Consider the following 72,089-nt stretch of genomic DNA (forward strand, 5'->3'; position numbering starts at 1 on the left):
GTGTAAAAAGCAACTTCAGATAGGAAAGTGTGCAAAGATTGTGGTGAAACATCAATGATGCTTCACTCACTGAAACATCAATGGAGGGACTGCAGACAGTTGGATCAGTAAGGTAAGAACTTCAGGTAAGAAGCAGACAGCATCAGGGATGCCAGCTCATCAGCTCTATCATGTCGCTTGTTCCTGAGTGCTCCCTTAAATCTGAACAATGAAAATACGAATCTCCATTAGCAAATCGTCACGTGACCCTCCTTAAGGAAAAAAAATACATGGACATAAAGCCAGAAATAATCTGAAGTGTGACCTACAGACTGAATTCAAAGCCATCTTGGCCAATTTAGTGAGACCCTGTATCAAAATAAGATGTAATGAGGATTCACACCATAGCTCAGTGATAGAAAGTGTACCTACCATGTGCAAATCCTTAGGTTCCATCACCAATAGCAAAATATAAGAAAACTCCATTTAGATAAGCCTATACCATAACACTCAATATATGAAGTGCATAGGAAGGCAAACTAGTGTCCAAATTCACCAACCTAGTTATTTCTACTAAATAATCCTTCCAAGACATTAGGCATTACAAATATTCACATTTGGATGGCTGATGAACTCATTTAAATCAACTAACTACATGTGACATTAAAATGGAGGAGGTATGTTATAATTGGATCATAGAACTTAAACATGGTTTTGCTCATAAAACAACATAAAAACCTCCTAGTTTACCAATACTTTTACATTAGGAATAGCTAGTGTAACTTTTACTGATGCACTTCTAAGAAGTAATAGTAAAATTTTACGGTATATTTCAAAGTAGGGAAGAAATGCTGGCCCTGTAGCAAATATCTGACCGCACTTTCAATCTGTCCTTTGCCTGGAAAGCCCTTTGGTACAGGCCACCTTCCCCCGTCAGAGCAGCATCTTCACTCTCCAATCTCCTCAATTAGGCTAGTAGCCCCAGTAACACTGTGGCTGGGACTCACGAGTAAGTTATATAGAACTTTAATTTCTTTTTTTTTTTTTTTTGTTGGTTTTTCGAGACAGGGTTTCTCTGTGTAGCCCTGGCTGTCCTGGAACTCACTTTGTAGACCAGGCTGGCCTCGAACTCAGAAATCCGCCTGCCTCTGCCTCCCGAGTGCTGGGATTAAAGGCGTGCGCCACCACGCCCGGCTAGAACTTTAATTTCTAAGACATTTAAGGTCCGCGGAACCGAATCTAGTTGCTCTCTAAGAACAAGTGTTCTTAACCACTGAGACACCTCTCCAGCCTTAAACTTATTTTCTTTAAAGAAAAATTTCAGGTGTTCTAATATAGCACTAGAAGGGAGGCTAACCCAGGTGCCAGACTACTAGTCTGCGTATAGTGTGGAATTGACGTGGTTTAGTTCTGTGGATATGTCTTAGTGATAGTTTGATAACAGCATCTGGAGCTACTGTCTAAACAGGTTTTCATGACTTTGTGGTGGCCTATAGTTGCTTCTAAAGCACTCTCCCCTGCCACCCACATTCACTGTCTGCTCAGACCCCTGGAATTCGTGAAAATCACCTGCTGACGACTTCCTTCAGGAACACAGGTTCCGGAGCTCTCGTCAGAGTTTCTCATGCAGATTTATGGTACAGTCCAGAAGAATCTGTGTTTCAAGCAAACTTTCCCTTCCGTCATACTGGTATTGATGGGTTCACCATTTGCTTTAGATCAGTTTGGATCCCAGCTCCTGGATCTGAACTTCAGCCTTGTCACCTGTCACAATGAAATCTTTCTCTAGATATTCAAGTTTCCCAGCGGAATCCCTAGAGGTTGAAGCCAACATCTTAGCTAAGTTACAAGTGTACTTTTCCAGACTTCAAACCAAGCAGCTGATTTCTGGCCACTTTGGAGATTTCTGGGGCTCAGACCTTTTGAGGCTTCTCCTTTTAGTTAGCTCCAGTCCAGTTTCCTCCTGGATCCACACTGCTGCAGACACTCAGCTTTTCACCTATTCATGTGCATAGTTCTTCATTCTAGTTCTTTCTAGGCATTAGGTATGAGAACCTATTTGTATTGTGTTTCCTTTTAATCACCTGTAGCAGGTGTCTGTTGTCTGCCTCAGAGTCATACTGAAACTGGGAAGTGACCTCTATGGCTCCAGTGCCAGGACTTTGCCTCCCAGATCTGTATCTTCAGATACCTCCCATATACTATCTCCTGCAGCATGGTCTCCATGTGGGTCCCTTAATAAGTGGAGCAGGGGCACTGACTTTGACTCTGTTGCCTCTTTTTGGATACCTTTCCCCTAGCTGGAATGCCTTGTCTGGCATTAGTGGGAGAGAATGAGCCTAGTCCTGGTGCAACTTGATGTGCCAGGGTGGGTTGATACCCATGGTGGGCCTTCCCTTATCAGAGAAGGGAGAAGGAGCTGGAGGAGGGGGGATGTGAGGGTGGGGCTGGGAGGAGAGGAGGGAGAGGGCTATGATCAGGATGTAAATGGAATAAATAAATTAATGAAAAGAAAAAGAAAAAATGTGTCAAACTTTCTTCTGCTTTGTAGATGTTTTAGGTTTTGTAGTTTGCAGTTTCAAGCTTGTAGTAACCTCTTGTAGTAATCTCTGCTTCTTTTCTTTGGTTCCCAGCAGTCTCAGAACAAGGCTATTGTTCTAGAGAATCAGAACATGTATGTGTGCACATGTGTCTGCATGGGTTGCTACAGAGAACTGGCTCACTTGTTTATGGAGATGGAGAAGTCTCACAATCACTTATGTACAAGTTGTAGAAGATGGGAAGCAGTGGTGTGGTTCTGGTGTGGATGCCAGGGAAGATGGGTATCTTGGCTTGAACAGGCTGAGAGAATGAATTCTTCACTTAGTTTTTTGTTCTATGTAGGGTGTCCATCAAATGGGATGCAATCCATGTTGGGAAAGGGAATATGTTTTACTTGGCCACCAGTTGAAATGTCAATTCATCCAGAAGTACACTTACAAACACTCGGAGACCAAGTAAGCAATTACCTGGGAACCATGTATCTTCGTCAAATTGACAACATAAAACCAATCTGTACAGCCCATTCCTCATTTGCATCCAGAACTCAGACTGGCTAACTCACATATGATCACTCCCAAGGTTATCTTCTCTGGTACTGTGGAAGGCCTGATAATTTCCCTTCTCACTCATTCACTCTCCTCCTTACCAGATTCTCTCAGAGACACTGCTGGTGCCTATTCCAAGTGCTGTCATCTTCCACAATCCCCAATGTACCTCTGCTCTCTTAATTGGCTGCCAAAGTCACCACTCTCAGTGGACCTCTAGCATTGCCTGTGTCACTTCTCAGCTCCTTAAGTTTGCTGTTATTTAGGTCTTCACTTCCCAGAGCCTTGATGAAAGTCACACACAGAGAATGACAGAACACTCAACACCAATCTTCTGTACTTAGCTCCTTGTCCTTGGCAAGTGTCTATGGCGAGGCTGTCTTAAAGTTCCTGTAAAGGTATAGAGAATACAGCTGCTGTCTCAGTTACCTTCCTGTTGCTATAATTGAATACCCGATGGAAGCAACTTAAGGGTCAAAGGGTTTATGTCAGAGGGATACAGTTCACTTCGGTGGAGAAAATGTGGCAGCAGGCAGGGAAGGGACAGCGACAAAAGCAGGACACTGGGCCTGTATTTAGGAAGCAGAGAGCAAACAGGAAGTGGGGCCAGGCCATAAAGTCAAGGCCTGCCCACAGTGACACTTCTGCTAGCAAAGGTTCCACCTTCTCTAGGTTCTCTGATCTTCCCTGACAGCATTGCTGGGTGGAGACCACATTTACAAACCAAGTCCTCAAGGTTATGTTTGACATTGCAGTTGATGTTGTTGATAGAAAAATAAAAAGGGTAAAAACATTCCTCTTACCATGAAAATAAAAGACAAGTTTGACTTACTGAATTTCAGGAGCTAGTAGTTATACAAATATTTAAGAACCTTTTAAGAGTAAACAATATTATTTATGGTTAGGGGACTGTATAGTATATACTAAGTATAAGTTAATAAGACTATATAAGTTATTTAAACACACATAATCCTATTTTAATAAAATTATAGAAAAACCATTTTTTTTCTTCCTTCCTTCACCCCCATCTCTTTTTTTTTTTTTTTTTTTGGCAAAATGGATTTAAAGAAAACTTAACAGGAGTTTTTAATCAAGCACTATTAGGAGTTACTTTGTAAGGAAAGCAAAATTTGAGTTAATTAAATATCTTACCCTTTCCTAGTAAGAAAATCCTAATCAGAAGTAACTATGACAAAAACAAAAAACCAAACCAAACCAAACAACCCAAACTGGATGCTTTAGTTTTTGTTTATATTTTTGATATTTTTATGGAGTTAGGAAACACTGAGAGACCATCTGAAGTCAATTGAGTTGTGATTAGCCAGATTTTTATTTAAGCTGCGGCTGTTCTCCATTCCTGTGCTCAGATTTGTACCTGAGTCTTAGCTTAAAGTATGGCAGGGATGATGGTTTTTGAAGGCAAAGGTCACAACTCATTTCTGCGGAATTCAGAGCCACCTGGGGACCTACCTGTCTTACTTCCCCTGTACACAGTGATAAGCAAGTTTATGGAAGCCAGAGCAAGCAGGGACTCATTTTACAACAGTCACACAGCCTGGGGGAGGGGCAGGAAGTCAGGGTTGCCTGTTAATCATTGCAGGACTTAAATCAGAGACAATCAGTGACTGGGATGGGTGCTTATCAGAAAACAGACTTCTCCTTAACCACCACAATACACATCTCCCTTCTTTCTCCTTAGTTCCCCTCTTAGTACCCAGAACTTCCAAAACCCCCCTTTTAGGTCTCTTTCAAATAACACTTTCCCTAAGAACCCTATTTTGATTTGCCTTACCATTATTTCTGGTGACTTTTTTTTTATAGCTCTTTTTTTTTTTCTTTTTAAATATTTTTTATTAGGTATTTTCCTCATTTACATTTCCAATGCTATCCCAAAAGTCCCCCATACCCTCCCCCCCCCCCCACTCCCCTACCCACCCACTCCCACTTTTTGGCCCTGGCGTTCCCCTGTACTGGGGCATATAAAGTTTGCGTGTCCAATGGGCCTCTCTTTCCAGTGATGGCCGACTAGGCCATCTTTTGATCCATATGCAGCTAGAGACACGAGCTCCGGGGGTACTGGTTAGTTCATCATGTTGTTCCACCTATAGGGTTGCAGACCCCTTTAGCTCCTTGGGTACTTTCTCTAGCTCCTCTATTGGGAGCCCTGTGATCCATCCAATAGCTAACTGTGAGCATCCACTTCTGTGTTTGCTAGGCCCCGGCCTAGTCTCACAAGAGACAGCTATATCAGGGTCCTTTCAGCAAATGTTTGCTAGTGTATGCAATGGTGTCAGCGTTTGGAGGCTGATTATGGGATGGATCCCTGGATATGGCAGTCTCTAGATGGTCCATCCATTCTGGTGACTTTTTTCCCCTGGATCACTCTGGAGCCTAGCTTAGTTCACATCATCTCATGACTTTACTCCCCCAACCCCTATTTACTCTCCCGCAGCATCACCTGCAGGCGAGCCTTAAACATTTGCTGAATTTAAAATCCCAGGTGCTTAAAGTTTTTCCTTTCTTACAAAACGATTTATGTTTGCAGGGGATCACACCCTCTTTCTTCTTTCTAAGGAGCCTTGTGAGTGCCTCTGCGATGGCTCAGGGACATGGGGGTCAGTAAATTGTCACTGCCCTGGTGGCTTCAGAGAAGGAGGACGTTTGCCTCAACCACACCAGGTGGCAGTGTGACTCGAGCCTGTAAGGACATGAAGCAGATATGTGAAGAAAAACAGTGCAGCAATTCTTTAAAAAAAAAAAATAAATAAAATAAATTAAAAATGCTTTTGCACAAATGGCCCATATGACTCCAGTTTTATAAATTTAAATCAGGGGTTAAAAAAATGTGTTTGATTTACACTGCTGCTGCTGACAGGGTCGAGTGAAGAAGGAAGTTTTATTATTCATACTGTCAACTGGAATACAGAAATACATACATACCCTGGAAGACAATAGTAAAATCTTGACATTTATATCAAAGAATAGATATGATCATATTGAAGTTTCTTATGATGATATTTGTTTGTATATAGAAGAATAGTTGCAAAAGAAATAATTATTCTTTGAAATAAAAATAACTAGTTTATCTCAGCTGCTAAAAAGCAGGAGATTAATCTGTTATTCAAGATACAACGTTTTTAGAGGTTTAAAATGCTTGATACTGGCACAGGAGAATTCTTTGTGTGATATGGTTTTTCATGTAGATATCCTTATTGTCTGAAATTGAAGTTCTAGCGTAGGTATTACTGAGGTTGAGATGGAAAGAAATGAGAGCAGTTCACAAACTGCACTGTTGTGCTATTGACATATCTCTCCACGAAGTCGCTGCAGCACTTAGCCAACGCCAGCACTCCACACTGCGGTTGGTCTTCTGATTGTTTTAGTAGAGAAAAACTCTCTCCTGTAGGGCTTACGGTGGGTTTTTAAAAAAAAAATTATTATGGACATTTATGATGCCCGGTATCCTTGAAGAGTCTTCTAGTGCTTAGAAAATCTCCATTTGTGCCTCTTGGTTCCCCAGCTTGCACGAGGAAACTTGCTTTCCTGGCTTCCCTTGCAGCCCGGCCATGGGATACTTGTATGTATCTCTGATTCAAATGTGGGCGATGGGAGAGAAGAGGACAGAGATGTTATCTGTGATGGTGGCCTCTGTAAGGAGTACCAGAGCCAGGGTCTTTGGCATCTGCTCCTGAGCATCTCTGTATGAGCTGTAGCACTTGCACAAGTCCTGTTTGGATGGTGAGGATATCAGCAGGGTCCTTTAACTGTAGTGCATCCTGAAGAGAGATCAGAGATTGTTCCCGACTATTCAGCATCCCTGTCTGATTCTCAGGGGTTCTGGAAGCCTCTGCTGGACTTTAATGAGTCCTTTTTTTGCGGGGGCATGTGTGTGTGTGTGTGTGGAGGGTTAGGCCAGCCAAAGTCAGTTTTTGTTGGTTGCCAGAAGTCCTGAGCAAACCAGGAATAAATGCATACGCCCTTTATCCTGTTGTCTAGCTTTCTTCTCCACTAATTGGCTTCTAAGGCGGCATTATGCTCAGAGCTTACGTTCTAGTGGAGGAAAGACTCCCAGCGCTGGATTTCACAAATCTGACCTTTAGAGAAGACACTGATCTGCCCTGCTTGGTGCCCGTATGTGAATAGGAGAAAGGGAGGAAAGCACAGACTTATGGGTAATTTTTCCAATTGTAATTGTGTTATAAATCTAGGGAAATTTTCATATGAAACCAGGAAGAGACTATGATACTTATAATTTTGAGTTGGTGAATGTTATAAGAAATGAGTTAAAGCAGTGGCAATGGAGGAAAATGAAGTCATTTCACAACAGACGCCTGTCAGCAGGGTGCTTTGTATTGTTTTCAAAACCGGAGCCATGCTCAGAAATGGCTAATAGCTTCCTAAGTGAAATATTACCTTTTATTTCAAAATTAACTACTAAAAAGCCAAATAGACTGTTGTTTAGTTCAGTTGGTTCCCTCTCCTTCTAGTTCCAGAACCCTTTACTGTGGGGGACCCTTAAGCATGGGACTAGCACCAGGCTGCAGCATTCTGCCTCTTTCTTCATTGTCCCAGGGAAAGCAGGTAGCCTCCTACCCTTGGCTCATGAGAATGCTTCCCTCTCTGTCTCCTGTTCAGATGTGGGGCATGACCTAAGTAGGACAAGTTTGGCCTTCTTTTGAGACTTGACACATGAACTCTGAGAGTGAAAGTCTCCACTGAGATGGCAGGCTCTAAGGACAACTGTAAATTGCTCAGTCCAGCCATTTGGAGGAAGTTGTTTATGGTAATTGATGAGGAGACACACAGAGAATGGGTAGGGATGAGAGAGAGAGAGAGAGGCTCTGAGGTTGCTGAGCCTTGGAACCAGCTGTGTTTTCTGATTTGGCTCTCAGCACTTGTCATCAGGAGTCCTGGTAAATGCTCCTGGTAAAACTTGTTCTCCAGCACTCCTGTGTTGTTCTCTTGCTACCACACCTGTGCTGTGCATTCATTAAAACTAAGGAGAAATAAAACACCCCCAAACTCTACATATATATTTTCCCTTGAATTTCAAAGTAATAAATGTCTAATATTAAAAATCTGGAAAATCTTGGAAAGTATGAACATGTCTGAGAAATGTTAAAAAAAATCAACCATAAAGCTACTTCCCAGAAAAAAAGATTGATCCCACAGTTCCATGTTTGGGTAGTTGTGAGCATATGACATATAATAACGCACTCTCTTACTCTAATAGTACATTGTGAACATTTTGTACATGCTATTACATTTTTTCTATTGCATAATTAAGTTGCTGAATCACTTTGGACAGTAATGTTGGAAATGGTTACTTGACAAGTGTAGGATAGTGTGTGGTAGACATGTTTCCTAGGAAGTGTAAAACGGATTTGCACAAAGCTCTCCTATTATTCAGCCTTAAGCAGTGCTAATTCACGTACTCTATTTTGGGGCTGAGAAAAGTGCATTTTGGAAGATCATGTTGCACCAATCTTCTATGAACTTGATACCAAGATACCAAGGAAGCACTCTGGCCTGATGTGACAGAGATGACAGAGTAAAACTGGGGTGGGCATAGAAAGCACATTTTGGATACCAATGGCATAGAAAACAAGGGCTCAGTGTTTCCAAGACTTCTGTGGAAACAGGACGCTTGATACACTGTGAGGATGCCATTGCCTGTTCTACTTAGAATTTACCGGCACTCGTTTGCTTCTCTATTGCTGTGAGAAACACTACCCCAAAGCAACTTGGGAGAAGAAAGTATTTATTTGGCTTACAGGTTACAATTAATTATCCAGGGGAGCCAAGGCGAGAACTCAAAGCAGACTCTTTGAGGCAGGAACTGAAGTGGAAAGCACAGGGGTATGTTACATACTGGCTTCTCTGAGGCTCATGTTCAGCTATCATTTATAATACTGCCCAAGTCTACCTGCCCAGGAATGGTACTACTTAGAGCGGGGCAGGCCCTTCCTATATAAATTAATGATAAAAAAATATCATGTGCACAGGTTAATCTCAGTCTTCCCCATTGATATTCCTTCTGAATGTTTGTGTGTACATGCATGATATGTATATGGTGTAAAATTCGAACAAATATGGAATAGATTTTGAATGTTCTAGGCTATAAGAGTGAAAATGGCCCACAGAGACTCCTAGGGAGTGGAATTATTTGAAAGGATTAGGGCATGTGGCCTTGTTGGAGTAGGTGTATCCTTGTTAGAGTAGGTGTGGCCCTGTTGGAGGAAGTGTGTGACTGGATGTGGGAAGCCGTTGCTGAGTGGCAGTTACAAAGTGGCAGTTGCAGAGTGGCAGTTGCAGAGTGGCAGTTGGCTACTGCTGGCCACCACACATACATAGGCAATAAAGGTTCTTTTGCCAAGATGAGGTTTTGAGAATTAACCAAAGTTAACCAATCAGATGAGAGACAAGTTAACCAATCAGATGAGAGACAAGTTAACCAATCAGATGAGAGAGAACGCCCCTCCTAGGCCTATATAAGCAGCACCAGTTCTGGGCTTGGGGTCACTTTGCCTCTGCAATCAAGCTCTCCCAATAAACGTGTGTGGAAGGATCCTGTTGCAGCATCATTCTTCCTGGCCAGTCGGGCGTGCGCAAGAACTGGAGATGGGCTTTGAGGTTTCAGAAGCTCAAGGCAGGCCCAGTGGGTCATTCTGTTCTTGCTGCCTGCTGATCCAGTTGTAGAACTCTGCTACCTCTCCAGCACCATGCCTCTCTGCATGCCACCATTCTTCCTGCCATGACAACAATGGACTAAACCTCTAAAACATATAAGCCAGCCTCAATTAGATGCTTTCCTTTATAAGAGTTGCTGCAGTCATGGTATCTTTTCACAGTAATATGACTCTAACTGAAAGAGCTAGCTCTGAACTCAGTCAAAAGTGAGAAACATGAAAAAAAAATTAGGAGTAAAGGCTACAGTAGATCCCTTGAGGCATGGTATGTCCACTCTGTTAGAACACTGACATGCTACCAATCCATTTCCCAGTTCCGGTAAAGGTAGGAGTGGCCTGAACAGAACTGTATTGAGGAAGATGCAGATATTGGGGCAGATCCTTAAAAAGGGATTATGAGGACCAACACCTTCTTCTCATTTCTCCTCTGCTCTCCCTCTGTTCCTTTTCTTGACCATCCACTTGTTAGCTTCCCTTGAATCTATTAGAGACCAGGGGAGCTGGAGCCAGTAGTCCAAGGCTCCCGGAACTCTTCAGCTCTGGACTTCTTGTTTCTGAAGGAAAACAGTCTTGTTTCGGAAGAAAAACAATGCAATTGTTTAAGCAGTTCAGGTTTCCTGACATCAACCCCTCAGTTTACAACTAAGATACAAAATAACTCAGTTCACAACTATGGTATACCCTAATTCTCAGTTTACAACTAAGATACAACGTTAAGGTCATCTGCCTGAGCAGCTCCCACCATGGACATCTCCTCTTAAATTGGGACAATAGGGAGAGCAGCAACTTTGTGAGAGGACTTTGGGATATTCTTTTAGACATGTTAGTGTGTCTAGGACACAGTCAAGGGGGAATGTTCATTGTGTAGCTGTCTATGGAATATGGTATTTAGCTCTAGAGAGGGCTATGAGGGCCACTGAGGTACAGACTGACTATAAGTGAGTGGACAGGGCTGGAAATTCCTAGTGAATTCTAAGAAAGAGAGAGAAAGAGCTCCTAAGTTGAGCCAGCAATAACTCTCAAAGTTGGAGTTTGAGAAATGAGGAAAACAGAGCAAAGAAGACTGGGAAGTGGTGTCTATAAGGAGAAGGACCAGGCAATTTAAAAAATATTGAAGCAAAGGGAGAGAACCATGGATTTTGATGTATGAAGGGCTCTGAGACCAGGCCAAGAACAATTTTAATGCAACAATAGAAAAAAAATACTGATTGTAGTGTCATGGGGGAAAGGGTTGAAAGGAAATAGAGGAGCAATTGCAGAGAATTATTTTGGAGGAATGCCTTCATGAAGGAAAGCAAGGAAATAGAGTGGGATTCCAGGCCGAGGGAAGATTTTGACAAAGTCAGTGTATATGAGAGTGTGTTTATATAAAGTTGGAAGTGCCCACAAGAGGGAGAAAAGCCCATATTGAAGAATAGGGATGATTGCTGGACCAGTGTCCTCAGTAGTTAAGAGGTACATACTTTAATGAGTAAGTAGTGAAAATGTGTGTCTTGCTGGGTATATAGGTGGCTTGTTGGTTGTAACAAGAGTGTGAACATAGACATGCAAGTGGATTTTCACGTTAATAACATTCTTCAAACGTCTTTAATTTCTTCTCCTTTTGAATGTAACAGGCAGCAAAGTCAGCTGTTGAGAATGAGGAAGTGGAAACATGAATAGAAGCTGTGGGACAATTGTCGAGAGGGGGGACAGAGGCCAAACGGGGCAATGTTGGCATCCTTGGGATCCTCCAGAAGTCATGAACCTGAATTCAGCCCAGTTAGCCTGCATCAGTGGTTTTGTAAAATGCATTCAGAAAATTCAGTGAGGCTAGCTAGTACAACTTAACCTGAGCTATTGTTTATTCAATTAAAGTATAGGGAGGCTGGTCATGGTAGTATATGCCTGTAATCCTAGCACTTGAGAGGTAGAGGCAGGAGAATCAGGAGTTCGAGACCAGGTTACTCTATATAGTGAGACTTTGTCTCAAAACCAACCAGCCAACAAAAAAATCAACCACCAACCAACCAACCAACCAACCAACCACCAACCAACCAGCCACCAACCAACCAGCCACCAACCAACCAGCCACCAACCAACCAACCAACTAACCAACAGCAATGACAACAAAACTTCAAGATTATCATCCCTCTAAATTTCTTGTATTGCTTTGCAATCAGTGCTCCCATCCCCCATCCCAACAAAACAGGGGTCTATTCCTTTAAAGTCACTGTAACTGAGTTCTAATTATTTCAGCACTTCATTTCATAAATAGAATTATATATTATGTACTCTTTCTAGATCCAGCATATCATCTGTTACTGTGTAGATTTCTACTTCCCCCTTTTTATCCCGAGTGGTACTCCATCGTATAGAAATCTAAAAATGTATCCTTTCACTTATAGATAGGCAGAAGCTTCCAGTTTATGTTATTAATGTAATATTCATATACAACTCTTTTTTTGCTTTAACTTGTTTTGTTTTTGTTTTTGTTTTGCTTTATTTATTTTTTTTGAGACAAAGTCTCACTATGTAGCCTAGGCTTACCACAATCTTTCTATCTCAGCCTTCTGACTGCTAGAATTACAGTTGTGTATCACCATATCCCACTCAATGTACAGACCTTTTAATGTGTGTGTGTATTTAATTCTCTTCAGTAAGTACTTATGATGATAGTCACTGCTATTATTCATTTTGTATTTGCATAGCATTATATCTGATTCTAAAACATCTTAAAAATTAACCAGAGACATCACTATAACTACCATTCCAATAAAGAACCGTCTAACCCTTTGCTGAGAGGACAAGGGATCCCTAACGTTTGATTTCTGTTGGAGCCATTAGAGCAACAGTTTCCTGATCCTTATAAGCAATGGTAAAGTGAACAAGAAGGGATAATCAGATGGAAGCATCAACTGCAGGAAGAACAGCATGAGTGGATAATGGGCCTGATACTCTATTCTCTGGAGCAGCAGGGGCAGCCTTGTCCTGTCCCTTTTGCGTTGAGGATTCTCTGGAGCTATGAGTTCTTTCTATGTTTTGGGAGATAACAGTAAAAATTTAAGCATTACTATAAGAAGACAGTTTTTGTTTGGGTGTCTAACTTCTTTGTTACTGCCTATAAAGGTAGTCCAAACAGGAGCACCATCTCTTTTTTCCCAGGGCCTTTGGAATTCTAGTTCTAGACACCTGGATGAGATGTCCTCTTTTGTAAGTGTGAAGATATTGTTAGCTAGCTTCTCCCTCAGAGAAGTGAATAAATATCTATTTGTCCCAGATGGGGCACCAAGGACAACAGCAATAAAACCACTCCGCCAAGGATGAGTTTAGTGATCCATCAGGTCCCTGTCCCCTCTTCCCCCTTACCTCAGTCCTCCCCACCCCCATGGGCTACCTGCAGGAGCATGGGTAATACAAAAGCTACAAAAACTGCTACTTCACAGCAGTGAGTCTGTATGAGCATGAAAGCTGCATCTTCAGAACCCCCAACCTGTCAACTCCACAGGAAGTTCCTCTTTCCCACAACCATTTTCTGATTTTTTAACCTTGGAGAGGGGCTTGGAGAATCTGTTAACTTCTTTGGTGTTCTCAGCTTCTTGTGTCTCTTGAGCCCCCACCCCCATGCCTGGGGACTTGCTAGTCTCTTGAACCTGAGGAGCCTCTCCTTCCTCTTGGAGGGAATGTTCTAACTTGGTGGAAACAGTAGCACATTGCTTTAAAGACTGTCAAGTTCCCCCAAAGGGAAAACTGAGTACTCTGCAGTAAACAGTTCAATTTGCAAATTAAGATTTGTAACCAATTTATTGGAACGTTTCTTCCCACATAATTCTTAAGTACCTGACAGAGCCTCTGGCACTCACTGAGGCAATCTGTAGATTTTTTTTTTTTAAAAAGCAATCAATATTCTAAAATGTCTCATCACAGAATTAGGAGTTATGTAAAAATAATTGAAGTAGAAGAGAGAACACATCGTTCTCCAGCTTTTAGTTCTTCCCTAGCAATGAATTTTCATGAACTGCTTGGGCTCCTAAGGTAAATTGATATATACTTTAAACTTTGTGATTCCTTGTGACAGGAGTACAATATTTATAGGCTTTTGCCTGAATATTTATATTTATGCTAAATATTTATGGGCAATTGTAAGTGAAATACCTTCTGTCTGTAAATTGCTCATTTAGCATACCACTTATCAAGAATTGCTTACATAAATACTGTAGGCAAAACACAAGTGCTTTATCATCTGCGTCTAAAGTATTTCATTAGGAAGTGAGGGGCTAGGAAAAGGGCTCAGCTGGTAGAGCCTGGCAGGCAAGTGTGAGGACCCCTAGACTTTGGATACCAAGAACTCATGTAAAAGCCTGGTAGGTGTTGGTGGTAACCCCAGCACTAAGGAGGCAGAGATGGAGTTCCAGGGATAAGCTGGCTATCTAGACTTGCTGTAATTGGTGAGCTTCAACTTTCTCGCGCTCGTCCGACTCGACCAGCAAGAACGACGCTGCAACAGGATCCTTCTGCACATGTTTATTGGGAGAGCTTGATTGTAGAGGCGAATAGACCCTGAGCCCAGCACTGGTGCTGCTTTATATAGGCCTAGGAGAGGCGTGTCTCATACCCGGATTGGTTGTGCTTGGTTGATGCTTACCACCTCATTTGCATGCCCACATCTGATTGGTTACTTTCTCTCTCATCTGATTGGTTAACTTCTCTCTCTTCTGATTGGTTAACTTTTCTCTCTTCTGATTGGTTAACTTCTCTCTCATCTGATTGGTCAATTTTGGTTAATTCTCAAAACCTCATCTTGGCAAAAAACTTTCCTGCCTATGTATGCGTGGTGGCCAGCAGAAGCCTGCGCCACTCTGCAACAGCACATGTGGCTTCCCACACAACTTCAGGGACAGCCCCTGCCACAATAAATAAAGTAGTCAGACATGGAGGAAGACACCCAGTATCAACTCTTGGCCTCCTCTTGCACTGCATACATGTACATGTACACCCAAACACATGTTCCCAGATGGTGCTGGCTAGTTTTATCAACTTGGTGCAAGCTAGAGGTATCTGTGTGTGCGTGTGAGAGTGAGTGTGTTGTGTTGTGTGTGTGTGTGTGTGTGTGTGTGTGTAGAGTTGTATTCCAAAAAGTAGACAGGCTCACATGTAGGTGTAAATTTCCTTCCTTGTGGATTTATTCTTTTCCTCTGTACTTAATCATTTTAGCAAAAATTTACAAGATATCCTAGGAACATCTCTATTAAACTATTCAGTGATCCAATGAAGTGTTTCCTACCAATCTTTGCTGCTACTTGGATCATATAAAGTAATCTTAATGCTTTGGGAAATCAGTACTGGTTCCATGCCAAGCAGATGCCATAGCCACTGTGGGACCACCCTCCCTAAAGAGAAAAGAAAGCCAGAATTAGATTTGCTTCCAGGAAGATATATTTAGCTTCCTTTAGCTACTAAAATTATTGTTCACTTAAAATCAATCATCTTTTTAAAAATAATATTTTATCATTTCCTAGAGAATGTAATACAGTATGTCTCTATCATTCACCTCTACTCTGTGTGACTTTTCCCAGTTCTTCTCTTCATTTTTCCTCTTTCTTTGTTTCTTCCTTCCTTGCTTGCTTTATTGCTTGTTTTTTTCTTAAAAAGAAACTTTCTTTCAATAACTGTCTTTGTCCTCTGAGTTTTCAATTTTTCTGTCCCCTCTTATGTGATGTTCCCTGTACCTTAAGTATAGGGATTGCATTGTCCATATGTTAATTTGGGGTAGACATTCTAAAATCAATTGATCTCTGGATTTTGGCCAGTTGTAACTATCTGTAATGAAACTGGAAAACTCAGTATCCCAGTTATAAAACCCAGTTATAAATAGAATGAGTCAAGCAGAAGACAGAATATAGGATTCAAAGATAAAGTAGAGTATCTAGATGAAATAAGCAAGGAAACAAACAAACAAAAAATGTCAAAAAACACAGGAAAGGAACATGAAGAGAATGTGGGACACAATCAAAAGACCAAATCTTGGAATTATAGGCATAGATGAGGGAGAAGAATCCCAGGCCAATGGCACAGAATAGATATTTACAACATCATAGAAAAAAAACTTCCCCACTAAGGGAAGTCATACTGAAGAAACACATGGAACATACAGAAGAAACTGTCATACTCAGTCATACTGAAGAAACACACAGTCATATAGAAGAAACACACAGAACCTCAACTGGACAAGACCAAAAGGAAAAATCCCATAGTATACCCTAGCTAAAATACTAAATAAATAGAACAAAGAAAAAATATTTAAAAACAAACACAGAAAAACAGCCAGCCAATGAATGAAAAACCAAATCCCCACAACGTATATGTAAAGGAAAGTTCAGCATAATAACACTTGATTTCTTTTTATTTATTTATTTTAAACTATTTTATTTATTTATTTTACTTACTCACTTTACATCCTGTTTGTTCATTTGTCCCCTCCCAGTCACTCCCACCCCAAATCCTTCCTCCCACCCTCCCTCCCCTTCTCCTCTGAGCAGGTAGGAGTCTCCCTGGATATACCCCCACCCTGGAACATCAAGTTTCTATGAGGCTAGGTGCTTTCTCTCCCACTGAGGCCAGACAAGGCAGCCAGCTAGTAGAACATATTCCACATAAAAGCAACAGATTTTGGAATAGCCCCTGTTCCAGTTGTTCAGAATCTGCTACACCCACTCCAGTGAAGTCTGTGTGGCAAGTCCAAAAGCTTGGCCACAGTCCTGAGGCAAAAAGTTTCACGGAAACTTGTCTTGTGGAGAGTCTCTGGTGTCCCATAACCAGATTTGTCCCTGTGATAATGTGGAGGGTCTTGCATGCTTTCTTGCAGTATTTTACTGGATAAGAGCTAAAAATCTCAGGGCTAGTTCAACAAAGTAAACTTAGAATAACAGCCGAGTTACTCCCATATGCAGGAATTTACAATGGTCTAGGAAGAAGGAGGTTGTGGTTTAAGGAGGAACTAGAGTATTGCATTATTCATGAAAAGGTTAGCAAGAATAGAACTCCCTGGTGCAAGCTTTCACAAGGCTCAGAGGAATAGCATAAATGGTGACTAGGGTGTGAAATCCTCACCTGGCTCCTAATATGGCTGACTTTAGAAAGGGCCACCTTTTATCTCAGTTGTAACCAATGCCTAGTTCCTGCCAGCCTTTATATATATGCATTTCTCTGTTTTGTGTCATGCATAAAATAACTTCAATGTACCTTGGCTGATGTGTCACCTAACTTCTTTGTTTTCTTCTGTAATATAAGTCTGATGCTTGCTTTGAGAAATTACATTCAGATACTGCCACACACTCTGGTCGAGTCAGTTTGACAAGCCGAGAGGCTTAAAAGCTGCTCATGAAGCAAAAAGAGTTTCAAGGAAGCTCTCTTCCTGGAGTCTGGCACTCTCTCTAATTCTCTCTAACCCATACATTAATTTTCCACTCCCGAGTTAGTCTAGTGTATGGATCCACATGCTCTTTATTAGTATTACCCTATTATAAGTGCCTTTTAAGATTGAATTCTGACATAGCTAAAGCCTCCCCCAGTGTTCCAAGATCCCAGATAACAGCAAGAAAGTTTAACCTATTCAGTAATTAATTAAGCATTACAATACACAGGGCCATTAGCTCAATTGGTCTGCAGAAAGAGCCTGGGAATGTCACTGAGATAGAAATCTTTAGTACAGGGTACATTCCATACCTAAAGCAAGCTGGTGTACTCTCCTGACAAATGGGGATTCTCCAGATAAGAAAAGAATTAGCAAGACCTAGGAATTTAGGGGTCCGTGACACTACATTATTCTTGAGGCCTGCCAAGAGTAATAACCCCCTAGTGCTATTAACACTAAAGTGTGAAATTCTTGCCTGTCGGTAGGCTGATCCTAGGCAGGGCTGCTAATCTCTATTATAAACATTTATTTGATTCCTGCCAATTCCTTTCGCAGTCATTCCCTTGTATCTAGTAAATTTCAGTGTACCTTGTCTGATGGGATTTGTAACCCCTGATATTCTCTGTATTATAAAAAAAGTCTGATGCTCAACCTGACAATACATTCAGATTCAACACCTCTCCTGTGTGCGTCTGTTTGTCAATTAATCCTATGCTTTGCCCACCTGCTCGAGAGACCCGTTCCACGCAGACACAGGGACCCAGAGGGTATGTGGCAAGATACAGCACTCTCTCTGGTGTCCATGTCTGTAATTTTCACCAACTCCTTGCCCACCTGAGTACCAGAACTCTGATTCTTCCACGAGTTGAGGGACTGACTGAGTCCAGCCCGCTGCAAGAACCCACATAAAGACCAAGCTGCACATCTGCTACATATGTCTGAGGAGGCCATAGGATCATCCCAAGTATGTCCGTTGGTTGAACATCTGATTTCTTAATGGTAACCCTGAAAACCAGAGAATGGAGCAATACACTCCAAGTTCTAAAAGACCATGGCTGCCAACCTAGACTACTGTGCCCAGAAAAACTATCTAATATACTTCCATGAACCAAACACCCTGAAACAATTCATATAAAATAGCAGCAGCAGCAGCAGCAGCAGCAGCAGCAGCAGCAGCAGCAACAACAACAACAACAGAATACGTTAAGTGATACTTTTGAACTGAAGACAGAAATAAGCAAAGGCAAGGAATTCTAAAAAGAAAACATCATCCTGTGAAATACACAGCACAACTGAGAACACAAACCAGCAGAAAGTAACAGAATAACTCTAAATATTAATGGCCTCAATTCTCCAAGCCAAAGACACAGGCTAGGTGAACAGATTAAGAAGCAAAATCCATCTATCTTTTGTCGACAAGAAACTCATTTTAACTTTGAAGTAATAAAGGTCTTCCCACTTTACAGTGAAAGGCTGGAAAATCTATCCCAAGCAAATGGGCTCAAGGAAGCAAGAAAGCATTGCTATCCAATATCTGACAGAACAGACTTTGAACTACAGCTAAACAGAAGAGACATAAAAGGATGGACACCTCATTGTAATTAAGGAATCAGTTCTTCAGGAAAATATTAAAATACTAAACATATATGCACCAAACTATGGTATACCCAATTTCATAAAAAGTATACTAATGGAATTAAAAGGACAGATAGGCACAAACACAATAATTTGAACATTGAAGTGGAAACTTTAAGGGTTCTTTGGAAAGTCAGTTGTGTTGTATGGTCTTTTGTTGGGGCAAACATGTAAAAGAGTGTTTTCCTGAAGTGGATATAGGTGAAAGGCTAAGGCAGACTTGTAAAGGAATGTTTGGTTGACGCAGACACGGGAGAAAGGATGTTCTTCTAAAGCAAGCATGTGAAAGAACATGTAATGAATTCTTTGTATTGATCTGCCTTACATTGAGTATTTGAGCTCCATTTTTCAGGACTCCAGAAAGAAATGCACCAAAAAACTTCTGATGGTGTGCTAGAGTTTCTTGCCACTCCTGGGGACTTGGGCTGATTGGAAGAGTGATGTCAGCTGAGACAGATGCACTTGCTAAGGCAAGACCCATGGAGGACACTTGATGTTTGGAGAGAATATAAAAAGGACTTGATGGACAGTGACTGAGGCTGAGTTTTGCTTGATTATAGGGCTATCTGTGCAACACACTTTTCTCCTGCTAGTTCTTCCTTTTGTCTTGAGTAGAAGCTGAGGCCTGGCTCTCTCTGCTAGGTTGTGCCACTGTTGCTGATTCATCTTTGCTATCCCAACTCTACCAAAATAGACTCCTGGTATATCCATAAAGTGTTTTGGAGTGGATTGAGTTGCCGCTGCTAAACTGTGAACTGACCTGCCAATTTCCAGACAACATGGAAGTTTCTCCAAAGAACCTTTATAAACAGGTTCACTTCCTCTGTATCCTTTCTTTCCCACTGCCTCTGGTGGATGGTGGGCTACAAGGGAGGTTCAAGCACTTAAGAACCATCATTAAAAATAGGCATTAAAAAAAATTAAAGTTATAGTAGGTGTTTTCAACACTCTATTCAATAGGTAGATCGTCTTGACTAAAGTACACAGAGGAACTTCATAATTAAATGATATTTTATATCAAATGAAAATAACAGATGTATTCAGGACTCCATCTGAATGTTAAAGAATATACATTCTCCTCAGCAGCATATGGAAACTTTCTCTAAAATGTGAGGAGCCACCCTCACATTCACCATTACAAGATGGCGCCAACATCCTGTGTTCTAAGTAGTAAACAAATAATCTGCACATGTGCCGGGGTAGTTTTCCACTCCATGTACTCTGCGTTCCCCGTGACGACAACTCGGTCGATGGGCTGCAGTCAATCAGGGAGTGACACGTCCAAGGCGGAGGACAATCCTCCATAAAAGGGACGGGGTTTTGCCATTCGCCCCCTCTTCTCCTCTCGCTCCTGAAGAAGTAAGCAATAAAGCTTTTGCCGCAGAAGATTCCGGTTGTCCTGAGCATGTTCTTGCCGGTGGGGACAAAAGCTCGGGATAAGTGGCACTGAGAAACCCAGGAACTACCATCACACCGGCGCAAGGAAGATCCCTCATTCGCGGGGCAGAACCAGAACTGCGGGATACATTACAGCTTTACGAGGTATGTCTGGCCTTGAACTTTCTTCACTGTTAGAAGCCTTTTTGTTCCTTTTCACATGTCAACAAGTGGTTAAGGCAGGGCGGAGAATTCTGGACGAAATTCAAGACAGTCTATCAGAAGTAAAGCGGGGAGAGAGAGTAGGAGCAAAGAGGAAACATGGTGCACCAAATAAGTATACAGGCCTTTCCACGGGTCATGAACCCGAGGAAAAGTTAATGTCAGGGAAGAATACCTGGGGAGAGATTGGAAGGAAAGAGGAGAAAAAACAAAAGAAAAAAGATCAATCAGCGGAGGTTTCTAGGAGAAGGAGCCTATACCCATCACTAGATGAGTTTAAGGAGCCAGCTCTTAGTAGCTCTGAATCAGATGAAGAACTTAGCCCCTCTGAGGAAACAGACTTGGAGGAGGAAGCAGCTCTTTATGAGAGAGAAAAGTACTAGCCAGATAAAATGCGAGCTAATCTGTCAAGAAAAAAGCCAAAAGCGGCTGGCGCAGGCCAGCTTGCTGCTCGGCCTCCGGGCAGTCGGCTTCAAGGTCATAGTGCACCTCCGCCCTATGCGGAGCCCCCGCCCTGCGTAGTGCATCAGCCCTGCGCAGAGAGGCAATGGGCAGAGAGGCAATGCGCAGACTCCTTCATTCCAAAGGAGGAACAAAGGAAAATACAACAGGCATTTCCGGTTTTTGAAGGAGCCGAGGAAGGGCGTATTCACGCTCCAGTAGAGTATATATACTCTACTTTAATATACAGATTAAAGAGCTTGCCGAGTCGGTCCGTAACTATGGAGTCAGTGCTAATTTCACTATAGCACAAGTCGAAAGGCTTGCGAATCACGCTATGACTCCTGGTGATTGGCAGACTGTAGTAAAAGCTGTAGCCCCCAGTATGGGAATGTATCTTGAGTGGAAAGCCTTGTGGCAGGACTCCTGCCAGACGCAGGCAAGGGCCAATGCCACCATGAAAGGGGATCAAAAAATGTGGACTTTTGAATTACTTACAGGTCAGGGACAACACGCTGCTAACCAGACAAATTATCATTGGGCATCATATGCTCAGATCTCAGCTGCCGTTGTTAAGGCGTGGAAAGCACTACCTAAGAAGGGAGAGGCAAGTGGGCATTTGACCAAGATTACTCAAGGTGCACAGGAGTCCTTCTCAGATTTTGTGGCCAGAATAACAGAGGCAGCAGGGCGCATTTTTGGAGATTCGGAGCAAGCCGCGCCTCTGATAGAACAGCTCATTTATGAGCAAGCCACACAGGAGTGCCGAGCGGCCATAACCCCTAGAAAGAATAAAGGCTTGCAAGATTGGCTCAGGGTTTGCCGGGAGCTCGGGGGACCACTCACCAATGCAGGCTTAGCGGCCGCCATCCTCCAATCCCAGAAACGCTCCATAGGCAGAAATGATCGGAGGACATGTTTTAACTGTGGGAAGCCTGGGCATCTTAAGAAAGATTGCAGAGCTCTAGACAAAAGAAAGGGGACCCTCACTCTTTGCTCTAAGTGTGGTAAGGGCTATCATAGAGCTGACCAGTGTCGCTCCGTGAGGGATATAAAAGGCAGACTTCTTCCCCCGCCTGACAACCAACCAACTGATGTGTCAAAAAATGGACCATCGGGCCCTCGGTCCCAGGGCCCTCAAAGATATGGGAACCAGTTTGTCAGGACCCTGGAAACAGTCGGAGAAGCGACCCAGGAAGACCCACAAGGGTGGACCTGTGTGCCGCCTCCGACTTCCTACTAATGCCTCAAATGAGTATTCAGCCGGTGCCGGTGGAGCCTACACCGTCCTTGTCTCCTGGAACCATGGGCCTTATTCTCGGCCGGGGTTCACTCACCTTGCAGGGCTTAGTAGTCCACTCTGAAGTTATGGATTGTCAACATTCCCCTGAAATACAGGTCCTGTGCTCAAGCCCTAAGGGCGTTTTTTCTATTAGCAAAGGAGATAGGATAGCTCAGCTGCTGCTCCTCCCTGATAATACCAGGGAGAAATCTGCAGGACCTGAGATAAAGAAAATGGGCTCCTCCGGAAATGATTCTGCCTATTTGGTTGTATCTTTGAATGATAGACCTAAGCTCCGCCTTAAGATCAACGGAAAAGAGTTTGAAGGCATCCTTGATACCGGAGCAGATAAAAGTATAATCTCTACACATTGGTGGCCCAAAGCATGGCCCACCACAGAGTCATCTCATTCATTACAGGGCCTAGGATATCAATCATGTCCCACTATAAGCTCTGTTGCCTTGACATGGGAATCCTCCAAGGGGCAGCAAGGGAAATTCATACCTTATGTTCTCCCACTCCCGGTTAACCTCTGGGGAAGGGATATTATGCAGCATTTGGGCCTTATTTTGTCCAATGAGAATGCCCCATCGAGAGGGTATTCAGCTAAAGCAAAAAATATCATGGCAAAGATGGGTTATAAATTTTCATAACAATTTTCATGTGACGGCTGAAACATTACGCCGTCATTTCTCCTTGACCAGAAAAGAAGCCCGTGACATTGTTACTCAATGTCAAAGCTGCTGTGAGTTCTTGCCAGTTCCTCATGTGGGAATTAACCCACGCAGTATTCGACCTCTACAGGTCTGGCAAATGGATGTTACACATGTTTCTTCCTTTGGAAAACTTCAATATCTCCATGTGTCCATTGACACATGCTCTGGCATCATGTTTGCCTCCCCTTTAACCGGAGAAAAGGCTTCACATGTGATTCAACATTGCCTTGAGGCATGGAGTGCTTGGGGGAAACCCACACTCCTTAAGACTGATAATGGACCAGCTTATACATCTCAAAAATTCCAGCAGTTCTGCCGTCAGATGGACGTGACCCACCTGACTGGACTTCCATACAACCCTCAAGGACAGGGTATTGTTGAGCGTGCATATCGCACTCTCAAATCCTATCTAACAAAACAGAAAGGGGGAGTCGAGGAGGCTCTACCCCGAGTACCAAGAGTGTCTGTGTCTATGGCACTCTTTACACTCAGTTTTTAAAATCTTGATGCTCATGGCCATACTGCGGCTGAACATCATTGTTCAGAGCCAGATAGGCCCAAAGAGATGGTTAAATGGAAAGATGTTTTAAATAACAAATGGAAAGGACCGGATCCTATTTTAATAAGATCCAGGGGAGCTGTTTGTGTTTTTCCACAGAATGAAGACAACCCATTTTGGATACCAGAAAGACTCACCCGAAAAATCCAGACTGACCAAGGGAATACTGATGTCCCTCGTCTTGGTGATGTCCAGGGCAACAACAACAAAGGGAGAGCAGAGTTGGGAGATACAGAATTGGACGGCTAAATTTGAACAGACCCTTCGAAAATTGAGACTTGCCATCATTCAGGTCAACTCCACACACTTGGACCTGTCCCTGACCAAAGGATTATCTCCTCAACATTTTCCTTCTTTAAAGAATGGGTGGGGGTGGGATTATTTGGAGCGGCATTTTGCTGTGGATTAGTGTTGCTTCTCTGGTTGGTTTGTAAGCTTAAGGCCCAAACTAGGAGAGACAAGTTGGTTATTGCCCAGGCGCTTGCAGCACTAGAACATGGTGCTTCCCCTGATATATGGTTATTTATGCTTAAGCAATAGGTCGCTGGCCACTCAGCTCTTGCACCCCACGAGGCTAGTCTCATTGCACGGGATAGAGTGAGTGTGCTTCAGCAGCCCGAGAGAGTTGCACGGCTAAGCACTACAGTAGAAGGGCTTTGCGGCATATATGAGCCTATTCTAGGGAGACATGTCATCTTTCAAGAAGGTTGAGTGTCCAAGTGTCCTTCCCCCAGGAAAAACGACACGGGACCAGACCAGGACCCCTCCGGGTGATGAGCCTGGGAGGAGGTTTTGTGTGCGGCTCCTTTACTTGCACACTGGGGATTTAACCTCTATCTCTACTCTCATTAGAATGGGTGGCCTATTGCTCTTAAATAAAAGAAAAGGGGAAGAAGTGAGGAGCCGCCCTCACATTCGCCATTACAAGATGGCGCCAACATCCTATGTTCTAAGTAGTAAACAAATAATCTGCACATGTGCCGCGGTAGTTTTCCACTCCATGTGCTCTGCCTTCCCCGTGACGACAACTCAGTCGATGGGCTGCAGCCAATCAGGGAGCGACACGTCCGAGGCGGAGGACAATCCTCCATAAAAGGGACGGGGTTTTGCCATTCGCCCCCTCTTCTCCTCTCGCTCCTGAAGAAGTAAGCAATAAAGCTTTTGCCGCAGAAGATTCCGGTTGTCCTGAGCGTGTTCTTGCTGGTGGGGACAAAAGCTCGGGATACTAAAATAGGCCATGTGTTGAGATACAAAACAAACTTTTACAGATATAAAAAAAACTTGAGACTCAGGTGAGATTGCCATTTTCGATCTGGGAGTCTCTCTGAAGCAAATCCGTGCAGGAGAGTGCATGGGCTGCAGAAGCAACAGAGCTTCTTGGACATGATCACTCTGGCCTTCATCCTCAGCCAGGAGGTGGAGCTGATTCTCAGTCCTCTGTGCACTGGTCTTGCATAGAGAGAGCTGGTCTCCCAAGAGTGCTGATAAAGGCTAACATACTCACAGGAGGAACAAGCTCCAACCAGAGACAGCTAGAACATCTAACACCAGAGATTACCAGATGGCAAAAGGCAAACATAAAAATCTTACTAACAGAAACCAAGACCACTTGGCATTATCAGAACTCGTACTCCCACCACAGCAAGTCCTGGATACCCCAACACACTGGAAAAGCAAGATTTGAATTTAAAATCATATCTCATGATGCTGGTAGAGGATTTTAAGGACATAAATAACTCCCTTAAAGAAATATAGGAGAACACAGCTAAACAGGTAGAAGTCCTTAAAGAAGAAACACAAAAATCCATTAAAGAATTACAGGAAAACACAACCAAACAGGTGAAGGAATTAAACAAAACCATCCAAGATCTAAAAATGGAAGTAGAAACGATAAAGAAAACCCAAAGGGAGAAAACTCTGGAGATAGAAACCCTAGGAAAGAAATCAGGAACCATAGATGTGAGCATCAGCAACAGAATACAAGAGATGGAAGAAAGAACTTCAGGTGCAGAAGGTTCCAAAGAAAACATTGATACAACAATCAAAGAAAATGCAAAATGATCCTAAGTTCAAAACATCTAGGACACAATGAGAAGACCAAACCTAAGGATAATAGGTATAGAAGAGAGCAAAGATTCCCAACTTAAAGGGCCAGTATCTTCAACAAAATTATAGAAGAAAACTTCCCTAACCTAAAGAAAGAGATGCCCATGAACATACAAGAAGCCGACAGAACTCCAAATTGACTGGACCAGAATAGAAATTTCTCCTAACATATAATAATCAAAACACCAAATGCACTAAACAAAAATAGAATATTAAAAGCAGTAAGGGAAAAAGGTCAAGTAACATATAAAGACTATTAGAATTACACCAGACTTCTCACTAGAGATTATGAAAGCCAAAAGATCCTGGACAGATGTTATACAGACCCTAAGAGAACACAAATGCCAGCCAAGGCTACTATACCCAGCAAAACTCTCAATTATCATAGATGGAGAAACTAAAGTATTCCATGACAAAACCAAATTCACACAATATTGTTCCACCAATCCAGCCCTTCAAAGGATAATAAAGGGAAAACACCAACACAAGGATGGAAAACTACACCCTAGAAAAAGCAAGAAAGTAATCCTTCAACAAACCTAAAAGAAGACAGCCACAAGAACAGAATCCCAACTTTAACAACAAAAATAAGAGGAAGCAACAATTACTTCCCCTTAATATCTCTTAATATCAATGGACTCAATTTTCCATTAAAAAGACATAGACTAACAGACTGGCTACATAAACAGGACCCAACATTTTGCTGCATACAAGAAACCCACCTCAGGGACAAAGACAGACACTACTTCAGAAAAAAGGCTGTAAACAATTTTCCAAGCAAATGGTCCAAAGAAACAAGCTGGAGTAGCTATTCTAATATAGAATAAAATCGACTTCCAACTAAAAGTTATCAAAAAAGACAAGGAGGGGAACTTCATACTCATCAAAGGTAAAATCTTCCAAGATGAACTCTCAATTCTGAATATCTATGCTCCAAATGCAAGGGCATCCACATTCATTAAAGAAACTTTAATAAAGCTCAAAGCACACATTATACTGCACACAATAATAGTGGGAGATTTCAACACCCCACTCTCATCAATGGACAGATCCTAGAAACAGAAGCTAAACAGAGACACAGTGAAACTAACAGAAGTTATGAAACAAATGGATTTAACAGATATCTACAGAACATTTTATCCTAAAACAAAAGAATATACTTTCTTCTCAGCACTTCATGGTACCTTTTCTAAAACTAACCATATAATTGGTCACAAAACAGGCCTCAACAGATATAAAAATATTGAAATAATCCCATGCATCCTACCAGATCACCACAGAGTAAGGCTGATCTTCAATAACAACATAAATAATCGAAAGCAAACATACACATGGAAGCTGAACAACACTCTACTCAATGATAACTTGGTTAAGGAAGAAATAAAGAAAGAAATTAAAAACGTTTTAGAGTTTAATGAAAATGGAAGCCACAACATACCCAAACTCCTGGGACACAATGAATGCAGTGGTAAGATGAAAACTCATATCTCTGAGTGTCTTCAAAAAGAAACTGAAGAAAGCTTACACTAGCAAGTTGACAGCACACCTAAAAGCTCTAGAACAAAAGGAAGCAAATTCACCAAAGAGGAGTAGACTGCAGGAAATAATCAAACTCAGGGCTGAAATCAACCAAGTGGAAAGAAAAAGAACAAAGAACAAAGAATCAACCATACCAGCTGGTTCTTTGAGAAAATCAACAAGATAGATAAACCCTTAGCCAGACTAGTTAGAGGACACATGGACAGTATGCTAATTAACAAAATCAGAAATGAAAAAGGAGGCATAACAATAGAGTCTGAGGAAATCCAAAACATCATTAGATCCTACTACAAAAACCTATACTCAATAAATCTTGAAAATCTGGATGAAATGGACAATTTTCTAGACAGATACCAGGTACCAAAGTTAAATCAGGATCAGATTAATGATCTAAACAATCCCATATCCCCTAAAAAAATAGAAACAGTCATTAATTCAGGTGACAGAAGATGCTGGTGAGGATGTGGAGAAAGAGGAACACTCCTCCATTGCTCGTGGGATTGCAACCTGGCACAACCACTCTGGAATTCAGTTTGGTGTTCCTCAAAAAATTGGACATAGTACTACTGGAAGATCCAGCAATACCACTCCTGGTCATGAACCCAGATGATGTTCCAACTTGTAATAAGGACACATGCTCTACTATGTTCATAGTAGCCTTATTTATAATAGCCAGAAGATGGAAAGAACCCAGATGTTCCTCAACAGAGGAGTGGATACAGAAAATGTGGTACATTTACACAATGGAATACTACTCAGCTATTAAAAACAATGAATTTATGAAATTCTTAGGCAAATGGATGGATCTGGAGGATATCATCCTAAGTGAGATAACTCAATCACAAAGAACGCACATGATATGTATTCACTGATAAGTCGATATTAACCCAGAAACTCAGAATACCCAAGATACAATTTGTAAACCACATGAAACTCAAGAATAAGGAAGACCAACGTGTGAATATTTCAATCCTTCTTAGAAGGACAACAAAATACCCTTGGAAGGAGTTACAGAGACAAAATTTGGAGCTGAGACTGAAGGAAGGAACATCCAGAGATTGCCCTTCCTGGGGATCTATTCCATAAACAACCACCAAACCCAGGCACTATTGCAGATGCCAACAAGATTTTGCTGACAGGACCCTGATATAGCTGTCTCCTATGAGTCTCTGTTAGTGCCTGGCATATACAGAAGTAGATGCTCACAGTCATCTTTTGGATGGAACACAGGGTCCTTAATAGAGAAAGATCTGCAATCCTATAGGTGGAACATCAATATGAACTAACCAATACCTCCCGGAGCTTGTGTCTCTAGTTGCATATGAATCAGAAGATGGCATAGTCGGCCATCAGTGGAAAAAGAGGCCCATTGGTCGTGCAAACTTTATATGCTTCAGTACAGGGGAACGCCAGGGCCAAGAAGTGGGAGTGGGTGGGGAGGGGAGTGGGTGGGGGAGCGTGTGGGAGACTTTTGGGATAGCATTGAAAATGTAAATGAAATACCCAATTAAAACAAACAAACAAACAAACAAACAAACAAATAAAGGAAAGACAAATTCTGTGGGTTTTTTTTGTCTTATCCATGATTCCTGGTTCCAAGTCTTCAAATATAAGTATACAACTAGGGTAGAAACAAAAACAGAACAACATAAAGGGACCATAGGTGGCAAGGAAGAGAGTGCTTGAGAGGGCAGTAGCAGGACATGGGTGATGTAAGGAGGGACACAGAAAAGGAGGGAGGGGGAAGGAGGAGGGAGGGCGATACAGAGGGAGGAGGGACCAGGAACCTGTAATACCAAGGTTGATTAAGCCTCAAGGAATTATATCATCTTATATTTACCCCCAAATTATACATAATATATCTTAAATAAATCACCTTATATTTACCTAAAATTACACATAATATATCTTATATTTTTGGTTGTGACCCTAGCCTTTAACAGCTGAGCCATCTCTCCAGCCCCACATAATATATCTTAAGGAAAGCTATACTACTTGGTCTGATAGTTCTCCACACAAAAACCATACACTAACAAAACTTTCAGTATAAGGCACAAGAAAACTCTATTCAAAGATTGGGTAGGATAGACTATGTTACTTTCAACAGAGTATAAGGTCCTGTGTTGCCCTTGGTTGGCTCTCAGAAGACACCACACACTTAGGTCACAGAACTCAGATATTTGGCAGGGATATAATGTGAAAGCTTCCTTCCTGAGGTACCAACAACAAAAAAAATACTATACAAGCTGCCAGAGGGGTGTGGGGGCAACAATTAATTGTCTTACTCAGTGGCAAAACGTGTGCACCACAGCAATGAACACATGGCAAGATGTCTATCAAGGGTCAGTAAGTGGTACCCAGAATAGCTCCCTATTGGACTTACAGCCCACTCAATTGGAGGAAACTCATGCTTGGCACTAGGAACCTAACCGATCTCCCAGGGCTAGCGAGATCATATAGACTTTGTAAAGGAATCTACTACTTGCACTTTGCTAGTCCAGCACAGTTCCTTACTACATTCTTTTTCTTATACCCACCGCTGAGTGTAGTTACCAGCCCTTATCAAAGGAACCCCCTTCTACAGCAAATGGATCCAATCACAGAAAACCACAACTGGACACAGTGCAGAGATCAATGGCTTATAAGAAGCTGAGCCCTAACCTGTACATCTGCATCACAGCTCCTGCATCCATGGCTCAGGGGACATCTCTCAAAAGAGAGAGTGGTAACGTTATAAAACCCAGAACAGCAGGAACTCTGTTGTCAAAGTCTTTCCTAGAAATGACCATATAAACAAGACTGGAAAAATGGTAATATCACTAGATATCACTACTAATGTAGAAGGGGGAAATTGAATGGGCATCCCACTAGTAGCCAAGGAACTACAGGCAGCTAATAACTGCTAAGAGAGGAATAATTAGCCTCTCCCAGGGATGAGAACACTAATTGGTTATCCAATACAAAGTGGCCAGCCCTAAAATAGTATATGGATAAACAACAACATGCACTCAGCAGGCAATATTTACATGTTTGTGCATATACACACACTATCCATATACAGACACATGTATCAATAATAATCAAAGAAAAAAGAGACAGTCGATCTGGGAAGGTCATGGAAAATCTGGAGGAAGAAGACCTGGGGAGGGATAGAGGGATAAAAGGAATGTGTTAGGTGATGTAATTCTATTTTAACTACAAACGTATAAAAATTTAAAAAGAGGCAACTTTGCAGTATCTGTCTTGGTCCTTGGGCTCTTACAATCTCTCTTATACTGATGCTCCTTAAACCTTAAGGGTAGGGCTGTGTTGTAAACAAATTTAATTGGGGACAGGCACCCTACAGTTAGCTGATCTATGCATTTTGACTAGTCGCTTTCTATAATGATCTCCATCTACTGCAAAGCCCAATTAGATGACTGTTAGTTAACACCAGGCTGTAAGAGCCACTACTGTACCTTTCAGAATACCTTGCCATCTTGGTCATTGCTGTGGTTCACTGATGTTACAGCTGGACGGTTGATTGTTTTTCTTCACTGGGAGCTTGCATGGCTCTTTCTGGAACCAAGAGCTAGTCCTCAGCGAGGGCTTTCAGTTCAGATCTACACAGATACTTCCAAATCCTATATTTGAAGCGTGTGGTGCCTTCAGCAATCAGGCCTTACCTTCTTTTCTGGAAGATACCACATGCAACAGCAGCAGCAACGGCAATAGTGTTTATTGCTTTAGAGGTCTCTTGGACTTACTTGGCCAATAATTTTATTTTATTTTATTTATTTATTATATGTAAGTACACTGTAGCTGTCTTCAGATCTCATTACGGGTGGTTGTGAGCCACCATGTGGTTGTTGGGATTTGAACTCAGGACCTCCAGAAGAGCAGTCAGTGCTTTTAACCACTGAGCCATTTCACCAGCCCCTTGGGCAATAATTTTAATTGGCCAAAAATGGTTTCCCATGCCTAGCACTGGGGTTCTTGTTAGATAGTATATGCTTTTTGGGGGTGAATATTGTCACTCTAATTGACATAGTTTTCATTAAACCTTTCCTGTATAACATATACAAACATACATTTATGTGTAGTATGTGCTATTTTAAATAGCCATAAATGAACTCCCCATGTCTTTCCTTAACATTCTTAGTGTTATTTATCACTTTCTGGTCCCCCTCCCCTCTGTGGCCCTCCCTCCCCAGGTAAGTCTCCAATTTTTTTCCAATTCTTCCTTCATAGCAACTTTGTCCTACAGTTTCCCCCTCTCAAATGAAGCCACACCATCATGGGCCCCTTTTCCCTTTCCTGATACCTACAGTTTGTATTCTGCAGGTTATATACTTGCATCTAAAGATTTGGCCTTTGCATACATAGATGGGAGAAAATGTCTCTAGAATTAATGTCTGTGAACAGCTCCAAGCCCACAATTACATAAGTCCTTTAAGAAAAGTGATTGTGGGCCCACACAACACTTCGCAGAAAAAAAGCGTTGTTCCTGCTCTCTCTTTAAAAAACAATACTGATCTGGTTTGTAAGCTAGCGTGGGAGCTAATAGGCTTTACTGCAGTGTTTCATACGTAATTTGTTTTGGTTGGCCCCCTCCTCATTCTCTTCTCCCTTCTGCCCTTTCACCTCAAAGTAATTCCCTTTGACCTTCCATGTCACATGTATCCTGTCACCCTCTTCCCCACTCCCTTAAACTATTTTCCTCTCTTTGTGGTCTATTTTCTATTTCCATGACACTTAACCACACCCACATATACACTAAATTAAAAGCTAGGATCCACATGTGTATGAGAACATGTGGTATTCATCTTCCCGAGTCCTGATTTTTTTTTCTCAATATATTCTCTGGACCCATTCACCTCCCTGAAGATCTCATTTTTACTCACAATTGAATAAAATTCATTCTGTATATGTCCCACATTTTCATTATCTAGCCATCTGTTGATGGACATGTAGGTTGATTTTATTTCATATTTGCTCCTGTAAATAGTACAGTAATAAATAAGGATGTGCAAATACCTCTTGGGTAAGATATATAGTCTGCTGTGTATGTACCCAGGAGTGGAAGGGCTGGGTCTCACAGTATTTTTGTGGTTTTGAGAACTTCCACAATGGTTTCCATGAGCCTATGCCCGCTTATGCCCACTCTAGCATAGAGTAAACGTTCTTTTCCTCACACCATGGCCAGTTTTTGTTGTCCGATGACAGCCGTTCTGAATGGGCGAGACAGAATCTCAAATTATTCTTTTAAAATAAAAAGATTTACTTACTTTTATGTCTGATGCACTCTATCTGCGTGCACTCCTGCGTGCCAGAAGAGGGCATCTGATCACATAGATTCTTGCTCGGAATTGAACTCAGGCCCTCTGGAAGAGTAGCCAGTGTCCTTAACCATGGAGCCATCTCTCCAACCCCCCTCAAATGATTCTTAATTTGCATTTCTGTACAGTTTAAAGATGTTTAATGCATTTAAATATTTATTGCTCATATTTTTTTCTCTTTTAAGATTTCTTTAATTTTTTCCATTTATTGATGTGATGATATTTTGGGCGTTCTGGTGTGTGTTTAACTTTGCAGTAATTTATAGTCTATATATTAACTTCTTAGTTTCAAGTATAGCTTGCAAAGATGTTTCTCCCATTCTGTAGCCTGCCTTATTACGTGGCTGATATTTCCTTTGGTGTGCTGAATATATTTGAATATTTTGTGTAATCCTATTTCTCAGTTCCTAGGCTTATCAAGTTTGCATTTTGAGCCTCTATTTTGGCAGATAGCAAGAGCTAAATCCTGGGTTAAGATCTCCCGTTGTCTTTTCTACAGGGTTCACACTGTGCTGAGGCACTGGAACGGAGTGGGCCTCTAACATGGAATCACTTTGCTTCTCCATTTCCCCCTCTTCCCAGCTGCAGCTGAAACACCCTCCTGTGAGTCAGGGAGAGAGGCTAATAGGACAAGCCGCAAAAATGGAAGGAACTGTCCTCCGTTGCCACTCATAGACTGCCTGACCTCCAGCTGATCCCTCCTACCAGTTCCACAACTCACTGTGTAGTCAAATAGAGTGTGAGATGTGTCGCATAGGAACGAGGACCCAGGAGGCAGTGTGAACAGAAATGAGGGTGCAAAAAAGAAGGAAAGTCCCAGTTACTAATAGGAAGGGTAAGCAAGCATGAGCTGTTAGCCATGGCTGGGTTAACAGGCAAGCTTGCTAGCTACTCCTAGTCAGGGATGTCCTGGTTTTCAATAGAATTCTTCCTTTCACTGTATATGCCAATGTATAGATTCTGTCAACATTTTAAATATTTAAAATATGCTCTATAGTATATTATCTTATATACATAGTTATATAATGTATAATTTATATTTTGAGTCCTCCAGTATGACAATCATATATGACTTTATTTCATTATCTATCAATCACTTATCCATTTCATTCATAAAAAGAGCAGTTAAAAATCAAAATGTGGGCTGGAGAGATGGCTCCATGGTTAGAGCACTGGCTGCTTTTCCAGAGGTCCTGAGTTCAATTTCCAGCAACCACTTGGTGGCTCACGACCATCTGTAATGAGATCTGATGCCCTCTTCTGGTGCATCTGAAGCCAGCTATAGTGTTCTTATATATAATAAATAAATAAATCTTTAAAATAAAATCAAAATGCAATTTGGGCGTGGTAGTGCATGCCTTTAATTCCAGTACTTGGGAGGCAGAGGCAGGTGGATCTCTGTGAATTGGAGGCCAGCCTAGTCTATGTAGTGAGTTCCAGGAGAGCCAAGGCCACATAGTGAGACCTTATCTCAAAACAAAATACACACACACACACACACACACACACACACCCCAAAACCCAATACAAACAAAAACCAACCAACCAACCAACCAAAAACACCCCAAACACACCTCTACAAACAAAACAAAACAGAAAATCAAATGCAAATAAGGTGTTTTGGCATATACCAATGATGTTACCACAGCATGTAGCTTGGGAGAATACAGGCAAATGTTTTCCTTGGCCCAAGTCTGCCTAAACAACCGTGCATGCTTTGATTTCTTCTGGAAGGAAAGTCTGCTGTCCACTCTGTCCGTTCCTTGGAGAAAGCAGAAGGCAGCCCGGCCAGGTCTCCTTAGCGTGGTCTTCACGGCAGCCTGCTTGTATGAGGCACACGTCGCCATTTATTTCCAAAGCTGCTGTTTGTGCTGTTATTTTTCTTTCCATCTGATTCACTCTGAGTCATAGGGAGATGTTCTCATTGTGATGGGGTGCACTGCAGAGACGGCTGACTCGCTTGTTCCACACCATTAAATTCTTGCTTCTGTCTTTCAATCAGAAATGGTTTGGCAAGTCACAGCGCAGGAAAGAAGGGGACATGATGGTTCTGCCTGGGCGGATTCAAGCTAGGAAGAAAAGGAGTAATGAAAAGATTTCTGGTTTGTTTTCACAGGAAAAAAAATTGACAAATATGCTTGATAAGCGACTAAATCTCTCTGTCTGAAATGGCTCTTAAGCAACCAAGGGGCAGTTCAAAAATCGCTCCCGATGAAGGATTTCATTAGAGTACGCTGCATTCCCAGGCAGTCAGTGAGGGTTGGTGGGAATCACCATAGTGGTAAAAACAAAACAAAACAAAAACATTGCCAGATTTCACATATTCTTTGTTATCATCCTGCACCCAAATCCATTAGCTTATTATCCCCGGGCAAGGAACTGAAATCCTGGGTCAAACGGAAAGGAGGTGATTTTCCAGGATGCGGGAAGTTACTGTTCATTAAGAGCTTGTTGATGCTGAGCATAGCTTGAAAATCTTAATTTGGACTAAAGTGGTCCCGTACTCAATGAGAATTCCTGCCAAGGAGCTAGGACAAGGGCAGTCTGCCCCTTAAGGGTATTAAAATCCAGGACAAGGCAAAAAGCAGTAGATTTTTCTCCTCTCTCTCAAACCCAAGTGTGGTACATTTGGAACATGAGGACAATGGATTATAACCTTGTATTTTGACATCCCTTTTGCCTTCAAACATTAACATTCGGTTGCTCTGCCATAGTAGTAATAATTCTACTCACAAGGGTGCAGGAATTGTGACGTGGTAAGATGGTAGAGAAATGCAGTTTGTTCCATTAGTGGCCAACAATGGGAACTAAACGTGCTAGTGATTTAGAGTCCATCCTTTGTGTGTTTTTATATGTGCTTTGTATTAAGAAATGCACACACAAAAAATACCCAGATACATTTCTTTCACTGGGGTAATTTTATGTGAGTCAGTCTCTCTCTCTCTCTCTCTCTCTCTCTCTCTCTCTCTCTCACACACACACACACACACACACACACTTGCCCGGCTTAACTGTATAGTTTGCAGTACGATCTATCCTCTCTGCTTCTGAATTCAGCTCACGCAGCCTGCGAGAAGGCTCCGAGGAGGGTCGAGCGGTTCTGAAACAGTCATCATGACCCATTACACTCTGCTCCTCATAGCTTTGTTCCCAGTTGCATGTGATACTATGATTGTGAAAGAAAATTTAAAATAGATGCTGCCCTTATAGAGGGCAGTGTTATAGTTACACTTGTTCAAAACCTCCTTGGAAATGCCATTAAAAATCCAGGGCAAAGACAATATGGATGTATTAAATTAATACTACTTTTATATTTGAAAAAGTACCTTAGAAGAAAAAATGTTCTTTAAGATACTGGCTTGGTTTGTGTGCGGAAGTAGACAACTCAAGTTGGTAATTTAATGCCTACAGGCATACTGAAAAATATCTATGTCCTCAGAGCAAAATCATTTTGCTTAAGGATATAGTTAACATTTATTTAAATGTTTTCTGAGGTGGTTTACATATGTAATTTTGGCACTCAGGAGGTAAGAGGCAGGAGAATCATTGTAACTTTCAGGCAATCTTGGGCTATCCAGTGAGATCCTGTTTGAAAAATATTCACCATAAAATTGTTTTAAATTTTGTCATGTATGTGGTATATATTTGTGCATGCATGCCAGTGCACATGTGTATGGGTGTGCTTGTATAAGGAAGCCATATGTTAGTGTCAAATGTCTTCCTCAATTGTTTTCCATTTACCTTATTTATTAAAACAGAATGTTACCGAATCTGGAGTTGACTGGTATGACTAGACTGGATAGCTGGCAAAGCCTAGGGATTCTCTTGTCTGCCTCGTAGCCCTGGGAGCACAACACTGGCAGTATTGCCAGGCCTGGCTCTTCCACAGTACTGGGGACTGAACACAGGTCCTAATGTCTATACAATAAGTACTTTACCAACCGAGCCATCGCCATGGTCCCTCAAACATTTGAATTCTTAATTAGAAACGGCATCAATTTAATTTAGTTTCTCTACTTTGACTCAATTTCATTTCTAAGTTATGAGAAACATTAATGTACTTCGGATTATGTTTAGAATGGAATATTGTAGATTATAAAGATTTTTCTTTTGACAACAAAGCAATAAAAGATTGTACATACTTCATATCTAGAATCTCAATTAATAATAAAATAAGAAAGCAGGGCTTGATATGTAGCTCAGCTCATAGAGTGCATGGGGAGGGGGCCCTCTGTGAGACAAGGCCACCAAGGATCTGGCGAGATGGTGCAAGACAGCAAGACATTAACATGTAAGCAGGGGACACGAGTTAAGACACTTAACATCCATATAAAAGCCAGACATGGTGACTAGCATGTCAGAAACCCCATGACTGTATGGGAGCAGGGGCAGAGCTGAGATAAGGTAGATGCCCTGGGTGTATGGATACCCACTCTAGCCAAGTCTGAACTCCACCTCCACGATCAACAAGATACCCAATATAAAAACTGGTAGAAAATGAACATAGGAAGATAGAGAAATAGAGACACAGAAATACACACACACACACACACACACACACACACACACACACACAGAGAGAGAGAGAGAGAGAAAGAAACAGAGACACAGAGAGATAAACAGAGTCACAGAGAAATAGAGACACAGAAAGGTACACACACACACACACACACACACACAGAGAAAGAAACAGAGTCGGAGATACAGAGAGATAGAGAAATAGAGTCACAGAGAAATAGAGACACAGAGAGGTACACACACACACACACACACACACACACACACACGAAAGAGAGAAAGAGAGAAAGGCTGAGACACAGAGAGATAGAGAAATAGACACGGAAATAGAGACACAGAGTGGTAGACACACACATTGAGGGAGGAGAGAGACAGAGACAGAGAAATAGAGACTCAAAGAGGTATACACACACACACAGGGGGGAGGGGGAGGGAGAGCAAAAAGTAGATCACAGAGAATGTAATTTGGTTCAGACTTAGAGTGGTGAGAAACAGCTCCATCTATTGAGAGTTTTCCTGGCTTTCTATCATCTCTAAAGATGCACTATGTTGCTTCCGAGACATATTTGGGACAGAAGAAATAAAAATTCAAAGAGCGCAATTTGCCCAGGATCATGACGTCACTTAGTACAGGGTTAGAGCTGTTTAAGCAGAGGTAAAGCACTCAGGACAGTGCCAGAGCTTCTTCAGCACTACATACAAGCTTGCCATCTCCTTAGCTTCACCATCCTCAGCTGGCTTACTGTTGTCTTAGTCAGGGTTTCTATTCCTTCACAAACATCATGACCAAGAAGCAAGCTGGGGAGGAAAGGGTTTATTCAGCTTACACTTCCATACTGCTGTTCATCACCAAGGAAGTCAGGACTGGAACTCAAGCAGGTCAGGAAGCAGGAGCTGATGCAGAGGCCATGGAGGGATGTTCATTACTGGCTTGCTTCCCCTGGCTTGCTCAGCCTGCTCTCTTATAGAACCCAAGACTACCAGCCCAGAGATGGTCCCACCCACAAGGGGCCTTTCCACCTTAATGATTAATTGAGAAACTGCCTTACAGTTGGATCTCATGGAGGCATTTCCTCAACTGAAGCTCCTTTCTCTGTGATAACTCCAGCTGTGTCAAGTTGACACAAAACTAGCCGGTACAACTGTGAAGCCTTCCTGGGAGCCTGGTGTGTCTTACACTTGCTCACTTGCAGAGCACAAGCAACTTTGCACTTTTGACCGGCTTCTGAGAAACCAAACCTTATAACTTCATTTCAAGCCCCCTGTAATCTGAATGTTCTCTTCACACTTTCAATAGTTCAACACTGTTGTCAGTGACCCCTAAACCAACTCTAAGCCGTTCCTTTTCTCAATGCCACATCTCCCCATAATCTATCTTTCAAGACTCATATCAGGATTATTGAAGTCTTTTCTTTTTTTCTTTGACATTAGTGTTTTAGGGTCACTCTTTTTTGACTTTTAAGGATTGTAATTCTGTTCTATATTTTAGCTTTTAAATATGCAAAAATACGAGTAGTGATTTTTGGGCATACTATGTATTGTCTCTCTAATGAAAAACAAGTTCTGGTAAGACCTGGGCTAATGCTTTTTGTTTGTTTGTTTGTAATGCTGGCATGGCATCAGGTTGAATTGAATTAAGAGGAGTGAAGTGAAGTCATACCCCTGTGCTTGGTTACTATATAACACAGTTTTTACCTAGCTGGTATATACTTCCCACTTTGAAAGATTTCCTTAAATAAAGAAGGCCCAGTGACAGGCCCAACATGGGATCCAGCTCAAAAGGAAGTCCCAAGGCCTGACACTATTACTGAGGCCATGGAATGCTCACAAAAAGGGACCTAGCATGACCGCCCTCCCGAAGACTCAACAAGCAGCTGAAATCATCAGATGCTGTTATTTGCACCCAACCAATGGACAGAAGCAGCTGACCCCTGTTGTTAAGTTAGGGAAGGCTGAAAGAAGCTGAAGAGAAGGGTGATTCTGTAGGAGGAGCAGTCGTCTTAATTAATCTGGACCCACGAGAGCTTTCAAACATTGGATCACCAAACAGACAGCATACACCAGCTGATATGAGGCCCTCAACACACAGCAGCAGAGGACTGCCCGGTCTGTGTTCAATCAGAGATGATGCACCTAACCCTCAAGAGACTGTGTGGCCCCAGGGAATTTAGAGTTCAGGTGGTGTGGGGGATGGGGGCATCCACGTGGAGATGGGGTGGGGTGAGGAGGAGGTGTGGGATGTGGAGCAGTTGGATGGTGGATGGGGCGGGGCGGGGCGGGGCGGGGCGGGTAATGGAACATGGAGTGTAAAAAATGAATTACAAATAAAATTAAATTAAAAAAAAGAAAAGTGAAGCTGTTTGTCAGGTCCTGGATCGTGACTCCCGCTTGCTTCCTGGTCCCATCTGCTTTCCATTCAGCTGCTCTGGGTCTTTTGGTTGGGAAATTGAATTAATTTTTAAAATTATTATTGAAAGGTCCATCCTGGTTGCAGTTGTTCCTTCTGTTTATGCTCTTAGTTGTACTTTGTATTTCAGTAATTACAGCCTCATTTGTCTTCTCTCTACAGCCTCTTGGGTATGTTTGTTCCTTTCTTCAATCTGAAGTATTGCTTCCAGTATTCTCAGCAGGGCTGGTTTCAACACACATTTGTTTAGTACAGTAATAGATTTCCTTAATATGTTGCCACCCGTCATTATATTTGCTCATATTCATTCTCTTTGTCTCCTCTTGCCCACCTTACCCTGCCTTCCCAATACTTTTCTCTCCACAGATAATTCCAATTCCTAAAAATATTTTTAATCTTACTCTGTAATTATACTATTAATTTAGTCATTAAGTATTCCTAATTGAATACAAAGAGAGGCTAATAATAATTACAATTTAAGTGCATGTGGTTACCTATTTCTTATAACTCTCATAAATACCTTTATATTTCATGAAGTCAATATAATTCTATTTTAGATATTAGTAGTAAGAATTGCATCAAAACTACATTTGTTCTGAAGGAAGAGGTGTCTGTGCCTTGTTTATAATCAGATGATAATACCAGCAATGGATAGTGGTTAATGCAGAAACTTACAAATGATCAAGGCACCGAGAGTAGGTGCCAGTGAAGTGCTCAGCCACAAATGGGAGATCTGCATCATCTCTCTCTGCAAGGCTGCAGGGACTAACACTGGGTCAGAGAATAGAGAAAGCAAACAAGGCCCAGTTCACTGGCAAACAAGCAACCAGTTCACTGGCATACCAGCTTGCAGAGATGACCAATTTCAGAATATTGTAAAAAGTAACAGTTCAAAGGGACAGACTCACACACTGAGTTAACTATTTTCACCACCTCCAATTCCATCACCGTATAAGCTGGCAGCAAGCTGCATTTAGGGGAGTGGTGGATACCAAGGGATGCATTAGTGCTCAGAGGATATGTTAGCAAGCCCAGGAGAGCTGATTTTTCCTTTGGGGCTACATCTGCGCCATTTGACGCTAGAGGAGTTTGTTAATGGTTCTGCTACTGTTGTCAAGTCATCTTTGTTCAATTTAAGGTATCATCACTCGAGTGATGCCAGATGGGCCAATTTGCTCTTTTATTGGAGAATCAGGCTTCACAGGGCTTGATTTGATGCCTTGCTCTGTGGTCTCCTTTAGGCATATGAAATTATGAGCCAATCACAGAGCACTGATTATATGTAGGACTAATATTAAAACAAAGCCCAGAGGAAAAATTTTTCAGGTGTCTCCCCTCTCGTGTTATCTCATCCTTCTTCTTTGGGGCAGCCAGAGTTTGGGCATCTTGAATTACATGGTAGCTTTGTTGTATACTTTTTCTTATTCTCTTCTGATTCTTCACCTTAGACAATCTGTAGGCTTGTCTGAGGTAGTACATAGATTGAGAGCTGCTAAGTGTCCCTGTCAAAGGACAGTGAGGGCTTCTGGTGAGACAAGGACAGAATTTCCGTTCTTTTGTCTTAGAAATTGCCATGTGATAGGTGGGGTGGTACTGGAGTGCCAGACCATGCCTGACTCGCACTTGGGAGGCGGACGTCAAAAGATCAGTAGTTCAAGGCCATTCTTCACTACAGAGCAAGTTTGAAGACAACGTCTGTGACAGGAAGCCCTGACAGATATATCCATACACCCTAAGTAACCGAAGAAGTGGGATCACACCTCATATAACCAGAGCTGAGATTTATTTTAATATATGAGGCTTATAAAAGCCATGCAGTTATTTCTGACTGAGCTATTTTATCTCCATTCTGTGGAAAACATAATCTGTCTAAAAAGTCTCATAGCATTCTTTTATGCAAATAAATAGTATCTTTCCTTCTTGCATTCCTTCAAGGTTCCCTGCAGCTTTATTGTATATATATATCTATATATATATTACATATAATTATTATATATAATAATTATATAATCTATAATTACATAGATTACAGTTGATGGAGAAGGTGCTCTTGCACCTGTACCATCATTTCACTCTATTCAGTACATAATTTAGTTTCACCTGCACAGAAGAGAGTGAAGTTCTATTATTCTAGGATTGTCAGAGGATGTTTCTTTGTGTCAGACAAGAAGAATAAGGGAGAAGCTCAAACAGAGCTTCAGCAGCACACAAGACTGCTGATACCTGTGCAAAGAGCATACGATCTGAGGAGAGATGGGTCTATTCCAACTACATGTATTACAACTACACAAGAACACTGCCAGCTGAAGCTGTTCTTGATAATCAATGGTGATGGCTTAGTTCTTAGTGACTATATTCAAGAAAATGCATGACCAAGACAGCTCTTTACCTGTGACAGACACACAAGGATTGTAAAGAAGGCTTCTGCCAGGCATTGTGGTCACAGCACATGAAAGTAACTGACCCAGTCTGGACGGCATACAGAATAGCTTCTAAGCCCTCAAGTCAGATGGAGGGCTTTATTTAGGAAGGCACAGACCAAACTGTGCCTGTAGTGTGCTGGTAAAGATCAGTCTTACTGCTGAACACCAAGTGACATTTGAGCGAAGAAGTATGTGGCAAGTGCTTTAGGGAACTGGTTCTCAACCTGTGGGTCCCAACCTTTCTGGTCACACATCCTGCACATCAGATATTTACACAGTGAACTTACAATAGTAGCATAATCACAGTTATGAAGTAACAACAAAATAATTTTATGGTTGGGGTCACCATAATGTGAGGAATTGTATTAATGGGCCATAGTCCTTTAATTAGGAAGATTGAGAACCACAGGTCTGGGGAGATGTGCTCTACAGTATGGTCCTGGGCATCTTCTCCAAAGGGTGCATTATTCCTTTGGCCTGGCTTACCAGTTATCCAAGAGTGATGATGTATAAGTAGTAAAGATAAGAAGGCTACCATCCACAGAGTCCCTAAGCTCAGCCGAGGGACTATGGATGTACAGTCAGAAAGAATAATATCCAATAGCAAAACAGTGGTGGTTGCAGAAGACTACAGGGATTGGAACTTTAAGACAATGTTTACTGACGTAAAAAAAAAAAACCTAGAATATTTCTACAAGGAGAATTAATTTTTCATCAAGGTTTCTTAGTTTGACTCAGGGGAAAAGAATTTCCATTTGATAGACAACTCAAAGTATCTCACGTGATATTTTCTCTTATGTGCTTTTATATATGAAAATAATAATAAAAGCCTCAGTAAACCTAGATCTAGCAAAAGACACCAAAGACTGTTAATTTATAATGCTGCATCTGAAGCAGAAATTGTAAGGTAGAAAGGGGATGTAAAAATTTGAGGCATGCTTCTGAAATGTAACGTAGGCATGCGTGAATAACAAAGAGCCTGTGTCCAGTCAATGCTGTTGCTCGATGGACCACACTGTCTAGTGAGGAACTGGGGCCCTTTAAGAGAGGAAAGGTGGGGGGCAGGGAAGGAGGGAGGGAAAGAAGGAGGGAGAAAGGGAGGGAAGGAGGGAAAGAGGGAGGGGAGGAGGGGAGAGAGGGAGGGGAGGAGGGGAGAGAGGGAGGGGAGGAGGGGAGAGAGAGAGGGGAGGAGGGGGAGAAAGAGAGAGAAGAGTCGAGATCTGTGGTAGTTTGAGTAACTGGTTGCATTTACTTGTTAAAATACTCAAAGTTGAGTCTGATTTCATACCTCAAACTCATAAAGGACACTTAATATATGTGTTTCTGTCCTGAACCCTGAGGTTGTATATCTAGTTTAAATCTTGTATTGGTCCATAGTTTCAGAGTGCCCATGGATGTGGAAGTCAAAAGAAAGCTCCGAAGGGATCAGAGATCCTTATAGTAACATCTTGATGAGAAAAGAGAGAGATTTCTATTAAAATGCTTACATTTATTTGACAATTAAGAACAGAGCTTTATGCAGATCTGGAATCACTGCTCTAATTTGATACCCAAATCTCTAAAAAATTAAGTATCTTCCATCTCTAAAATATTTTCTGGTACTCAGAATCCTCTGTTTAAATCTTACTATGATTAAAGGCCCATGTGCTTCAAACCCTCCCTTCTTTGCTTTGTGAAGACTCATACAATGTAGGCAGCACATCTGGTCTTGGCTGAGCGCGAGAGAGAACATGAGTCATATATTAATATTTATGCTGATAAATAGGTCATTTCTTGATTTGCTTATAACATAAGAAATACTTGGTATGTATTAGTAGTAATGTAGTGCTAAGAGTTAATTTTATAAAAGAGAAAGTTCACAAAGAAATCACCACATGTATATTAGGTTTATATACCATGTATCTTACTATTTCCACTTTTGTTATTGACCAGATAAACTAGTTCTATTTCTTACTCATGGTAGGTTTTTTTACTTTGATACTTTTGCTTTTAATTTTATCTATGTTTTTATCCAAATATAAGTTTTATTTTGCTCTTGCTTCTGGGTTCTGGGTCAATGTTGGAAAGGTTTTTTGAAATATGAGTATAAAACTATTCAATTTTGTTTTTTTTCTTTTTTTCATTTTTTTCACTCATTTTTGATAGTACTTCTTAAGTTTAAACATCTATCTATCTATCTATCTATCTATCTATCTATCTATCTATCTATCTATCTAATGTATATATGAGTACACTGTAGCTGTCTTCAGACACACCAGAAGAGGGCATCAGATCCCATTACAGATGGTTGCTGGGAATTGAACTCAGGATCCCTGGAAGAACAGTCAGTGCTCTTAACTACTGAGCTATCTCTCTAGCCCTGGTTTAAACTTTTATTTACACTTGTGATTAAATTATGAAGCTGTAACCTATATTACCAGCAAGTTAACCTATTTTAAAGTGTAGCATTTATCAGCTTTTAGCAGATGTACTACTGTGTACCCATCAGCAAAAGCTGGTTTTAGGGCATTTGCATTGTCTCTCAAATATTTCATGTCATTTATAGTTATTAAATCATTATGATTTTTGATCTATATGAAATTTAGTTAGAAGGAAGAGGGTTAAAAAATGTACAAAAAGAAATATGTTAAATTAGAAATCTATTTTCTTCCAAACTGGCTTTCCCATTGCCCCCAGCATCTTCAGTTCTTACCTGAACAAAATTCTTGCATATATAAACAAGGGACAGCCAACTTATGCCTACAGTATGCAAGGTAGAGTGTTCTGCTCTATAGTCTGTATTACATCTTGTTCTGTTGACTGACTTCCACTAATGTGTGATAATCATGCTTTTATGATTACCAAATCATTTGGGTAATCCAGTCATGGAGTAGCTAACCTGTGGTTATTGTGCCCTCCTTTCATATATTACTTTGTACTGTTATTTGATTATTACATGTCCCCTATCTGATAAGCTCATATGTTGAATTATTGGTCCCCAGCTGGTGATTTTATTTTGGAAGACTCTGGAAACTTTTAGCCACTGAGGTCTACTTGGGAGACAGAGGTCCTTAGGGGCTTCCTCTGGAGGCTTTCCCTGGTCCTCAGCTCCTTCATTGCTTCCTGGCTGCCTTGAGGTGGACAGCCTCCTTCTTCATAAGCTCTTGGAACCATGATACTCTGTTTCGCCACTTCCATACAATCCTGGTTTGACTCCTCTGAAACTGTGGGCCAAAATAAGGCCTTCTCTCTTAATTATTTCTGTCAGGTATTTTATCACAACCACTAGAAAAGTAGTTTAAAAAAAATACAATTTACATATCAATTTTTAGGTCATTTGGTGCTTTTTCCCATTCCTCACAAAAGACAAATTTTCAGTTTTTTAAAAAATACTGTATTGAATTGATAATTTCAATTGAGTAAATTGACTTCTTTATAAATGCAGTTTCCTATCTAATACCAAGTAGTTTTTCTATTAAAACAATCTTCCATTAACTCTCACATGAATTTAAAGTTGTTTAAATAGTTTTTGTGAAATTTGCTTCAAGCTTTTTTTTTTTTTTTTGGTTTCATTATTGCAAATAAATACTTGCAGTGTATTTGTAAATGTTAAAAATAGGTGTACTGGATCTCATTCTTTTTCCTCCTCCTCCTTTTCTCTCTCTGCACACTCTCTTTCTCTTTCTCCCCACCCCACCCCATTCTCTCTCCCCATGGTGACTTCTCTGGCTTCCATCCTTGGGGCCAGTTATCTCATCTGAGAGCAGCTTCTCAATAAACCTGATTTTATATATATATATATATATATATATATATATATATACACACACACACACACACACATACATGTTATTAATATATATTTTTCCAAGTTGATGCTCTTGGGCTTAAAACTATATAATGACAAGACCTTTAAGAAATAGTATTAATATCTTCATTGGGTGTCTTAGTTAGGGTTTCTATTACTGTGATGAAATACCATGATCAAAAGCAAGTTAGGGAGGAAAATTTTAATTCAACTTATAATTTGACATTGTTGGCCATCACTGAAGTCAGGACAGGAACTCAAACAGGACAGGAACCTGGAAGCAGAAGCCGATGCAGAGGCGATGGAAGGATGCTGCTTACTAGCTTGCTTCCCATGGCTTGCTCAGCTCATAGAACCTAGGACCACCAGCCCAGGGATGGAACCACCCACATTGGATTGGGCCTGCTCCTATCAATAACTAAGAAAATGCCTTCCAGCAGATTTGTGGAGGCATTTATCATTTGAGGTTGCCTCCTTTCAGATAACTCTAGTTTGTGTCAAGTTGAAATAAGACTAGCCAGCACAATTGACCTCTTGTCAACTTGACACACAAACACATCACTATTAAGCCTCAACCTTTCCTTTCTTATCTAGTCCCAAGATCTCACATTAAAAACATAAATAACTTTAAAAGTCCCAGTCTTTACAAGTTGAAGCACATTAAAAATTCAGTCTCTTTAAAATATCCCATCTCTTAGAAATCCAAAGTCTTTTTTAAAAGATCAGCTGTGGGCTCCTGTAAACATCAAAATTAAATTCAATACCGATTTAAGAGGGAAGAACCAGGGCACAGTCATAATCTGAACAAAGCAAAACCAAACTCCCAACAGTATAAAAATAACTCAATGTCCAATTATCTGGGATCCACTCACCATCTTCTGGACTTATCCAAGGAGCTTAGGTCGCTTCTCCAGCTTTGCTCTTTGCAACACACACACAGTTGTCTCTTAGGTTTTAGCGGGCTCTGGTCCATTGCTGCTGCTGACCTTGGTGGTCATCCCATGATACTGGCATCTCCAAAATTCTGTAGTCTCTGCTGTAACTGGGCTGTACTTTTATCAATGGCCTCTCATAGGCTTTCTGTATGGTGCCAAGACTCAACTTCTTTGCATGACTGCTTTCAAGTCTTAGGCCTTCAACTGCTACTAAGGCAGCACATTTACCAATAGCTTCACCTGACCTCTCACAGTGTCAAGCTTCAGCCACTCTCCATGACCCCTTTATACCTCAAAACAAATACCATGTGGGTGTCTCTTACACATTACCAAGTCCAGCTGCCAGCATGAGGTATAAGCTGTGGCTACCTCTGAAACACAGTTTCTGTATGCTTACTCTCAGGAAACACTTCCCAGATTTCACATCACTGATGCTGGTCTCTTCTTAATCATCATTAAATTCTCAGTTCTACCTAACCAGCATCAAGCATCCCAGCAAACAAGGGGTTTGCTTTAGTAGTTTTGGTACCTTGTTAATTAAAGCTATCCAGAACCATGAAATCCTAAATCAAAATAGCAAAATAGCAGCCCTGATAGAATCTTTAGATTTCCCTCTGTTTTACAAGCCTGTTCTCCATCTTCTGCACTGTTCTCAAAATTCTTATCTTCCAAGGTCATAAAGAACATCCCACTGAACTCTCAACATCCTATGGCTCTTCAAGTTTGTAATTCTTTGTAACTCTTCAAGATACAAAGTCTTTCCACAATCCTTCCCAAAACATGGTCCGATCTTTCACAGTAATACCCCACTTCTGGTACCAACTTATCTTAGTTAGGGTTTCTATTGCTGTGATGAAACATCATGACCAACATGCAAGTTGAGGAGGAAAGGGTTTATTCAGCTTATACTTCTACAGTGTTGTTCATCACCCAAGGAAGTCAGGACAGGAAGTCAAACAGGACAGGAATCTAGAACAGAAGCTGATGCAAAGGCTGTGGAGGGGGTGCAGCTTACTAGCTTACATCCCATGGCTTGCTCAGCTATAGAATCTGGGGTCACCAGCCTAGGGATGGAACCACCCACAATGGGCTGGACACTTCCTCATCAATAACTAATTAAGAAAATGCGTTACAACTGGAACTTATGGAGGTATTTTCTCAATTAAGGTTCCCTTCTTACAGACAACTATAGTTTGTGTGTCAAGTTCACACAAGACTAACCAGCACACTGGGCATCTTTATAATTCTTGACTTTTCTGTGGAGGTTTCTAGTCTTTTACTATAAACCACAAAGCTGGATCTTGGTGATTATATTAATATATGCTCCACTATGGGTTTGTTTTTAGTCTCTCCCCCTTTTTAAATCAGAAAGAGGTATTGGTTTTAAGATGTACCTATTTTCTTCATTTTTTTAAAAACACAATTCTGTCTGACTTTCAGGACTCATTAGTCTGTGTTTGGGGGAGAGTGCTCTGATTCATGCTTGTCTGTTGGTCTGTCATCTTTTCCTTTGAGAGTTTTTCAAGGCTGTATCACAGATCACTGGCTTGGGCTTCTGCCATTTTGCTCCTGTCCTTGTCTATATTTAGCCCTTGGCTTGTTCCTCAGTGCTTTTGTTTTTATTCCTGATTTTTTTCTTTAATTTTGCAATGTCATTTAAAAATTGAATTTATCACCAATTATCACCTTTTAAGACATAGATATAACATTTTCTTCAGTCTCTACCTGTGGAAAATTCAGACAGGGAAGATCAGTCCAGAAATTTGCTCTACTTCTTGGGCTATGTTTTCTCCTGGACTTTATTGTGTGTCTAATTTTTCACACCCCATTCAGGTACATTCCTTTCTCTCTGCCTGCTGCTTTATGAACTGATCCATCATTGTGTTTCTTTGGCTCCTTTCAAACTTTGGGAGTAGTTTTCATTAGGTTTCAATTTGCCCAGCTATCACATGGTTAAATCCCCCCTTTTGTTCCTTCACTTAAAAGTTTTTCCTTGTTCATATCTGAATATATCAGGTAGTTCATATTTAACATATTTATGGTACATAATGAATATATCAGGTAGTTCATATTTAATATATTCACAGCATATAGTTTTAGGAGCACAATAGGCATATTGTACACTGAGCATGGTCCTCTCTTTTTTTAATTTTATTTTATCTTCTTTCTCAGGACTTCTCATTTCCCAAAGTCCCCTTTGTTTCCTAGACAGTTTCACTTCTACATACATGTCATGTCATATACCTACATGATTTTATGTATCTATATAAAGTTTAGGAACCTCAGTGAATTCTTTTTGACTTATTTCCAATTTATGGCAGAGGATGTAGTATTTTTCAATATATCCATGTTTCCTTCTTCAGTAACAAAATCCCTGAAATTAAGAGAAGTGACTGGGTAACTTCCTTTCCATATGACTGACAACAAGAACCCTTTAGCAGGAAGCCCAAACTGCACAAGTGTACTCAGGCTTCATGACCCTGTAAGCAATATTGCTTATAATGTGTACTGTCTAATTTTATGTCAGCTTGACACAGGCTAGAGTCATCTGAGAGAGAAAAAAAGCTTCAATTGAGAAAATGCCACCAAACGTCTGGGTTGTAGTCAAGCCTGTGGAGCATTTTTTAAAATTATAAATTGATGTTGGAGAGCCCAGCCCATTTTGAGTTGGGACTACCTGTGGGCAGGTGATCCTGGGTTCTATAAAAAGCAGGCTGGACAAGTCACAAGGAGCAAGCCAGTAAGCAGCACTCTCCTGTGGCCCCTGAACCAGCTCCTGCCTCCAGGTCCCTGATCTGTTTGAGTTCCTGCTCTGACTACCTTTGGTGATGCACTATTAGCTGGAAATGTAGGGGGAAATAAGCCCCTTCCTCCCCAAGCTGCTTGGGCCCTGGTGTTACACTACAGCAATAGTAATGCAAATTAGGACGTGAGGGTTGTGCTTACTATCTAGGCATAACCTTATTGGTCTTTTTAAAAAGAGAAATACGCGTTCACTGAATTAGGAGCATTTTATTTCTGTGGAAATGTATATAATGTAAAAAGGCAAGAAGAAATATACTTAAGTTATCATAGCTCTCCTCTCAGAGATAACTTGTTGACATCTTTAAAATAAAAACATGTTTTTCCTCTTATTTCACTTTCCCCCACCTCCTCTCCCACCCAGGTCCACTCCTGCTCCATTGCCCTTGAGAAAAGAGCAGGCCTCCCAGGGATATCAACAAATCACAGCATAGAAGGTTGCAGTTAGACTAGGAACAAACTCACATATGAATACTCATATCCCCGTATGATAAAAAAGGGTCCCAAGATCCAATGAAAGAGCCAGAGACACCCTTATTCCCATTGTTATGAGTCCCACAGAATAACAAGCTCCATAACATATATACAGAGAATATAGCATAGACTCATGCAGGCTCTGTGACTGTCACTTCAGTCTCTGTGAGCCCCTGTGAGCCCTGCTTAATTGATTCTGTGGGCCATGTTCTCCGGTGTCCTCAACCCTTCTGGCTCCTACAGTCCTTCTTCCCCCTCTTCTGTGAGATTCCTCAAGCTCCACCTAATGTTTGGCTGTGGGTCTCTGCATCTGCTCCCATCAGCTGCTGGAGCAAGCCTCTCTGATGACCACCACACTGGCTTTCCTTATTAAAGAATACTAGCTATTTCTTTAAAATTGGAAAAAAATTAGAGATGAAGAAAGGGAAAAGGGCAGAGTCAGTGAAATGGGCAGTAAAGAATGGTACCTCAGCATGGGGCCAGGCAGCTATACTGGAATCCATGCTGTGCTATTCTGATTCAGCTCACTTATTCATCTAGCAAACATTGATTGAGTGCACACTATGTGTCAGACACTGAGGGCCTTGGAAATAAAGTTACTTAGCCGGTTAGCACCTCATTATCCGCATCCATTAAGTAAAAAGTCTAATGATAACTACCTAATAAGGTTGTGGCAGTGATTAAATGATCTATTAGGAAATAACTAGATCATAAATGGCATTAAGCCACAATTCAATCCATACTAACATTATTAATCATTTTGTGAAAGTATTAACATGAGTCATTTTTCACGTGCCATCAGATAAAAATTAGCAAATTGCAAAACTGTGTCATCTCACTTTTATGTTGGAGAAGATGCACATATGTTTAATAAGAAACCTGAAAGTATGTGCAATAACATGTGAACAAGTATAGCATATTATCATTATATTCTCAGATCAGTGCCTATACCAATGGTCATCAGGTGGTCTCTTGAGTTGGATGGGAATTTGAGGAGAGTTGCCTATGATCATGTTTCATCCAAATTACTACAGCTTAGCAAAGTTTCTTCTTAGTGTCCCTACAGTAAAACCATGTAGTATTTAGGATTTGGACATCTTTGTCCTGGCAACTATGAGCTTTGTGTTATCTGACAGGGGAGCATCCATTTTGAGAACATATGATGACAATCAAGTCTTTACCTGCTTTCCTGCATGTTTGAGGTTGAGGTAGTTCCCCCAGACTGGCTTTCACTCCCTACCTGGTTTTCATTTACCACCCACACAATTCCTGGCCTGAGCCCCTTGGAATGACATTCCTGTGTGAGTGTGCCAACCTTGTCAGGACACTAGACTGACACATGTGTGTCAGAAGCATTCCAGGAAACAATCTCCACAGTAAAATAACTGCACACACCTGGTCTACATCGGCAGTGCCAGAATTTAGGTAAATGTAGTCTTCTAATTCAGATGAACATATTCCCAATTGACCATAAGCTTAATTGTACCCCTAGGTGTCATTCATTGCCCTAACACCACGTGGTGTGCCGAGAGGTGTTGGGGAGCCCGAGCTGCGATGGAAGGAGACAGCTCTCTCAACTTAGTGTGGGTAAAGTATCATAGTTTGCAGATTTCACAAGTTTACTCTAAGAGAAGGTTGCTGTGTCAGGCTAGACCCTCAGAAAGCATACTCTGAGACAGTGTAGCATGAGGTGTGTTCCTTATGCATCCTCGGGCGGTTACTGTGGAGATACTACAAGAGAGCAACACTGAATGCAAAGAGAGATTGATGATCTTTTGCTGGCTTCATGGGAGAACCCTGGAACAAGAATGGCCCTTCATGTTGTTACCTCTTCATGTGAAATAGGTATAGATGTGGTAGAAAACCCAAAAATCTCAGCTCCATGACCCTTCTCCAGGGTTAGCCAGAACAATCCATTCTTTATTTATATTTCTGGAGAGAAGTGTAGACATAAAATCCCATTCATATTTCTTCTTCTATTTTTATACAAATTGTGTGCACGAGGCCTGCGTTTAACCTATTGTCTTTTTAAAAATCTTTCTTAAAGCTAATTTTAAATTAGCTTTAAAAATGAGAAATGAAATGTGTGCAAAAGTCTGGAGAATTCTCTTAAAGTTTCCTCTCATTTCCCCTTCTTCTGGTGTCTTACAAATCAGAACAGCTGTCATGACTGCTAAGTTTCCAGACACACCATCCAAACCTAATATCACCAAGCAAAAAGCAGGGCCTGTGAGAAACAGGGATGTCCTTAAGCAAGGCCTCCAGAAAAAGGTGTCTACATTCCTCTTCCATCTGGTCTATTTAAAAACAAACAAAAACAATGTGTTAACATTGCCCCAAAAGACATTTTCTTCTCAGTTCTAGATACATAAAATAACTATTAATAACAAAATATGGTGGAAAATACTTTGAGGCCCTAGTTAATTAACCAGCTCCTCTCCAGTGATTGCTAGAATATGTATGACTATGTCAATGTATTCCTTCATGCTTCGGTCCATGATGGAGTCCATGTACAACGGTGGTCCCATAAGATTGCAGTGGAGCTGAAGATCCCCATAGTCTAGTGATGTGGTGTAGAGTCATGTAGTACAACACTACACTCACATGGTAGCTATGGTAACAAATCTATCCCATTGCTTTAGCAGAATTACAAGGAGACCTTAGAAACATTGTGAGGTCACACAAAGGTTTTGACTTCTTAATGCATACAGCTATACTGTGATATTTGGTATGCGGTAGCACTGTCTAAAATGCACTTAATTTAAAATACTTTAACTACTAAAAATGCTAACAGATACCTAAGCCTTTGGCAAGTCCTCCCCCCACCTCCGTTTTTTCTTACTAATGGGGGTGTTGCCTTGATTTTTCATGGCTACTGACTAAGGGGTGGTTGTTGAAAGTTGGGGCATCTGGAGCAATTTTGTATAAGACAACAATGCAGCTGTTTTTATTTCCCTTTGTCTTTTGCTTTTAAACATCTCATTTCAGAAGCAAGCACATTATTCTCACGTTCCCATGTTTTCCTTATTCAATATCATATGGCTTCTATTCTGAAAAGCTATATAATCTTTTTTCCCCCTAAACCACATATTTCCCTAAAGGATTTTTTTGAATGCCTCAAATTGAGCTGTCATCCAGTTCACTGATGCAGCAAGAGTGAGAATACATGAACATAAATAATACAGGAGGATTTCTCCTGACAAAATAAAAAGTGCCTTTAAACAGCCCATGTGATGAGAACCAATTACGAAACAGGCAGACTTATTATTATATATTTCTTGGCCAGAATCCTGTCAAATGGCCATATTTTGGTTTCTCATGGAGTCTGAGAAATTTATAAATATTTAATAGTCTCTATAAATTGGCAGTTGGGCTAGCCAACTGTACTAAATAAATGCTCTACTCTTTTTTTACTCCATCTTCTCCTAAGTTCCCCAAAGTCCAGTGAGGTTAGTATTCTTTCTTTCTTTATTTTTTAATGGTTTTATGGGTAAGAACTTGTAAAAAATAGAAGAGATTTTCTTTGTCATCTTTACTCAGCATCCCAGAAGATAATGTTATGTGTAACTTTCACATTGTAATGACCTAGAAATCAATGCTAATTTATAATATGAACAATCAGATAAGAGCTATATTTAAATGTCACCAGTTTTTATGCAACTTTCTTTGTTTTTTTGACATATGATATTTTTTTATTATTTTTGTTAGGTATTTTCTTCATTTACATTTCAAATGCTATCCCAAAAGTCCCCCATACCCTCCCACCCCACTCCCCTACCCACCCACTCCCACTTCTTGGCACTGGCGTTCCCCTGTACTGAGGCATATAAAGTTTGCAAGACCAATGGGCCTCTCTTTCCACTGATGGCTGACTAAACCATCTTCTGATACATATGCAGCTAGAGACATGAGCTCCGGGGGTACTGGTTAGTTCATATTGTTGTTCCGCCTATAGGGCTGCAGATCCCTTTAGCTCCTCCGGTACTTTCTCTAGCTCCTCCATTGGGGGCCCTGTGATCCAATAGCTAACTGTGAGTATCCACTTCTGTGTTTGTTAGGCCACGGCATAGTCTCACAAGAGACAGCTATATCAGGGTCCTTTCAGCAAAATCTTGCTGGTGTATGCAATGGTGTCAGCATTTGGAGGCTGATTATGGGATGGATCCCTGGATATGGCAGTCTCTAGATGGTCCGTCCTTTCGTTTCAGCTCCAAACTTTCTCTGTGTAACTCCTTCCATGGGTGTTTTGTTCCCAATTCTAAGAAGGGGCAAAGTGTCCACACTTTGGTCTTCGTTCTTCTTGAGTTTCATGAGTTTCCCAAATTGTATCTTATATCTTGGATATTCTAAGTATCTGGGCTAATATCCACTTCAAAAAACCTAGGATAGCAAAAACTCTTCTCAAGGATAAAAGAACCTCTGGGGGAAATCACCATGCCTGACCTAAAGCTCTACTACAGAGCAATTGTGATAAAAACTGCATGGTACTGGTATAGTGACAGACAAATAGACCAATGGAACAGAATTGAAGACCCAGAGATGAACCCACACACCTATGGTCACTTGATCTTTGACAAGGGAGCTAAAACCATCCAGTGGAAAAAAGACAGCATTTTCAAAAAATGGTGCTGGCACAACTGGTTGTTAACATGTAGAAGAATGCGAATCAATCCATTCCTATCTCCTTGTACTAAAGTCAAATCTAAGTGGATCAAGGAACTCCACATAAAACCAGAGACAGTGAAACTTATAGAGGAGAAAGTAGGGAAAAGCCTTGAAGATATGGGCACAGGGGAAAAATTCCTGAATAGAACAGCAATGGGTTGTGCTGTAAGATAGAGAATCGACAAATGGGACCTCATAAAATTGCAAAGCTTCTGTAAGGCAGAAGACACAGTCAGTAAGACAAAAAGACCACCAACAGATTGGGAAAGGATTTTTACCTATCCTAAATCAGATAGGGGACTAATATCTAATATATATATAAAGAACTCAAGAAGGTGGACTCCAAAAAATCAAATAACCCCATTAAAAATGGGGTGCAGAGCTTAACAAAGAATTCTCACCTGAGGAATACTGAATGGCTGAGAAACACCCGAAAAAATGTTCAGCATCCTTAATCATCAGGGAAATGCAAATCAAAACATCCCTGAGATTCCACCTCACACCAATCAGAATGGCTAAGATCAAAAATTCAGGTGACAGCAGATGCTGGCGAGGATGTGGAGAAAGAGGAACACTCCTCCATTGTTGGTGGGATTGCAAGCTTGTACAACCACTCTGGAAATCAGTCTGGCAGTTCCTCAGAAAATTGGACATAGAACTACCAGAGGATCCCGCAATACCTCTCCTGGGCATATATCCAGAAGATGTTCCAACCAGTAAGAAGGACACATGCTCCACTATGTTCATAGCAGCCTTATTTATAATAGCCAGAAGCTGGAAAGAACCCAGATGCCCCTCAACAGAGGAATGGATACAGAAAATGTGGTACATTTACACAATGGAGTACTACTCAGCTATTAAAAAGAATGAATTCATGAAATTCCTAGGCAAATGGATGGACCTGGAGGGTATCATCCTGAGTGAGGTAACCCAATGACATATTATATTTTACTGCATGTCTAGATTAGGTTAACCATGACCATAATTGTCATATAAAACCATTCTGTCACTACAAATAAAAGTCCACGTGGTGTCCCTCCCTGTACACCTCTCCACAGGAAGATACAAGTGACACATCTTGCAGAGTAGTCAAGGTTGAAACAGAATAAACACCAATCACTGATGCAGGTTGGAGAAGCTGAAACTCTGGCGCACTACTAGAGGGAGTGTAAAGTGGAACAAACACTTTGGAGAACAGTTTAGAAGGCTCTTCAGATAGTAAATGAGTGTGCACCATGTGATCAAGACGTTTCCTTTCAGGTATTTACTCGGGTGACATCACTATGTCTCTGCAATGACTTGGAGACAAATGTTTGTGGCTATTATGTATGTAATGGTCAAAACCTAGAAACAACTAGAACCACATCAACAAGGAATGTGTCTGTGTCTCTGTGTGTGTCTCTCTGTGTGTGTATATGTGTGTGTGTTTGTGTGTTTGTGTGTGTGTGTGTGTGTGTGTGTGTGTGTGTGAGAGAGAGAGAGAGAGAGAGAGAGAGAGCATGCATCAAAGCGGACAAAAATAAGTATATATATATATATATATATATATTCCTTTAAGTTTTATGACACTTACATAGAAATACAAACTAATTCTAGTGATAGTTTTTGTCAGTGCTAGTGGGGAGGAAGGGAGTGTGATAAGGCCATTTGAATAGAGGACACATGGAATGTATGTAGATGTTAGCCATGTTCACTATCCTAAACTGTGCTGGTGGGTTTGGGGTGTGACCCATGTTAAAAGTTCTTAAAGTTTATACTTTAAATTTGTCCAATTTAGATTTCTGATTTTGTTGTTGTTGTTTGGTTTTTGTGGTCCTGGGGACTGAACCTAGGGTCTCACATGTGCTAGGTAGGTAAGTGTTTCAGCAGAAAGCTGTATCCTTCCCTCTCCTATTTTCATCTTAACTTTTGAGACAAGGTCTAACTAATTTGCCTAGGTTGAGCTTGACCTCAACATGCAGTCCATGTGACCTTGAACTTGCTGTCTTAGTTAGGGTTTTACTGCTATGAACAGGCACCATGACCAAGGCAAGTCTTATTATGAACAACATTTAATTGGAGCTGGCTTACAGGTTCAGAGGTTCAGTCCATTATCATCAAGGCAAGAACATGGCCACATCCAGGCAGGCATGGTGCAGGAGGAGCTGAGAATTCTACATCTTCATTAAAGAAGCCAGGAGCAGACTGTTTTCAGGCAGCTAGGATGAGGGTCTTAAAGCCTACACCCATAGTGACACACCTACTCCAACAGGAACACATTTTCTAATAGTGCCACCCCCCCCCCCTGGGCTGAGCATATACAAACCATCACACTTGCTATCTTCCAATCTTAGCCTCTTGAGTAGGTCAGACTGTAGATTTGTGTAGTCAGGCTCACCTTCAAGATTCCTTTGTTCTTTGCAGCGACAGCAGTATGCTAGATATCCTTTGGCCCTGGAATCTCATCAGTTTCTAGGCTTCTGTTAGATTGGATTGTTTCCGTGTCCTTTGTGCCAGACTCTTGGGTATAAATTTTGTGTCTCAAAAATACTCTAGGGAGGCATACTTTGCTACTACCAGGATGTATTTTTGTACTTCACTCAAGACTACTTTCTACTTCAGAGGAAATGAGATCCAATTACATTTTGCCAATTACATAAGGGATTGATTCTGGAAGTCTGGGATGATGACATTATATTTCTGATTGACTCCAGAATGTTTTAAATGGCCATTACAGCTGGCTGTTGCTTAGTAGCCAATAGCTTAATGCAGTTTTTGGGATATCCAAGTCCTAACAAGTGATCATATTTGCATTCAGAGAAACAGAGTAGAAGGAGATGGTCGTTCAGAGTCTGCACTGAAATGGTACCTTGCATCAAGTGTGTGTGTGTGTGTGTGTGTGTGTGTGTGTGTGTGTGTGAGTGAGTGCTGGGATTTCTACACTTTTTATATCTTTCATTTTTTTACAACATGAACAAATGAGTAAAGGTAGGGTGAAGAAGATCATGGTGCTCTCTTCAGATGACATCAAAGACTTCATTGTTAAGCTCAGTCATCCCTCCCTACTCTGTGACTCTTCCTTGACCACTATGGAGGGTAAGAGCACCTTGTTACTGATTTGTTGACTTGTAACTAAGTTAATTTTACTTGGGGGTGAGACTCAAAAAATATATATCCTGTTAAGAATATTCTCAACAACAACAACAACAACAACAACAGCAAAAATAATAGCATTAGGTCTATCTTACCACACCACCCCCTTCTTTGGGGATTTGACAGGCAAACTAATAGCTCGATTCTGTATTCCATTGTGATTTATAATAGCAGCATAGTTCTGATTTGGGAAAGGCAGATACTGATTTATGATCTGGATAAAAATGGTCGAAACTTTGATATGCCATCAACAGTTATAACAAATGAACCATTGTGAGCCTGACTCAGAATTCAGATGTGCTTAGTTAGATATTTAATACTGAGAAGTTAATGCTAACTGAGACAACAAAAGAGGCAGGAGGCTGTTGCCTCAGTCTCCCCATGGCTCTAATGAATACTACAGTGAAACATTACCCTCTTCTTATATCTCCATCTTTTAATCAAGAAAGAACAACTGTGAAGGCAGAGTAGAACTTGAAATGTTCTAAAAACGCATTAAAGAAAGATGACCTAGAGTAAGGAGATTGGTTTCTGATCTCAGCATTCAGGAGCTGATGCAGGAGGGTTGCATATTCAATCTGAGTACACAACAAGAACTCATATTGAAATAAATAAATTCAGGCTCAAGAGAAGTTGAGCATATAGCAAGTTATTAACAGTGCCAAACAGCATAGATGACTCTTATTTTCCATAGTTTGCTAAATTTCTTCTGTGAATAGGCTCAATTTTGTAATTAGTAAAAATAGTAAAAGTAATTTAGGAAAGAAAATGGATTCAAGCCTTTTCAGTGAACATCATTTTGTCTAGAAGGCAATGTGTGCACTCTAATACAGAGGGTAGTCAGAAGCACAGAGCCTACCATCTTTGCTTTCCTAGTTCTACAGGCTCGACAGTTTTACACCAGCTATCTCCATGTCTCAGTAGTGTTCTTCCTTTCCATAGTCTCCTCCTTCCCAAGGCCCACTTTTGTTTGCTGGTATGGGGACTCATGGTTTTTGGCTAAGAGGTTGAATAGTAGCCTTTAAAGATGTCCCAATCCCAACTCCTAAAGCCTGTGCATGCAACTGAGATCTTGCATATGTGGTTAAGATTTTGAAATATGTTCAAGGTCAGGCCTAAACATAATCACTAGTATTGTTATGACAAGAAGACAGAAGGTAAGAGTTTAACTCAATGGCAGAGCACTAAGCTAACATGAATAAAAGCCTAGTTCTGATTCCCATTGGTACAAAATGAACCAAAGAAGGAGTGAATAAATGAATGATCAAATGAATGAATGAATGTGAAGGAGGCAGGAGATTTGACTGTGGAAGAATACGGACAGCATGAAGACAGAAGTAAGATAATACTCTGCTTGCCTTCAGGGACCTAAGAAACCACAAACTAAAGAACCATAGCTGCAGATCAGGAATAGGCAAGGGAATCTATTCATTCCAGAGCCTCTAAAGGGACTACAGCACACACACACACACACACACACACACACACACACACACACACACACCAAGGCTCTGATTTCAGTCTAGTTTTTGGGTTTCTAGCCACTAGTATCATAAACTATAAGAAAATAAATGCATGTTGGTTTAAGGTATGAAGTGCCACAGCAGGTGTTGAGAACTAGTACAATCAGTCCACAGGTCTCACATGCCTGTAAACTATAAATAGTCAAGAAAGATTGTATTGGGTATGTGAAGACATTTTCCTTGTCATCATCCTATAAGCAGTCTGTTTTAGCAACTTTTATATAGCATTAGGTGCTGTCAGTAATCTAGAGCTGTTTGAAATATACAGGAGGGCACATGTAGGTCAGACCCAAATACTATACCATCTTATAAACAGATACTTGAGCACCCGTGAGTTTCCAGTGTCTGGGTGCTGGAATCAACATTCCAAGGACACCAAGAGTTAACTCCATGCTGGTCACAGATGGGCAAGACTGATGATACCCTTAAGTCATTAGTATTCTTCCCCAGTAAGGTGGACTTCAGTCTTGGAATGCCTCTAAATTTGGAAACCCAAAGGCTACCACCAAGTGAGGGATTTGGCTCCTGTTTGGAGGTCGTTCTGGTACTGAGGGCACTCATGATAGCTCCAGGTGGACAATATTTTCCCTCTAGATTGTGGACTGAAATGACCTGGATAGATTCAGAAAGTTTTTTTGTCCTTTAAAAATATCCCTTCAGAGTCTCTTACATGAATCACGAATAGCATCCCTGGAAAGTCTTCCCCATTATGAGAAACTTCAAACTGTGAAGACTAATTAGGTGTGGGCGATAATTGTTGCGAACTCATCAGAGAAAGAGGTGTTATAGAAATAAAGATTTTAAGTTGTTTTTCCTTTAAAGCTGAAAACAGGCACTTTAATATTTATTATCTCTGTTGGTTGGCTTTTCTATGTTGAGAACGCTCTGTCTTTATCACTGGGTCACATCAAGTCAAATCAGAAGTTGGCTTCCATATATGGTGACCACTCACTGCTCACTCTTCTTCCTGGGTCATCTAACTTCAGCACTGTTATCTCTGGATCCATCTATGGCAGTCCAGGTAACAGGACACCATTGCACATTTTTGGTCCCTAGAAGCTCAGCAAATAAATTCTAGGTTCTCTTGGTCTGTGCTCTCCTCTTGTCTTTACAAAACAACTTGGACTTGGTAGAAATAGGTTTGGATCATCTGAAGGAAAGGCACACTCTATGGGCTAGGCTTTTAGTGAATGGGTTAGCTGAGAGGTATTTCTCTTTCTTAAATTCCAGGGTAGCAGAGCTGGCTCACATGACTCTTTTATCTGCTATATACCTTTCCACATCATTTTTGTTTGGAAGCAATGTAAGTGTGTTCTGTAATGGGCTGTGAGATGGAATTTTCAATGAGAGACTTCTGCTTGGGAAGTCTAGAAATTGCTTCACTGCCAGTCCAGTTTTCTTGTGCTTACCACTTGTACTTTCAAAGCCAATACTGCAGAAAACTATTTAGAGCAATTGTGGAAACTGTAACCTTGAGATAAAGGTAAGCCAGTGTAGCTGTTGTCTGTGGAAAAGAGAACATGGCATTCAAGGTTTAAAACAAAAGCATTCTTGACTAGTTGACTGTCAACGTAGAGGCCTTTTTTATTATTGTCTTAAAGATTTGAGTTTAACCAAGGATGGATGCACATGGTTTCAAGGAGACATCCTAAACGGGATGGTTGTGGGTGTGATTCTTAGAAATATGTATTAATGCTCGCCTTTGCTTTTGTTTCCATTGCTATGATAAAATATGAGGACAGAGCCAACTTAAGGGAGAAGGGTCATTGTGACTCACAGGTCAAGGTACAGTTCATCATGGTGGGGAAGCTAAGACAACGGTTGCTTGCACTGCGTCCACTCCCAAGAAGCAGAGGGCAATGAGTGAGTGCAAATGACTTCCCAGTTCCCTTTCTTCACCTGTCTACTCCAGGATCCCAGCCAGGGACTCATTCTGCCTGCAGAGGGCAAGTCTTCCTGTCTCAATAGCTGTAGTCAAAATAACTCTTCAGTGGCATCCCCAGAGGTTCAATTCCCAGATGATTCTAGATTTAGACAATTAACATTAACCATCAGAGTTCCTTTAAAGGAAACACTGCCCATTATCTATATCTGTACATATAAAGTATCTTTTCTGTAAACTGTTGTTAAGAACACTTAACACATACTTAACAGCCCACATTCTCAGTGTGGATTGGTCAAATTCAGTACCATTGGGTACTTTTCTTTGTTTTGGGGGTATATCTGGGATTAGTTATAGAATTATTTGCATAACTTTGCCAGTAGCCTTTTATAGTTAGAAGCTGGTCAGGACATGGTACATGGCCAGAGTGTGATCACTGCATAGAACAGGACAGGAATTACACTGTCACATTCTTTCAAACACAAATGCCAGCTCTAGTCCTTCCCTAGTAGGCATGAGCGAGCTGTGGAGACTGACTGTTGCCCTAATTCTCACAGAAGAACTGTTGTGTAGGCAGGGAATCCAATGCCAGACAGTTCAATGCCAGCATATTTAAAACTCAGTACAATTTGGGAAAAGGTTTCCAGGCAACAATCAATCAGTCCAGTTCCAGGTGCACAATAGATCATAAGGTGTGACTTCACAGAAACATCTTCACAAAGTGCCTGTGACCACGAGGGTAGGTGCTATAGCAAATCGCTTGTATTTGAGATTCTATGTGCATGAAGGCTTACTGCTCTAACAGTTTGAGAAAACAGTACTGGGACTCCTACTTTATTGCTTGTAGGTGCTGGGGGTGCAGAGGACCTTGTATTCACAGAGAAGCACTAAGAGAACCAGGAATGTTGGTCAGACAGGGAGGGGTGTCTCCTCAATAGAAGAGATAAAAATCAAATACCTGTACTTCCTCAGGGTAGATTGTGTTAATAACCTGATGACCCTTTCCTTTCTGTGGAGGCAGACTTCACCTGCTTTTTGCTATAGAGGCAGACAGACCTCATCCAAATTCCTCAGAATGATTAATCCAGACTCTGCCCTCCCTAGACTGTTACCCATCCTTAGGGGACATGTCACACTTACTTCATGGTCAGCTGACCTCTCTGCTATCAGTCAGAGACCACACTAGATTCTAGGCCTTTTAGCTATAGAACCCACCCTCATGGTCACACGTACTTTGTGAATGAGTTTCCATGCTCCTTAAGCTCTATTATGCACCCAGAATTGGACTGCTTGTTGCCTAGAAACCTTTTCCCCAATTGTACTGGGTTTTAAATATGCTGATATTGAGCTGTCTGACTCTAGATTCCCTAGAATCTGATACCAGGCTGCTGAAGTCAATCTGCACCTGGTTTTTATTCTCATCTCTTCTTGCAGTTTTCTTCCCTGTTTGACACCTGCAGGGACCCCTAATGTGGGGTTACAGAAGGACACAGCCACATTGGGAGGTGTTTTGTCTGTTTCAACAAAGCCAAACATAGTCTTATCATGGGTTCCAGCAATGATATTCTCAGATGCTTAGCAGTAAAATAAAACACCTCCACACCAAGCCTTCAGGTGACCACAATTTTCTACTATTCAAAGAGCTGGACACAACTAAAATACATTTCAACAGAGTGGACAAATGAGACACTATATTTATACAATGGAACATTATTCTGTTGTGAAAAGAAATGAACTTTCAAGCCATAAAAAGGCACAGAAGAAACTTGAGGCATATTCACATGGAAGAAGTCAATCCTAAAGGGCTATACTTTAGGTGATTCAAACTCTTTAAAAATATGGAAATGCAAGATTATATAAATAGGAAAAAGATCAGTGATTTCCAGGCATTGGAGATGCCAGGGGAAGGGTGTGAAACTATTCTACATGATATTGTAACAGTGGATGTCATATATTTATTGAAACTGCAGAACTTCACAGAATAAAGAATAAAACCCAATATATATCAATTGAAAAAGAGTTCAGATGTCAGAGCATTAGCACAGAAGGAGAACAAGAGGTGTGACAGGAGAATCTAAATAGATCACAAAAGTTTGAATTTACTTTACTTGAGGGGGCGGGGAAAAGAGCAGACAGGATAACTTTGTAATGAGAGGCACTTGTAAGAATAAAAGCAAAAGAAGCTGTAAACACTGCACGTGGCTGGAAAGCTGTCTCTTTGGTGCAGAGATTAGCTCTCCAGCCATGTTACACATTTATATTGGATTTGAACAATTAAGTGTATCCTCTGAAGAATAATTCAGAATATTATTCTATGCAGCAACTCTGCCCTAAAAGATGGAGTCCTCACAACTTAGGTACTGCCCATACACAGTAGCTCTCTTCCAAGGTGTTCAGTATACAGAGGGGTAGAAGAAGGAGTGGCTGTCATGGACAGATCCCTGACAAATGCAGTTTTAGCTTGGTGATTAAGGTCAGCATCAAAGGTTATAAATCATGTTGGTGGCTGCACCCTTGATGTGATGGGAGGAGACTCGGACCTCACCTCTGCATATGTTTCCTCCAGAGCATGGCTGTGAGAAAAACATCAGACAAATAAGGCAGAATAAGCCTGTGATATGTCTGTCAATACTACTCAAAATTGCCCAGGACCTCAAAAATAATGAGAGTCACAGCAGAAGGAGCAAGGAGACACGAATACTCGCTAGAGTATGGTGTCCTGAATGGGATCCTAGGACAGGAAGGACCCTGAGAACCAAGGAAACAGACTTCAGTTAAAAGCAATGTATTAGTAATTGTCCATAGCTTGATAAATGTTCATTAATAATGTTAATAATACAGGAACAAGGCCAAATGCACCAAGGCACTCTCTTCTCACATTTTCCATGAATCTAAAACAGTTCTAATGACTGTTTACTTAAAAAAAATTTGTTATACGACAAAATGTATTTTTAGTTTAATTAAATTTGGAGCATGTAGAAAGAGCCAACAGGGCTAATTTATTCTCATGAATATTAATAATTTAGTTGTTTATATGTTGAGACAAGGCCTCATTAGGGAGTGACAGCTGGGCTTGAACTCATGATCTGCTTTAGCCTCCTGAATGCTGAGATTATAATAAGCATGTGCTGCCTTGCCAAGGATGTATTGGTGACTTTTGTCACTGTGACAAAGAACATGGCATGAACAGCTGAGGGGACTCAAGGTTTATTTTATCTCACGCTCTCCCGTCAGTCTTGCAGGGAGGGCATGATGGGATAGCTAAGTTGGCATTGTCAGAGGGTTAGGAAACCAAGGAAGCAGGGGGGTGGTGCAGCTGTGTAGCTGTGCAGCTGGAATTCACACTGGCGCTGTTCCTCCATCACTTGATAACGCCTTCATAGTCAGATTCAGAGGTGAGACTTAACCAGCCTCTGAGGTGATTCTATGCAGTCAAGAGGACAAAGAGGATTAACCATCACAATAAGTCACCTAATAGCACCCCTACCCCTGCAAATAATACTGGATGGATGTCAAGTGGTATTCAAGGCAGCAAGTTAAAATGTCTAGTCTGCCTCTGTGGGTGTGTTATAAATTTAGTTTGTTTTGAAATGATCACAATAGAAGCCCATTCCTGCTATTCTGTGAGATCACAGCATAAGCTGTGGGAAGACGCCAGGTGTGCCTGCTTTCTTTGCACTGGGATTTTGCTTTACCCATTTCTGTCTCACAACCAGAATCAAAAGTAGTGAGGACTCCATAACTGTCTAAAAATTCTGTCATATGGTCTTTGTTGTTGTTGAAATGACAGAACATTTGACTGGTAGTTTTTATGTACAAAATGCTCAAGATAGGTCACAGAGGAGCTTTGCAAATGCCACACAGAACATTTGGAGTAACTGTCACCAAGATGGTACACTGAACCTGCTCTGAGAGCCTCAACCTTCCTGTGCTTTTCCATGTCTTGGCTTCAGTGTATCTCTTGAACGAGACTATACCATTGTTCACAAATTGGTTCCTTGTGAGCAGTACAATGTTGATGATGTCATCAGCACCGGCCATAACTTATTCTTCACTCAGACCTGACTATCATTTGATGACCAAAAAGATTATAGTGCCAAGGTGTCAGATTCAAGATATATGTGTTTCCTTGGGATTGAAAAAAATGACTCTTAGGATATCATATTAAATGGCAGAGGATACTGAATCCTTACCAGAAAATGTGAAAATGCTAGAATAGAGGTGGCAAGCCATTCTGGTGACTTCCTAAGTGATAACCCATGACAAAACTAGGAATGCTGGAGTCATGTAAAAGTTTTAAGTAGCATATTTTGTTATTTTACAAAATTGGTATTTATAATGGCTCAAAACAAACAAACAAACAAACAAACATGGTCAATCAGGTGCAGTGGAGCAAATTAAACTCATCACCATAGTTAAGGCTGAAAACATTCCTCTGATAGAATTTGGGTCTTGAAAGTTTTATGGTCCCTTCGCGTATGATGGTTTTGTCCTCAAACTTATAAGGGGGCAGACCTATTAGTCTCAGCATAATAAGGCCCTAGTATTTATTTGTGTAAAATAAAACTATAGTCATGGGTCTTATGGACTGCCACATGCTATAAACCTAAGGATTGATACTCATAGTTATAGAATATGTTTAATAATTTAGTTCTTTTAAGAGAGTGAGCAGAGCCCAGTATTGGAGCTGCTTCCTGCTTCTCAGTGCACCCTTGCCAAGATCAGAATTGACAGAGCACACCCTTGGCCTAAGCAAACTAAATAGAAGCAATAGAAATCTTCTGGTATGAAACCCTGTGAGTCTTAGAGGAAAATGACAGTCATTGAGATGTATTTCTCTGAAGTTGTGGTGTATAACCAACCAAATGGTGGCTGATCTGTGGGTGTGTATCCCAGGGATACCAGGAGAAGACTGTGTGAAAGGAAAAGCCTGTGGGAGGAAGAGGGATCACAGAGACGCCTCCCTAACCCACCTCAGCCTCAGACCCATCTTCAAGGGCCTTCTACCTGTGAGAGTTAGCAGAGATTAGCTATGGGAGCCATCCAGTTGCCACTCAACCATACCTTAGTTGGTCAACAAGTGTCTACTATGAGGCACTGGACAGGAAGGGCTATCACAACCTGCAGGTAACAACTCAGGTGGGAAAGAGAAGGCTGGCACCCGACACTGTTGTCTCTGCAGGATGCTCTGAGGACTTCCTCATGAGCTACTCACCTTAGTTGGCAAACACATCTCTCTGAGAAATTACCTATAGCATCCCTGAAACTATAAAACACGTCACCATGGAAACATGGAAGAGAAGCAGCTATTCCCACCTCTGTACTTTGGGACAGAAACTATTCAATGAAGCTGTTATGACACAGTTGCTTAGAAACACAGAGTCAAAATGGCCAAGTGAGACACTAAATAAGTCATCCTTATACTATGTGATAATGTATATAGTAGATGCCTTGCCCCTTATCCATTGTGCAGCCAAATATTAGCATGGGATCCACTTGAGATGGGAAGAAAAATGTGTTTTTGCTCAGAAGTAATGAGTCTTTTTGTCCCATCCCAATACCATTACAGTTCCTTCACTGATTCCTCCAGAGAACTATAGGCTGAGGAAACCATAGAGCATGTCTATGAACAGCTTCTGTGTGAGTATTCCAAGAAGCAGACTGTGTCCATTGATAATGAACTAATGAAGACTTCAGAACCTCCTGTTGGGTGAAGAACTGAAGTAATGAGCTTCAGAGGGGCTCAGGTGAGGCCAGCTTTCATGAATGGAAGACTACTATAGGCTTTTATAGCTTAAACGTTGGGCCCAGCATATGTGTGCATAGACAACACAGAGTAGAAAACAAGATTTGAAACAAGAGGAGAATAGTCTTAAGTGGCTTAGCTTTTATTCTTTAATGAAGTCTTACTGCTGTTTCATGCTTTCTTTATTTGTGCGTTTATGTGGGTGTGGGTGTGGTCCCCTGTGTGTTCTTGCATGGAAGCCAGACGTAGATAGAAGTAGTAGGGTGGTTTCCCTCTATCACTTGCTATGCTTTATCTTTTGTGATAGAGTTTATCATTGACTCTGAGGTCATCACTTTGATGAGGGATTCACCCTTCTTCACCCTCTCAGTGCTGGGATTACATGTGCTGGGAATCCAGCCAGGCCTGTGCTTGTGTGGTGAGCACTTTTCCACTGAGCCCTGGTTTCTTTTTCAAAACAGGTGTAGTTACTGGCTAGTTTGGAGTCACATCATTTCTAGATAAAATCAGTAGGAGGTACCTTGACATTTGAAACTTAATCTTCTTTTCAAAATTCACTATGTGCAGGATAGTCATCTCTATAAATACATGGCACTAAAATCAATCCTTTTCATTATGATATGAATATTCTTTGCTTTTTCATATTTTGATATATACATTTTTTTTTTATCTCTGGCTGTTAAGGTGCTTCCAACTTCACCTGGTCCTGGGTGGGAGAATATATGTTGTGTGGATCCTAGAAAATCATTTCCAATTCTGTTTCTTCACACCCCAGCAGTACTGCTCATAGTTCAATTTCTGTGTCTCATTATTTCCCCTTATGTTAAATATTTTAGGACAGTAGTTCTCAACCTGGGGGGGGGGTGTCAAACAACCCTTTTACAAGGATCACCTGAGGTCATTGGAAGATACAGATATTTAAATTATGATTCATAATGGTAGCAAAATTACAGTTATAAAGTAGCAAGTAATTTTTTTGGCTGGGGGTCACTAGAACATGAGGGACTGTACTAAAGGGGGCCAGCATTAGGGAGGTTGAGAACCACTGTTCTAGGATATGTCCTGCTCCCACAGATCAGGAAAGGGGAGATGGTATAATCACAGTCTATTGGCTGCCTACCTTCAAAGCACACCTTACTTCACATACTTCTGAAGAAAGAAAAAGGGCAAAGCCATTTCTTGCCCTTTCCTAGTTGTAGATGGCTTAGGATCTACCACTTCCAGTTTCATTTCCAAATCCACCTCCAGCCAAGTGGCACAACTCACACCAGTGCTCCGTGTAGCATGCAGTTTTTACTACCCCACTTTAATGTTCCTGGGTGGGCTATGCTACCAGCCATCTGCCCATTCTCTCAGATCCACAGAAGAAAGACACATACACATTAGCTCACTTTTAACTTGCCTTACTGGCTCAGTGGCTGGGCTCTTCTAAGCCTCCTGTGGCTAGTGTGCCCTTCCCTTTACTCCTAGCTCAATTATCTCTAAATCTTCCCTCAGCTTAGTTGCCCAGTTACCTTCTGTGAATCCCATTGGTCTTGCTGCCCAAGACGTTTTCTGGCTGCCCTTCTATGGGCTGCTTTCCTCTAGAGAAGATCTCTCCTGCAGTTCTGATTCTGTTCCATCTTTTTCCCCCAAGTATCTCTACTCTCTCCCCCAGCCCTCTCCTCTCTCCTAGCCTGAGGGAACTTGGAAGTCATGCCTCTTTCTTCCCACCTAGCCATTGGCTGCTGGCATCTTTATGGATAGATCAAAAAACCAATTGGATAAGAGGACCTTCAGCATCAGTTCATACAGCTCCCTGATTAAATAAAAGCATCAGAACCACTCCTCTACAGCCACACAATTCACTCATAATGGTGTGACCTTACCTACACTATATATGTTATGTAAATGGTCTTACGTGAAATACTGAGGCCTGTTGTCTCTTCCTCCTCCCATGTGGATCTTGCTTAGAAACCATTAACAATCTGGGGACTTCAGATTTAGACCCTGAAGGATCAACCACAGTGATTTCAATTTTATGCCTCTCTCAGGAAGTATACCCAATGTGGTCTGCCTGCTACCAGATCAGGGGTGGGCTCTTCAGGGACATGGGCATCACTTGACAACTTTTTATATTCTTTTACAACTTTAAGTTCAGCTTTTCTAGGTGAAGTTGAGGCTTCATCTAGTTCTTCTGAGTTTCTGTCTTCATAACCTTGACACCAGAAATAATCTTCTTTTCAAAATTCTGTACATGTAGGGGGTTATCTCTATTAATACACATCACTAAAATCAATCATTTTCATTAGGACATGAATATTCTTTGATGGATATTCTTTGCTCTTCATTTTTTGATATACATACTTTATTTTTCACCTTTAGCTGTTAAAAATAACAGTAGTAAAGACATTTAAGTGCATTTCTGTTCACATATGTAGGGTTTTTTCTTTTTGGAATATATGTAAATGTATGTGATGTGGAGGTCAGGGGTCAAAGTTGAGTGTCTCCATAGTAGGACATTTTACCTTTTCTTTCATAGATATATATTTTTATGGATTTCTAGTTCTGTCAACTCTGTATGAAAATTTTATTCCTTAATTTTTAAAAGGAATACTTGCTATTAGATTTTAATATTTAGCCTTATCTGATGGGTGTAAAATAGTACCACATTACCATACCTATGTCAAGATTATGTGGCAGCTAACATTTTTAACCCAGTTTTGGAGATGGGAAATCTAAAGCTTTATAATTTGTAACAGATTGGCAAGCCAGAGTAAGCCTGGAGCAATTTCATCCTCAAGCTTGTGCCATTTATTATTTTGCTCCAACATGCTATCCTAAGCCTCATTGCAAGTCCAGATGTTTTATTCTAATGCAGAAGGAAGTAGGAGGTTGACTTCCCTCATTCTGCATTCCAGAAGATGTATCCTAAGCATTCTATTCATCTTTTTTATTTCCATCTTCTCTCCTTTCCTTCTTCAATCCTTATATATTGCATATATCTCATCCTTATATATTTTAAAAGGTGACTTTTAGCGCAGTCATCTTGCATGAATAGTCATAGGACAGAGGCAGTGGAATTACACCATAGTTTGGAAATGACTGTGAGCACCAATTCTCTCCAGAGCAGCTGCTTTTGATACACTCCACTTGTCTCTTTTAATTAGAATAAAATTTAAGCCTTCCTGGGAACTGAAATTATGAAGCAAATTTATAATTAACAATAAAGTGTTGAATTGAGAGTTGCTCCACTCATTTCTGCATTAATTTCTTATTCAATTTCACCAGCATGTTCTATTCATAGCTAAAAGAGATTACCACCTAGACAGATAATGTGAGAAGTATGCTTGGGAAATAAACCACAAGCTTGGGATTGCTCCATACCAGTCTGCAGTGGAAGAGTTGTAGTAGAATTGTTGAGACCCAGTCACCAGTTTTTCTAATCCCTAGCTCTGGGGGTTTGTTAGAAATATGTAAGAAGTGACCTAGATAAGACTCTTTCCTTATATCCAGGCAGCCTCTCTATGTCCTTAGGACATATTGATTTCTATGAACATTTGCCTTAAGCTGTTATCACCACCATAGTATGAGGCACTCTTGACACCAAGGTCTCTGATTCTATCCTTGATGCCTCACGGAGATTTTTGCCTTGAATGGCACACTCTAGATCTACAATGGATGATTGCAGAATTAATTTGAATGGAGTTTGTCAGGATAGCAAACATTTCCAGTCTTAACCATGCCTATGGGGCACTAGCACTGGGCACAAAGTGCCTGCAATGCTTATAGAAAATCCCTTGAGGGAGTGCTCTGACCCTGATTCAGGAGAGCTCTCCATTTTCTTTCCAGTGACTGTCTCAGGCAGAATCAGCCAGGAACTCACAGGCTGCAGAAGTGGCAGAGAAGCTGGGACATGGTCCTTCCTGCCTCCATCTGCACTCAGAAGGTGGGGCTGTTCTGCAGCTCTCTGTGCACTGGTCTTACCAGGAAAGAGCTGGTCTCCCAGGAGTGCTGACACAGGCTTACAGACCCACAGGAGGAACAAGCTCCAGCCAGAGACTGCAAGAACATCTAACACTAGAGATTACCGGATAGCAAAAGGCAAACACAAGAATCTTACTAACAGAAACCAAGACTACTTGGCATCATCAGAACCCAGTACTCCCACCACAGTCCTGAATACCCCAAAACACAGGAAAAGCAAGATTTGTATCTAAAATAATATCTCACGATGCTGATAGAGGATTTTAAGAAGGACATAAATAACTTCCTTAAAGAAATACAGGAGAACACAGGTAAACAGCTAGAAGCCCTTAAAGAGGAAACACAAAAAATCCCTTAAAGAATTACAGAAAAATGCAACCAAACAGGTGAAGGAATTGAGCAAACCCATCCAGGATCTAAAATAAAAATGGAAGTAAAACAATAAAGAAATCACAAAGGGAGACAACTCTGGAGATAGAAAACGTAGGAAAGAGATCAGGAGCCATAGATGCAAGCATCACCAACAGAATACAAGAGTTAGAAGAAAGAATCTCAGGTGCAGAAGGTTCCATAGAAAACATGAACACAACAATCAAAGAAAATGCAAAATGCAAAAAGCTCCAAACCCAAAACATCCAGGAAACCCAGGACACAATGAGAAGACCAAACTAAGGATAATAGGTATAGAAGAGAGTAAAGATTTTCAACTTAAAGGGCCAGTAAATATTTTCAACAAAATTATAGAAGAAAACTTCCCTAACCTAAAGAAAGAGATGTTCATGAACATACAAGAAGCCTACAGAACTCCAAATAGTTTGGCCCAGAAAAGGAATTCCTCCTGTCACATAATAATAAAAACACCAAATGTGCAAAACAAAGAAAGAATATTAAAAGCAGTAAGGGAAAAATGTCAAGTAACATATAAAGGCAGACCTATCAGAATTATACCAGACTTCTCACCAGAGACTATGGAAGCCAAAAGATCCTGGGAAGATATCATACAGACCCCAAGAGAACACAAATGCCAGCCCAGGCTAATATACCCAGCAAAACTCTCAATTACCAAAGGTGGAGAAACCAAGGTATTCCATGACAAAACCAAATCTGCACAATATCTTTCCACAAATCCAGCCCTTCAAAGGATTATAAATGGAAAACTCTAACACACCCTAGAAACTACACCCTAGAAAAAGCAAGAGAGTAATCTTTCAACAAACCCAAAGAAGATAGCCACATGAACAGAATTCTAACTCTAATGACAAAAATGACAGGAAGCAACAATTACTTTCCCTTAATATCTCTAAACATCAATGGACTCAATTCCCCAATAAAAAGATCTAGACTAGCAGACTGGATATGTAAACAGGACCCAACATTTTGCTGCACACAGAAAACCCACCTCAGTGACAAAGACCCACACTGTCTCAGAGTAAAAGGCTGGTGTAATTCTGGTATGTCTACCTTTATATGTTACTTGACCTTTTTCC

General features: G+C 41.0%; 1 pseudogene; it reads left to right on the forward strand.

The window, feature by feature from the left end:
- Positions 1 to 20,326: 20,326 nt before the first annotated feature.
- LOC147000870 (igE-binding protein pseudogene) lies at positions 20,327 to 22,065 on the forward strand (annotated as a pseudogene).
- The last annotated feature ends 50,024 nt before the right edge of the window (positions 22,066 to 72,089 follow it).

Source organism: Mus caroli, unplaced genomic scaffold (genome assembly GCF_978045245.1).
Source record: "Mus caroli unplaced genomic scaffold, Mus_caroli_1 scaffold_15, whole genome shotgun sequence".
Taxonomy (NCBI): Eukaryota; Metazoa; Chordata; class Mammalia; order Rodentia; family Muridae; genus Mus; species Mus caroli.